General features: G+C 40.5%; 1 protein-coding gene across 1 annotated transcript; it reads right to left on the bottom strand.

The window, feature by feature from the left end:
* Window positions 1-37,807: 37,807 nt before the first annotated feature.
* On the bottom strand, window positions 37,808-46,471 carry LOC141248508 (uncharacterized). The gene is made up of 4 exons (XM_073669366.1): window positions 45,948-46,471; window positions 39,153-39,690; window positions 38,742-38,999; window positions 37,808-38,647 (listed from the first exon to the last, which is right to left on the bottom strand). Exons 1-4 carry the CDS (start codon window positions 46,469-46,471, stop codon window positions 37,808-37,810), a joined length of 2,160 nt encoding a protein of 719 aa, XP_073525467.1.
* Between the last annotated feature and the right edge of the window lie 19,005 nt (window positions 46,472-65,476).

Below are 65,476 nucleotides of genomic sequence, written 5' to 3' on the forward strand. Positions count from 1 at the left end.
ATGTGAACGTTGATAACGTTGACGCTTGCCCTTGGATTTAGCCATTGGCTTATAGGGCTTAGTTGGGGTATGCGCTTTTGCCCCATGAAACCACTGTTTGGTTTCTAAAGGTTGATCCTCAAGTACCTTTATTCTTCCCTTCAAATGAGAGTTTTCACTCTTGTAGGCAGTTAGGTCTTGTTCAAGTGATTTGATTTTAGAAGAGAAATCACTTGATAGAGGAGAGCTGGATTTAGAGGAAGATTCCTGGGGGTCATAACCCAATTCAGGTCTAGCTTTCACAAAGCCTGTTTGAAGGACAGACTTTGCTTCTACTAGCTTAGTAAGAATGTCAAGCTTTGATATTATCTGATCGAGCTTTACATCCTTGGTTGAGTCAGAGATTCTTTCCAACTCGCTTTCATGACAACGCTCACAGGATTTTGTCAAGAGAGTGGGGTTATCATGTAAGCGCTTGGAAAGCTCAACTACTTCTTCCTTAGAACTATTAAGTTCATCCAGAAGTCCCCTAGCTTCATCAGCTAGTGACTTATGATCAACCATTAATTCTTTTAAAAGATTGATAAGGTTGCGCTTGGGTAAGATTTCATAGTTAAGATCCGTTACCTCAACATCAGAGCTAGAGTCTGAGTCTGATCTACTACCAGCCATCAAGCAGACATCAGCTTGCGCTCCAACATCCGAATCTCCATCAGATTCACCCCAGAGTGAAACAAAAGCTTGTTTAGGAGGGGGTTGTTTTTCGGTGAAGCTTGCGCTTGGATTCACCTTTAGATGAGGACATGCTTTAGCAAGGTGTCCCTTATCGTTGCAGTTGAAACAGGTGAACTCCTTGAGGTCGCGCTGCTTGTAGGTAGGATCGCGCTGATTGAAACCACCCTGTTTCTTGAAGAAATTCTTCACAACCTCAGTCATCATAGCGACGTCCTTATCATCGTCGTCTTCTCCTTCTTCATCATTTTCAAGCTTTTTGAGTACACGTGAAAGCTTGAGCGCTATCCCTCTTGTTTCTTGGTTTGAGTGCTTTTCCTCGTTGTTCTTGATTTCCTGCACTTTAAATTTACCTGCAAGAACAGAGATAGGCAATTCTCGGGTTTCCTTGGACTGAAGAAGAATTTGCTTGAGGGTTGTATACATTGAGTTCACTCCATGAATGAACGCCATAGAATACTCCCAAGCTTTCTTCTCCATTCCAGCAGAAAGCATCTTGTCATATAGGATTTGACACCGAGAATGATAATCAGAGACGAGCTCATTTTCCCCCATTCGAATGGAGCAAAACTCGCGATTAAGCTCAAAGATACGGTTGTCCTTCATATCATCACTGCCAGAGTGCATGTTTATAATAGCTTTCCACATAGCTTGAGCAGTGGGAAGGGACATTACCTTGTCTATATCTTTTCTTGAAAGGGCATTAAGAATGAGCTGTCGCGCTTTAGCATTCTTCTCCATAAGTTGGTACTCTTTTGCTTCCCATTTTGAGTCATCCGCTTCGGAGATCTTCTCATCACCTTTTTCGATAATCTTCCAGCACTGGTAGTCGGTCTGCTGGATGTAATTCTTCGTCATAGTGAGCCACCATTCAAGTTCGCCTTCAACAAGGACATGGGGCTTGGCGAGAGAAATACCGAGGTTGAAGCTGGCCATCGTTCTAGACTTGAGAATCCTTTTTGAACCTGTAAAAGGATTAGTGCAAATAGCTAACGTGTAGCTCTGATACCAATTGTTAGAAATAACACGTTACCAAAGTAGAAAACACGTGTTTTGATCAGCTATTGTTCTCTGTCACTAAGGTTCATTAAGCCTTAGTTGCGCTTAACAAGGATTCAATTGCGCTTTGAATGCTTGGCTTGCGCTTAACCAGTGTTGAACTGTTAGTAATGAATTTACTAAAGTCCTTAAGTGCAGAATAGGTTAGACAGACAATAAAGCGCGCTTTAAGATGTTAAAGCGCACCTATATTTGCACACACAAGAATTTCAAAAGGTGAGAACCCTAAGTCACTAGCTGACTCGGGATAAAACTCACCACTACACTTGTATTGATTAAGAAGTGATTACAATCTCTCGCTTCAACACAAGAAGCTCACTTGTAAGCACTCTCTCTACAATACTCTCAGTTCAGCTCTTGAAGAACAAAGGCACTCTCAACACTCTTTGATTACAAACGAAATATCTCTTAAGCTCTCTCTAGCTTCCTATATTCTCTACGTTTGCAACCCCTTGAACTGAATGAAATAGTACTCTATTTATACACAAGTCTTAAGCTAACCCTATAGCTCAACCGTGTAACAAACAAAGACTAACTAAAATGCCACCTCATCAATCCGTGTGCCTTGATCACTTCACCAGAATTAATCAACGGCTTGGAGTGATTTGGTTTTGTTCTCCATGTGTTGATCCACGCCACATAAGCAATCCGTGTGCTTTAAGCTCTAACAAACTCTTGCCACGCTGGCGATCCCTGGAGTAGCGTCCCAAAGAGTGTGAAGTTCTTCTCGCACCTTCCTGTGCACGCAACTTGCACTCTCCCGCTTTACCAGCCTTCGAAGCGTCTAGATTTGTTCTCCTGCGCTCTGGCACATCCTAAGCTTCAGTGGAACCTCGTGGACAACTTTCTTCAACTTCATTCAAGCGTGTCTCTACGCCCTCGAAGCTCGATCACTCTTACTTCTTGGTCTTGAATGGATTTATTAAACACCGTTTGCGAAACTTACTTTCTCCTCTTGGTGTTAAGCGCGACTGTGACCAGTCAAGCGCATCTCTAAGTGACTTAAGCGCATCCTTACAAATATGGCAATGACCTGGAAGGCTTAAAAACACTAAGAGATCAAACATATTAGTTTGTTATCATCAAAACACAGAGAAATAGATTAAGCTTTAACAAGATGATTAAAGCTCAACTAACAGATGGTTTGAAATAAACCTTGATACTCAGATTATAATTAAGTTAGGTTGATGATTACAGTTCAGTAATGATATAATGTTGCTGAATGTAGGATCGATAAGGGAATGAATATTAGCAACTTAGATCTCGGTTTCTAAGTGTGGAATTCAAGCTTGGTTTTGTAGATTTATGTAATTTGTGAAACATGGAATGAAATTCAAAACACACTTTTCTATTTAATTGATTCACAAGAATTATAACTTAAGTGTAACACATAAATTTTAGATTCGACACACGATTCTCTAGTAAGGCTTGTACAAACTCTTATAGACGTATTCAAAATCGACAGATTACACAAAACTAAGACTCAACACTATAAAGACAAATACTTCCATTAATCTCATCGGTCCCCTTGAACAATAGATGTATTCTTCCCATATTTGCATGCTCTCTCCCCTTTGAGCTCTATTCATTGGTTCCCTTTGTGTACAAATACTCCCATTAATCTCGTCGGTCCCCTTGAGCAATATCAGCGAGTTACTCTTTCTTGTGTTATTCTCTTCGGTCCCCTTGAGCGTTATCAGCACTATCCAAGCTCCTTAGTTTCTTCGTTTTTATTCAAGATAATCCAGCTGCTTAGTATTGAGCATGATTCCAATAGAAGTTCTATCATAATCCTGCAATTTCTCACTCAAGGTAGATGTTAAAGTAATAAGTTTTTATTATAATTAAAACTGAGAAGACGAGGGATTGGAACTGAGTTGTCAATTCCTTTAACCCAACATTGAAGATTTTATCAAGTATGATGATAATTTTCTAAATTTGATGACACTCGTTCATTTACATATATAATAGGTTAATGGTAAAGCAAATGTGCTTTGTGTATGCGATGTGGGTTCGAATTTCACACAGGCTAGTCTATACCTGTATTTTGTCATGATGTGGATACAAGCTTGGTTGTTTTAGCTCTAAAAGCTTGAAAACAAACTTAATGGCACTCTTTTTAGACTTTATGACATTTTCTAAAATTTAATGACACTTCTTCCAACCTTAATTATGCATGAAAATTGTCACCAAGCTTGAAGAGAAGTTAATGACACTTTTTAAAAGTTTGATGAAGCTTCTTTCAAACTTGATGACATTTTCAAACAGTAATCAATTGACACTTTTTTCAATTTTGATGGCACGTTAAAAGTGTCATAAAGTTGGAAGACAAGCTTGATGACACTTTTTTCAGGTTTGAGAATATATATATAGATACTATCATCAAGCTTGTTTTGGAGCTTCTTGACACTCTTTTTAAACTTGATTACACGTTTTTCAAATTTGATGATGTTATTTTTAACCTTGATGATACTTTTTTCAAGCTTGATGACATATAAAATTTTTTATTAAGCTTAAAAATAAGTTTGATAACAATCTATTTTAGCTTTGATGACATGTTTTTCAAACTCGATGACACTTCTTTCAAGCTTGACACTTTTTCATACTTGATGACACTTTTTGCAAGCTTGATGACATTTTTTTCAAGTTTGATGACAGTTTTTACAAGCTTGATGATACTTTTTTCTTAGACTTGATGTCACATTTTTATAACTTGATGACACTTTCTTAGACTTGATGACACTTTTTTCAACTTTGATGACACTAAAATTATAAATCATGTGTTGATCACAATAAAACATGGAAAATTATGTGTTGATGACAATAAATTTATGTGTTGATGACACTAAAACCTAGAAAATTATGTGTTGATAATAATAAATTTAAGTGTTGATGACACTAAATTGTGTTGATGATAACAAAACTTGGAAATTTATGTGTTGATGACAATAAATTTGAGTATTGATGATACTAGAGTGTGTTGATGACACTAAAGCCTGGAAAATTTTGTATGATGATAAATTGTTGATAATAGTAAAATTTGGAAATTTATGTATTGATGACAATAAATTTATGTGTCGATAACACTAAAGATGACAATAAATATAAGTGTTGATGACACTCAATTACGTTGATAACAGTAAAACATAAAAAATTATGTGTTGATGAGATTAAATTGTGTTGATGACGGTGAAACTTGAAAAATTATGTGTTAATTAAATTTAAGTGTTGATCATACTAAATTATGTTGATGATGGTGAAACTTGGGAATTTGTGTGTTGATGAAACTGAATTCTATTGATGATAGTGGAACATGTAAATTATGTGTCAATGAAAATAAATTTACGTGTTGATGACGCTAAATTATGTTGACGAAAGCAAACCTTGGAAAATTATGTGTTGATGATAATATATTGAAGTGTTGATGAAACTAAATTGTGATGATGACAGTGAAACCTGTAAAATTATGTGATAATGACACTAAATTTAAGTGTCATCATCAGGGGTTAAAAGATTGTTAGAAATAATTGTAGTAAATAACTTACTTTACTAGTATATGTTACACTGTAATCCCCATTTTACTAGTTACTCTAATTAATCCTAATTTAAATACCTTTTCACCTTTTATTTCTCTCTCATCTCTCTCTCTCTTTTCACTCGCTCCCTCACTCAAAATCCCTCACCCGAATTCCTCGTCCCTCTCCTTTCGATCTCTCCCTCCCTCGATTATCGATCGTCTCCGGCGCTGTTTGATTCTGTCTTCTTCATTCCCGGCGCTATCTCTTTCGTACCATTCCCCCTTCATAATTTCGGTGTTGTCCTCTTTCTTCTTCCAATTGCTTGTTGTTCTGTCTCCTCTGGTGTCGAGAGGCAAGATCTCAACAGATTTTGATTAGTCGACCCTTCCATGTTTTATAACACTTCCATTAGTTAATTTCGTGGTTTATTTTTAAATTTAAGGTGTAATTCTGTTTTCTAGGGTTTTTATTTTTTTCACTTTGATCCAAAACTTCAATTTGTCGATTTCTTCACTTCATTGCAGTAACTCTTTGATTACTTGACTTCGTTTATTTGATTTTGATTAGTTGATTACGGAATCAAACGATGTGTTGCCACTTCGATTAGTTGATTAGTTGATTAGTTGATTTCAATTAGTTTATTTTTTGTTGACTTCAATCCAACACTTATATTAGTGTCAGGTGTGTATCTTCCCGGTCGTTTATAGGCGAACGAACACGATAGATACGGCTACGACACATCTAAAGTGCAAGAATTAAATGTCATTTCGGTAAGTAACAAGCTACATTAATACATATTCGGAAACATTGATAAATTCATATGAAGTATGCGAAACCAAGTGAAGAAGAGAATTTTATAAGACTTCCGGGGCTTTGAAGAGTTCAAGTGAAGATAAAGACCGAAGTCAAAGACGAAGAGTGAAGACTAAGTCAAGGATGCGAGTTGTAGAACACTATACTGGGTTCAATTGGCTATTTCTCTCAGCTCTGATATCCAAATGAAATGATTCCACGTTCTAGAGTTAGATCTTGAAGTATAGTTCCTTCCCATAAAAGGTGAGCTTAATCAGAGTTTGTAGTAAAAAATTATGATATTCTTACTACGACGTCGCAGATGTTGAAACAGAACTCTCATCGGCGCCCGTCAACAGCCATCGGTGCCCGCCTATCTGCGTGCCACAATTAGGCTGAAATCTGTGTTTTTTTTAAAGTTTTATTTTTATGATTTATTAGTGAGATTAATTAGGATTCGGAATTAGGGTTGAGAGGGAGTATAAAGAGGAGAGAAAATGAATCTCTTAATATCTTTTGGCAGCCTTTTCTCTCTTTCCTCTCTATGTTCTACGTTCGAAACTTACGTTTGTTTTGTGATAAGTGCTACCATGAAATAAGCATCCATTCCTAGTTGGACCTTGAAGTTTATATTGAGATGAAGTTGTGAGTTTCTCTTTCTCTCAAACTTATGTAATTGTTGTCATTTCACTTGAATTTTCATGATTAGGGTTTGAATTTCGTTGTGCCCTAATTTGACCAATTAGGTTATGTGAATTGAAATCCATTGGTAGGATAGATCAATCCGTTCTTCTAGTTTTACTCCTTTGAAGCTAACATAACTTCCTAGATTTGTTTGAACTAGGAAATTGTGTAGAGAATTTATATATAGGCTAGTCGTGAAATTACTATACCCTGATGCTTCTTGCTTAATGGTTCCCATGATTTGAATCACTAGTGTTCGCTGTGGTTAATTATGAGGAAATAACTATTATGCTCGGTTTGAGGTTTTAATTACCTTAGGATAGATGTAGAACACATTGCATGTTTAAGATGAATTGAGTTTCTAGGATCAACTTGTCAAATATAAACGGATAGTGTTTAGGTAAGATTTTTGCTCCAACTGAATCTTGTTATTAATTATATTATGCATTTAGTAGTTGCTTAGGAAATCACAGCATTAAAAACCCCTTAGTTTAATCCTTTAGGTTAATCTGGAATTTAATCATAAGATATTCACCTCCTTGTGGAATCGACCCCTACTTCTACTATATTCCAATTAATAGGATTTATTGTCAAGTTAGGATTCTCTTTAAAAAGAGGTGAGACAATCCGTCTCGCCTTGTTTGCATAACAAGGTGTTTGTTTGCCCCAATCCAAATACGATCGGCAATCATTCTTGTTATCAGGTTACGACTATGCAAAACAATAAAATCTCCAAACTAACCTATTACGTAAGACAAGTAAAGAGAGACCAAGGGTCGAATCCCTTGTAAGGCAATTTATCAATTGTTTGTAATCAAATCTTTTAAATCAAACTCAATTCAAAAGAAGGGAATTTTGTAAGCGAACAAAGCTAACAACTAAAATAGCTAATATAATTAATAGAGAAAATTAACTATGCGGATGATCCTAGTAAATCGTATAGTCAAGTTTCATGCCAATTGTTTCTATTCCTATACTAAATTAACTAGCATTCCCGACCGGGATGTATTATACCTAACCTACTTAGTTAACCACGAAGGCCATCTATGGTTCAAACTAAAAGAGGCATTAACTTAAGGAACACTAGGATACTGATATAGCAAGCGTTGTTATCCTATAGTTCAATTCTCTACATCCAAAGTCCTAATTAAACCTGAATCAGGCAGAATGCTTGCTTCAAAGGAATAGACTACGACAACCTCCAATAATCTAACCTAGCCGTATGAAATAGTAATCCAATCATAGGTGATCAATCTAGAATTTAACCATTAATCCAATCAATAATTCAGAACAAAATGAAAAGAATACAAATAAGGCATAAAACTCAAAAAGATAAACTCTTATCAACATAAACCAAATACCTCCACTACTCTAAGAAAATAAAAATTAATTTATTAGTAAACAGGTAAGAAGCAAAAACCTGAAAGGATCTCCATTTCAAAACCTTAGAAAATGGTGGCTCAATGAAACTCCAAAAACTAGATCTAGAATACTTGTGCAACTCCCCTTGGTTGTAACTCTCTAGGTATTAATTAAAAAGAGTTTAAAATACTCTCCTCATTAATCCTAGAAAATCCCAAATAAAACAAAGCAAATATCTCTTAAACAAACAAAAATTAATAAATACTAATAATGTTCTCTAGAAAATATAAGAAATAAAAGATAATCCCTGTAGAATTGTGCGCGATAGGCAGGCGCCTCTGGATCATCGGCCGCCTCTGCCGTAAGACACGAGACTAACTTCTTTCTTCTCCAGCGTGCACCACTGGTTGCATAGGCGACCGCCACCACAAGAATGACTTCCAACTTCTTCAGCTCCAAAAGATCTTCAACTCGGCTCATCTTCAATACATCTTCGTCTTCAACCTCTAATACTCCAAAATAAGCAATAATAGGTAAATGGAAATAAAGAGATACAAACAAAATAAACTACAATGACGCTCAATAATACAATCAATATACTCTAATTCTATGCTCTTATACCAGTAGTAGACATGTACATTAATTAGTTATCTTTGATTAGTTCATTTTGATTCAGTAACACTTTGATTAGTTGATTTCTAGGGTTTTTAAGGTGTTATTTTGTTATGTAGTGTTCTTGACAGTGTTAGATTGATGTGAGGGCATATTATTCAGTGTTGAGACTTAAATTGATGTGATGACAATGTTGAGACTTAAATTTACATGTTGACAATTTTAATTGATGTGATGACAGTGTTAATTCTAGGGGTGAGCAAAATTATCCGATTTGCTTGATCCTATCCGAAAATCCGCTTATCCGAATTCACAAAATCCGTATCCTAAAAATTCCGTTTAATTTTATCCGTATCTAATCCGGCTTATTTTTACGGATACTCGAACCGGATATGGATCATGATATTTTTCAAACCGGATGTTTGGGAATCCGGGAATATTATTTATATATAAATGGTTAGTAAATAATTGAAAAATATACATGCGTAATTTAAGAACTTCATTTTAAATTGTTCAAATAGAATTAATCTAATTAACTGTGGAATATAAAAATATAAACTACCTCAATGTTCTAATGCATTCACAAATTTCTACCTAGTTACACTCCCAATAAATCGGCACTTCAGATGGAAGTTCTTTTAACGCATTTTGCAAAATAAATCATTAAATGAACGCTAAATTATTAGTTTATTAATATTTAATTACTAGTTTCTATTATTAATTAGTGATAATATTGGGTTTAAAATTTTAAAAAGTGGATTTAATTCATTATTTTTATATGAACCGAATATATCCCATATTCGGTATAAATATCCGATCCGGTCTGATCCAGGTTAGCTAGATATCCGTCTTATAACGGATCGGATACAGTATTTTACTAAAAGTTTTAACTGGATATCCGATATACCGGACCAGATCATCGATCCAGTTTCTCACCCCTGGTTAAATCAATGTGATGAAAGTTTAGTATCGATGTGTTGACACTTTCAGTTTTGATGATACTTTAAGTGATAACGCTTTTTATGCAATGACATTTTTTATATTCTTGTGATGTTAGTTTATTCTATGTGATGATGCATTTTAAGTGATGACATTTATATTCATATGATTACAATTTTATATGTTGTTGACACTTCTTGATTATTTGATGATAGGATGGTTTGTGATTCTATCGAAGTTGGTAAATTCTATGTGTCAGAGAACTTGCGTTACAACGGAAAAAATCAACACTTATTATAGTACTGTATTGGTCAATACTATGAAAAAGCATCTCCCATTGATGTGCACAAAGACCTAATAGGTGGACCGTTTAGTCCAATCATCAAGATGACTACCAGTTTAAACTTCTTTTCAATCTTAGTGCATCATATGTTGATGCATAAGGTCCAGACTCTGAAAAAAAATGAGATGTGGTTTGAACTCGGTGGGAAGCTAACTCGTTTTTCTTTAGTTGAGTTTGCTACAATCACATGTTTAAACTAAAAGGATTATCTCGAAACTGCCCTTCCTGGACATTAAAGATGAACTTGATGGGAATAGTCATACATTTGCCAGTCTACTTCGTTTATTTGTGGCTGAGGCTGACTTGTCTAAGAAGAAGAGGTGGGCCCAAGTACTAATTGTAGAAGGTTTTTTTTGTTGTGCAAGAGGATTTTTTTTATCATAGATCCATTGGTGTATTTTCGTTCTAGCGACAGTAAATTGTTTGCTGAATATCCATGGGGAAGAATGTCTTACATTTGGCTAGTCAATTCTCTTATGCAGCTGAATAGAAATGACCATCATAAACCAACCAATGGTACTCGTTATGGATACAGTTTATATGGTTCTTTATTAGGCTTTTCCGGTAATTTTTAATTTTTAGAATTTATTCATGTTTATTAATCTAATTATTTATTTGTATATGATGACACTTCTTTTTTTGCAAGGTTTGGCTTATTGAAATGTTCCCGAATTCGCTCATGATTTGGATGTAAAAGTCAATCCCAAGAATTTTGTCCCATTCTGTGCACGTTGGTCAAGCTCAGGGACTTCTAAGCTGACCACAAAAATTAAAATCGAGGTTTTTGTCAAGCAACAAACCTTTGTATGTTCTTTTTTATCTGATGACAAATTAAAGTTCTTAACTTTTCTATGTTTATGTGATGACAAAATAAATTTCTTAACTCTTTCAAAACCAGGTGATACTTTTCATTTAACTTCTAAATTGTAAGTTCTTTTTTATGTGATGATAGCATTGTGAAACTATCTTTTACCCAATTGATGGTGACATGGTGAATCTGAAATTTGAAGATGAGGTTGATGATTTAACCATTGATGCTTATGTTCAAGGGATGAGAAATAGGAATGTTACTGAGACTTTGGATATTGCTGCTGATAACAATTTCGAAGATACTGAGATATGTGACTTTATTGTTGCTACAAAGCCCCCACCCCGAGACTATTGATAAAGAGGAGATTGTTGATAAGCCAAATGAGAATCAAGATGCCAATATGAAGAAGAGTTTGAATTTGAAAGTTGCCAAGGGCGCTAAGATTGTCGATGAAATTGTTATAGTCAATCATGTCCTTGGCAAGTTTATATTAATGTGATGACATTTATAATTTTTATGATGATATACAATTTTACTGTATGATATTTTTGATTTATTCAATAACACTTTAAATATATTTGATGACAGTTATTATAGATGTTTGAATTCTGTATGATGACACTTCAATATGATATGACACTTTTCCTATTTATGTGAGGAGAATTTAACTTTATAATTCTAGATTGATGTGATGACATTTTTTAATGTGAGGATAGCTTTAACTGTTTTTTATGACAAATTTAACTATATTTGATTTGTTGACAACTTTAAGAATATGTGATAACAGTTTTAACTATGTGATATGTGACGACATTCTAGATTGATATGATGATATTTTTTTTATATGAGGACAACTTTAACTATTTGTGATGATAGATTTAACTATATTGATTTGATGACAGTTCTACAAATATGTGATGACATTTTTAATTGTACGTGATATGTGAGGACATTCTGGATTGATGTGATGACTTTTTGTTTATGTGATGACAATTTTAACCATGTGATGACACATTTTATTTATATGACAACATTACATGCTAATGATAATTCAACTGCTCTTGAACCCAAGAAAAATCGCCGATTCAAGTTTAAATTACCAAGGGAGGAGAGACCAGTGACATTGTTACCAAGTGCTGAGAGGCCAGTGAACATTGTTTCCTAGATTTTGGGGGTAGGCAAGGAAATAGCATCAACAACTGTATTGGGGGCTTTCCTCTCACCTGAGGATTCGCCTCCAAGATGGGCCATGTTTATAGTTGAAAATTTTGGAGCTCAATAGAAATTCTTGAAAAATTTGCAATCCAAAGGGAATGACAACTCAATGCAACTTGATCAACTTTCCAAGGATGTGAAGGATATTTTACCTCATTTGAGAGCTCATGATGAATCTAGTGATGACAGAAATCATTACTGTGAACAGATCTTTGCTCAATGCAACGACGATCAAGTAGCAAAACCACTCCAAGACTCATAGGATGCTAAAGTGAAACTGTCATAAAAAGAAGTTGAGGGAATAGATCTTGTTACTAAAGTGAAAGAAGCTGAGCAAAGGAAGAATTTGTTTGAGCATGAAGCTGTAATTGTCGAGCAAAATCAAGGGTTCACTGTTGGCATTCAAATTCTCTCTCAAGTACCAATTATTTTGATGACATTGATCCTCAAGACCCAGATTATATTAAACTTGTGCATGCCAAAGTAGGTCATGATCTATATGATGTTGTAGAATGTATAATGACTGATTGTTCTCAAGTGACTAAACATGGACACATTTTTCATTCTTTGCTGCATGATCTTCCTCGTGTGACACAAGATGATGGAAAGAATGTTGCTAATTTGACCTAAGAGAAAGAGAAGAACATTGATGATGCCCATATTGCCCAAGAGAAAGAGAAATTAAGGTCTGTCAAAGGGAAAGGAAAGGAAGTTGTTGCTATTACGGGGTTAAGGAGGTCTTCAAGAGAAAACAAGTCTAGTCATTTTTTGATGGTACTACATGGTTCAAAAAATTGAAAAAGAGGAGGCTTGGTGAAGAAGTAAGTGTTCTCTTACGACACTTTTTCTTTTCTCATATGAGGACAATATCATTGATGTGATGAAAATATTAACGTTGCGATGAGACTTTAGTATTCAATGACAGTTTTAGTATGTGATTACACTTTTTGTATGTAATGACACTTTAAATATTGTGATGAGACTTTTAATAATACGATCACGACATTATTTTATTATTATTCATGTGATTACAGTTTTAATAATGTGATGAATCTTCTAGTTGTGATTTCAGTTTTAATAATGCGATGACAGTTTTGGTATGTGATGACACTTTTAATATGTGATGACACTTTTAGTTGTGATTTCAGATTTAATAATGTGATGAAACTTTTCATATGTGGATGACACTTCTTGTTTGTGATTTCAGTTATAATACTGGGATGACACTTTAATATTATGATAAGACTATTTTACTATATGATGACACTTTTAGTATGTCATTACGATTTCTACTCCATGATAGTAAGAATTGTTTTCTGATGACACTTTTATTATTATGGTGACCCTATTTTACTATGTGCTGATAGCATATGCAAGAAGCTATGTTCTACATGCGTAAGAGAATCAATAACGAGCCAGACAAGTTCAAGAACATTGTCGTTGTAGATTGGATGTGATAAAAGATTTTTTAATAAAAAGATGGTAGAAAAGTATTTGAAGAGGGAGGAATATATCCTAGATACCTTCAATTCCTATTTTGCTGGAACAAGTTGTGAGATGTTTGGGAAGACGTGGTATTACAATGTGACAACTATTTACTCACAATTTCTATTTGAAAAGAAGCACTTTGTTAGCTTAGACTTTGACTTACTTCTCTCCAGAATAAGAGTGATGGATTGTTTTATTTGTTTGTACTCTCATGACGAACTTGTCAAACTACTCCAACCCATTTTGTAAATTTCTTCCAATTTTTGTGAAGAAGACGGGCACTTTTGATCATCATGGAAGTTTTAGTGAAGAATTTACTGTCTTAAGAGATGCTAGTCTACCACAATACATTAATGGGTAAATTTACATTTCTTACATGTAACTTTCACACAACATAATTTTACTAACTTATTTTTCTTTATGATTTTTTTGGTGGTAAATGTGGTAATTTTACAATCAAGTACATAGAACACACTGTATTCGGTAGAAGTATGAAGGATTTAATGACGATCATCATAAATCTTATAAAGAAAAGCTTTCCATTGATGTGTTCAAATGAGATTGGATGTGGGACCTTTTATCCGCAAAGTAGATATAGTTTAATGTTATGTGATGCGACATTATGGTTCTAATTATAATGAACATTTCTAGACTAGCACCGTAAAACAGTGTTGTTGTGTCTTTAATGACACTAATTTTAGTCAACACACTGTGATGACAATGTAGGTGATGACACTATGTGTGCTGAAAAGTTTCTTATTGAAATTATATGTGATGTGACTATTGATCGATACGTTGTCTTTTGGTCACACTGTGATGACACTTCTTAATTAATGTCATCAATGCATCTCTTCATGGACAAACTTGAAGAACATAGTAAGACTAATGACAAGGATGTGACATTATCAAAGAAAATAAATTGGGAAGAAGATGTTAGGATGCTTGATGATATAGAGAAGAAAGAGCTCCCTAAGAAGACGTCAATAAAAAAATTGTAATTCTCGTGCTAGTGATTGTATACATAAGTTTAATTTAGGAATGTCTGGGTTTTCATTGTGATGACAGTTTTTGCGATGATAGCTTATGTGATGACAGCTTGTTTTATGATGACAGTTTCTTTGTCATGACAATTTGGTTGATGACAGTTTCATTGTGATGACAATTTATGTTATGACAGTGTCGTTGTGATTGCAGTTTCTTTGTAAGGACAACTTCTTTGTGATGACAGTTAAATAACAGTTTTGATGACACCTGATTTTTTTACAACTTAATAGCCTCTAGCATTAATGTTGAATCAATCCATGTATCATATTTTGTTAGAGAATTTACTGGTGAAAAAGTAGTGCTCACCAAGAACAATAACCTTGAGATCTAATCCTTAACAGATAGAACTATAGTCAGTTAATTGATGTCATCTGATAGTTCATACACATACTCAGAGTGCAAATATGCTGAACTAAAGTATTTCTAGTCAAAATTAAAACAATCTATAGTAACATCTTTGTGATGACAATCTATAGTAACGTCTTTCTATATTTGATAACACTCAAAAAAACATATATGATGACAACTAAATGTATTACTATTATCTTTCATCTAGTGAAAAATCCAATTTCATGACATTATTTGATGACATATTACTCTAATCCACTTGTGTCCTAGTGCTCTTGCTACTTAATGATCTAAACTTGAATGATGTCTTGTTGTGTCCCGTATTTCCATATTTCCCACACTTGATGGACTTCCTTTTCTTCTTGATTACACTTATTTTAATCTCCATTTCAGAAAGAAATCTTCACTTCTTTTCCATTCCAATTTGTCTCTTCACGAATGGTGGATAACATGCTATGCTTGCGATATCTTTGGGGACAACCCATTTTGACCTCATAGGCACCGGAAATACAGCTTCTTGGTATGACTTTGCCCAAGTAGAATTGAGATAATACAATCAGTAACATTATCCTTAACATTTTGTATGACAAGAATTTCATGTGCACACGGTCTGTGATCCAAATCAAATACTTTGCAGCTGCAAGTCTTTTGTGATAGATCCACTACACCAGTAAACTTTCCTCCAATAACCTCACTTTGCACTTTACACAACATCTTTACTTCGTATCTAAATGAGTCCTTATACCTTTCGTCTACCACTTTCTGTACATGAGGAGGCAATTGATTTGTGCTCTTTTTAATAAGGTTTATGCTTTTATAAAACCACCTCAATAGTAAATCTCTTATTTACTCCAACAAAGCCACAAGTTGGTATGATCGAGCTCTTTCAGTATTGAATTTATACTTTCTGAGTTGTTTGTTGTCATAATGTTGTATCTTTTATCGGCATTTACAATTATTAGTAACGTAGTAAAGTTAATTAATGAAGATTTTAAGTTTTGGTACAATGAATAATACTGTGATAGACAATGTAATAGACTCCGATGACATTTTTAACAATATATTAGGCGTCATCAACAATATAGTATAGCCTGATGACACCTTTTACATGGTACAAAGTGTCATTAGTATAAATAAAGTGTCATCAATAATAAAATATGTCTTGATGACACATATTATATACTGTATAAGGTGTCATCACTATTACAGTATAAGGTGATGCCACTATTTAAGTTGATGACAATTTTTATAATCTGCCTTCAAATATTTAATATATAAGGTGTCATCGATAATCAATTTTATTTACATAAATTGATAATAGGGTTCAAAATCATCTGCGGGTGACCGTTGACTCGACTTTCGCAGATGAAAATCCAAATAAATGGGTGATGGATGAAATAGATGACGGATGAACGGATGAAGGTTCAGATGTGGATGATGAAAGATCACCCATCATCCGTCACCCTCCGCCCACCCATCACCCTCCACCCACCCGTCGTCCGTAAAGTTTTACATATATAAAAATATAATTTTATATATTATATATATAAATAATTACCTATATTAACTTGTCATTTAAAATTTGAAAGCAAAATATTGACTATTCCAACACTGTGTAAGACTGGAAGAGATATATTGACTATTACATCATCGATTGTTGCATGTGAGAGTTCTTTTAGTGTTGGTGTAGAGTAGTGACTATACACCGCAACAAACTGAGTTCAGAGACTGTTGAAGCATTAATGTGTTTGAGAAATTGGATTGTACATGCATTACATATGATTAAACTTTATGTATATTTTTAGTACTTTTAGTTATTGTTTATTCTATTGTATACTTTAAATACTAATTTCTATATGAATTTAGGTATAGCTATGGTTAATCTTCTAGACGATGAAGATTGTGTAGATGAAGAACAAGCTTCTGATGGAATGAACTATGTGACCGAAAGCTTAATTTTTAACTTAGTGATCATTTCGAGCTTTGAGTAGTTTAGTTTCAAATCTCTTCTTCAATTAGATAAGTTAAATTTTGAAGTATTTTTCTTTCAGTATATATGTTAAACATATTTTTAGTTTGGTGATATTTATTACTACACACATGTATTGCTAGGATCACATTATGAAGAACTTGTTTTGAAGGAACTTACAAGTTACAAGAAGACAATGAGATAGAAGAGTTCTCTAATTTTTATTCTTTTAATATTTTTTATATTTTTATCCTTTTTATGTAGTATTTTTTTATATTTTTTGCAATCCTGTAATGTTTTGAAGTGTCAAGAATATGAATTGTCTCGTGTGTTTTTGAATTGTGAATTTTTAAATGATTTCATACTACGTACATGAAGTTGATAAAATTATAATGAGAAAGTTTGGTGGATAAATGGATGCACCTGTTTCACTCATTTTACCCGTGGATAACAGGTGGACAGGTGATGGACGATACATTGAATGGGTGGTGGTGGGTTGGGTGATGAAAAAAATAGGTGAATAGATGATGGAAGTGGTACTTTCACCCACCACCCGACCCATTTAAACCTCAGTTGATGAAACTATATAAGGTGTAATCATTATGGAATACACTAATATCATCACATGGATAATATGAACGTGCCCACTTTTCTAGCTTTACTCGTATAAGGTAATCCGTCACATTTGAATTCATTCTAGAAATTTTATCAAATTAGTACTTTGTCTTGGTATAGCTTTCAAATACTTGTGTGAACAAGTGGTGTAAACATTTGTTCTTCAACAGAATTTTCAAGATTCTCTTTGAGGTGTCTTGTGCAAACCCTTCGCATATGTATATGTAGAAACTCTCTCGTCGGTCCCCTTGAAGCGGTATAGTGGATATCACTCTTCTCTATGTAGTTTTATACTTTGGTTCTCTTAAGCGTTATCAATGCTATGCTTTATCTTATCATCTTCGGTTCCCTTCAGCCCTATCCAATTTCCTTTGTTTCTATGATTTTACACTTGATAAACCAACTACTTTTCTTTAAGCACGATCCCAATTAAAGCTACATCATAAACCTGTAATAACTCACTCAAGGTAGATATTAGAACAATAATGTGTTTGTTATCATGAAAACTGAGGAGACGAGGAATAGGAACTGAGTTACCCTAGTTCCTATAACCCAACAATTTCCCCCTTTTTAACAATTACAAACATAGAATCATAGCATATGTATAAAGTTGTATCAAAGGGACTAAGTATTTGATAGTGAACATCCCCCCTTAGTCAAAAAACAAGTACACCACTGTTCATTACTTTGGTATCTCCTAGTTCTGTTCCCCCTCAATAAATAAACACGATATGCCTGATTCATTCTCCCTTTTAACATCATAGAAAAAGTGCATGCTAGATATTAAGTAAGGGAACTAAGGAGAGATACTAATTTAGTTCACTCTAGAGGAATGAGTAAGTGATACGCAGAGAATAAACCAAGTATAGAATTATCAAAGAAGGCACATAGCAACACTCATATAACACTGACAAAGGCTAAAGTCGCCTTGCCTCGTCAAAGTAATAAATCCAAACTCCCACTAGAGTATAATGGTAGTAAGGGTCGTACCCAAGGGAGCAAGCTTTTTGTTTAAGGTTTTTTATGTGGTTAAGAAGTAACCAAAGGGGGGGTTTAAAGTAGTTTGTGACGAAAAACATTTAACACACAAATGTTTGAAAGAAGTTTTTAAGATTAAAGCGGTTCACTTATCCATTCTAGCAACTTGACTAGGTCGGTGGATCATACAATCTTAACACCCAATGTTCAAATCAAATCAAAGGAAAATGTCCTACTCTTTTTTCATAATTAGCAAGTAGTCCAAATAGTCCTAGAGGCCCTAATCATGCTACAACCACGGAAATACCTAGATTTAATAGCATAATTGCATAAAGCACAAAGATAAGTAGGTTCATGCAATACCATTGACAAATAGTCGGTACTTGACATGAATCTAAGATCTCTACCTTAAAAACAATCACAAATAGTTCATGAGAAATGGGTTTGCTACAAAAGGTTTGGACTCTTCAAATAGAATCATCTAAACGTAGCAAATTGGAAAACATCAATAAACCTAGTTGGCCATTCTAGATAAATCAATATAAAGCAATCATGAGTTTAAGCGCAAGAGATCTAAGAACAATTTCTAAGAAAGATAAGAACAAAGGGACAAGAAACTTACCACAATAACCCAAGTCAAGTGCTTAGAATTTCAAAGTGAACTCAAAAGGGCTTAGTTATCCATTACTTCTTAGCAAAAACAAAGTACAAATGAGAGAGTTTTCTTGAGATTACAACTTGAGAAAATTCGATAATAGATATTCAACCTAAGAACCCCTTAAAAACCTCCTCCATAAAATGGAGTTTTCTAAACTCCTCCTTTGACCCATTAAGAGCTAGGAGTTACATAAAAATGGTCCAAGTACTAATTCACTCCAAATTGACTATCTAGAGAAAAAGAGTTACAAAAGATGTTCAAAGGGGAAAATTCAATCCGGGAGAGTCGCGGGCGCGGCAGGGAGCCGCGACCGCGGATGGGTCCTGAGCACATGTGACCGGCACGGTGAGAACCGCGACCGCGGCCGGCTGGCCGCGCCCGCGGTTTTGCCTCTGTATGTGTGTTTTCCCTCGGCTTCTAGCGTACTTTGGCGACTTCGCTACCGACGCCTCGTAAGCTTCATTATGTTTCCCAAGTGAGTGAAAACGCCCCTTTTTGCCGTCTTAGGTGCTCCTTTGGCGTCATCAAGATTGCGCCTATCAAGTTCCCCCACACTTAGATCTTGCTCGTCCTCGAGTAAGCTTGAAGGTCTGGGAGAGCAGGGGATAACTCGAACTCTTCAACTATGCATCCAAAAATCTCTCTCTAGCACCTGTTTTCAACAAAAACAACAAAGACTCCGACCCTACAAGAAACTACCCAAAAAGACGAAACCAAACATGTTGCACACACCCCCTTCTTTGCCTGTTCTAAATCTCACGCAAGCACATTCACAATAGATCTAAAAAGTATGTAATGGTTGTCTTAGTCCAAATGATATATGTATGAAAATTATGTTAAATTTACCAAAGACATTTTCTCTTCCTAGCATGCATCGTCCAATGATAGACAAATATAAGATCCTAAACCCACATACCAAACATGCCCTCACGAATTCATGCTCTATCCTTAAATGGCACTTTAAAAACATGCAAACACATCTAAGACTAACCACAGGGCAAGGTGCGAAACAAATCAAGATACGTTCATAAGTCACAAAATCTACTAGCACTTTATTTGTAAATTTTTTTGGGGACCCGGACGTTTTTTATTCGAACCGGCCCAATTTTTATAAGACTCTTTCAGGTAGCCATCAGAGGATCGAAACCTCAGTGCTGTTTCAACCTCGGATATCGCGTGCTCATCAGGCAAACGTTAGAAGTTGTTTTATTTTATTTATAATCACTAAACACTACGTCGTGTTCTTTGCATGCTTTTTTATTTGTGTTTTTCAATAATGTGACAATTTCCCGTCTCAATCAAATGTTATGCAAAAACCTCAGCACCTAGGGCTTCGAAAAAGACATATAAGCAAGCTCTAAAGCAATCACCCAAAGAAGAGCACTCCTAAGTGACAACACGCCTAAGTAATGAGAATCGGTCCATACATAGTCCAATCAAAGTCCGCATGCTCCAAATAAATGTCCACAACATAATAAAACACTATCATCAACATAATGCATTTGCAACCTTGAAGAACCGAAACATACTCAAAAGATCCAAAGCATACGCACTCGTAAAAGAAACAATCAACAATGCAAATCATGGGGTGCAACAACCGTAGACGAAGGCCCGACAGGAGAAAGAAGGTGTGAGAAGGCCCGTAGACGAAGGCCCGGGGGAGACGGATGTAGGAGTCGCCAGTCTTCCCAAAAGGACACAGGAACTGGTAGCCCTCACGAAACCGGTACAGCATGTGGTTGTGGAGCAACCACGCCTCGTCGTACCGGATGCTCCCGCGTAGGGGCGGATCATCACACTCAGCCGTATCAAGATGGTCCAGATCCGCCACACTCTCGACTAGGAGGGTGATCATACCCCCCATGGTGATCTTCCCAGTTGGGCGCTCTCGAGCCAAGGCACACCGCCGAATGAAGAGGGCTGCGCAGTCCGGAGTCAGCTCACACTCCGGGGACATTGCCCATAGAAACTGAAGATCAGCGATAGACACCTTGTGCGTGAGACGGATCGCGGGGTGGCTGATGTAGTAATTGTACGTGTCCCTGTCTACCCCGAAGACCGTCCCCGTGATCGTCTGCCACCAAAGGACGGGGCAGTCCCGAACCGTGTCGGGACCCCAAGTAGGTGAAGGCTCCTTGGTGATCCCCAATGCGTCGTGGACCTCAACCGCCGTCATCTCGTAGCGAACCCCCTAGTAGGTGAAAGTCAACGACGCCAAGAACTCGCGAGTCAGATTCTCGTGAGTCTTGGCGTAAAGGAGGACAAACCTCCCGAGACCACCATGAGCGAGAAACGCCTCCGTGAAATCATGCAAGCCAAGTTTCTCAAGTGTCCAATGGTGGAAAAACTTGGTGGGCAAGACCTCCTTTCCACTCACAATCTTCACATACTCAGTCGTACAGGAGGCCGATCTCGAACGCTTCTGAGTTCTGCTCGTACTTGCCATGACCAAATCCAAACGCAACAACAAATCCAATACCACAAATCCTCAACCCAACACAAGTACAAACCTCCAAACAACCTCACAAACCAACTAGGCAACCTAGGTGGACACCACCAACAAAATTCGAAGCCAAATAACCGCAGAAAAATACCTCACAATCGAAGAGCAAACCGTCTCAGAGGAAATTCCGCGGGCGCGACAGGTGGGCCGCGGGCGCGGATGCGTCAAAGTCGCCGGATATCCCTCGAAAAACGCCGCAAGACCGGAGGAGGGAGCCTCCTAAGCACTGGTCCGGTTGATCTAAGGTAGAATGAAGTTGATTTAAGGGATTTGGAGGGACGGATTTGGGGATGGAGAAAATTAGGGTTTGGGGAAAATTCTTGAAGTGGGGGATGAATTTGGGGGATTATGGTGAGGAAATGGAGTAGAGAGGGAGTGTGGATGGTGGATTTGAGTTAGGGATGGAGAAAGATGGGAGATTTGGGGTAGAGAGATGGGATTTGGGTGAAGTGTGGTTGTTGTTCTTGAGAGGAGAAGGGAGAAAATGGTGTGAGGGAGAAAGTGAATGGCGGCCGCGGGCTGAATTGGGAGTATAAGACGCGAAATCCGCGACCGCGGCAGGGGTGCCGTGCCCGCGGAAAAGTCTCTGATGGTCCCGTTCCAGAAAAATATCAGGCGCGACCGCGGCAAGTGGGCCGCGCCCGCAGAATAGTTTCTGTTGGAATTCATCCGTGGCCTTCATTCTTCAACCTCAACATAGATCTCCCTCCTTATAGCTTCTTATTTCAACGAAAGACTACAAATACCGGGTTGCCTCCCGACCAGCGCCTTAGTTAACGTCGTGGCACGACGTGGTCCGGAATTCTAGACGTCGGACCCGGGCTCCTCGAGAGCCAATTCTTCAACTACCGCATCAGAAAAGTTCTCATGGTAAGGCTTCAACCTTTGACCATTTACCTTGAACACATTGTGCTTGTTAGTGTCGTAAAGCTCCACCGCTCCATGGGGAAAGACATGGACCATTCCACCGAGAGTGTAACTTTCCCGGAAAAAGTTGAAGGCGAGAATTGTAAAGAAGGACCTTATCTCCAGCGTTGAAGTCCTATCTCAACACGTTCTTGTCATGCCATGCCTTCGTCTTCTCTTTATAAATAACAGCGTTCTCATACGCTTCTCTTCGAATTTCTTCTAGCTCATGAATTTGAAGCGCCCGGAACTCTCCCACTTCATTCATCTCCATGTTTCACTTCCGGACCGCCCACCAAGCCTTGTGCTCGAGCTCAACGGGAAGGTGACACCCCTTTCCAAAAACCAACCGGTAGGGAGACATGCCAATGGGTGTCTTGTAGGCGGTACGGTATGCCCATAAAGCATCCTCAAGACGGAGACTCCAATTTTTCCTATTAGAGCCCACCGTCTTCTCAAGAATCCCCTTGATTTGCCTATTAGACACTTCGGCCTGCCCATTGCTTTGCAGATGATAGACGGTAGAAACTCTATGGGTGACACCGTATTTCTTGAGAAGAGCGCTCACCGTCCTATTCACGAAATGAGTTCCTCTATCGCTCACGAGAGCCTTCGGGATCCCAAAACGAGAGAAGATCTTCTCCTTCAAAAAACTAGACACCACTTTCGAGTCATCAGTCCTGGTGGCCTTTGCTTCCACCCACTTGGAAACATAGTCCACCGCAAGCAAGATATATATATTCCCAAGAGAGTTAGGAAAAGGTCCCATGAAATCGATCCCCCAAACATCAAAAATCTCGCAAAAGATTAATGGTGTTTGCGACATCTCATTTCTTCGGGAGATTTTCCCGACTCTCTGACACCGGTCAGAAGCTTTGCAAAACGCGTAAGCGTCTCGAAAGATGTGCGGCCAATAAAAACTGGTATCCAATACCTTTCGAGCCGTCTTATTTGGTCCAAAATGACCCCCGCATGCATAAGAATGACAAAAGGAAAGAACAGATTGTACCTCATTATCCAGGAGACACCTTCGGATAACCTTATCAACACAATGCTTCCAAAGGTATGGATCATCCCACACGTAGTACTTGGCCTCGCTCTTGATCTTGTCTTTTTGCGCTTTGGTGATGTTGGGAGGAAACTCTTCTCGCACCAAGTAATTGATCAAGTGGGCATACCACGGCTTGAGGGAACGGAGGGAGAGCAACTCAGCGTCTGATCCGCGACCGCGGCAGGTCGACCGCGCCCGCGGTTTTCTCTCTGGTGAAGGATTTCGGGAAAACTCTGAGGATCCACGACCGCGGCAGGTGACCGCCCCCGCGGTTTTGACACTATATGCAGGGCGGAGATTCGTCCGGGAAATCGCCAAGTGGTCGCAACGTTAACTCTTCATGCTCACGGACGATCCGACTAAGATGATCAGCCACCGAGTTCTCAACCCCCTTCTTGTCTCTTATCTCGACATCGAACTCGCTCAAGAGCAAAATCCACCGAATGAGTCTTGGTTTGGAATCTTTCTTCGTCATTAGGTAATGAAGCGCTGCGTGGTCGGTGTGAATGATCACCTTCGTGCCCAAAAGGTATTGACGAAATTTATCAAGTGCGAACACCACGGAGAGGAGCTCTTTCTCGGTAGTCGAGTAATTCCGTTGGGCCCCATTCAATGTCATGGAAGCATAGTAGATCACATGCATAGCTCTTCCGATTTTCTGACCAAGAACCGCCCCTACCGCATAATCACTAGCGTCACACATGATCTCAAACAGAAGAGACCACTCGGGCGCTTTGATGATGGACGTTTCGGTGAGGTGGGCTTTGAGAGTGTCGAAGGCTCCTTTACACTCGTCATTGAACACGAACGCCACTTCCTTCTTTAACAACTCGCACAAGGGAGAGGAAATCTTGGAGAAATCCTTGATGAACCGACGGTAAAAACCTGCATGGCCTAAGAAGGAACGCACTTCATGAACATTAGTAGGATAAGGCAAGGACTGAATCACATCAATCTTTGCCTTATCGACCTCGATACCATTGGACGATACTATATGACCTAGCACAATACCATGATCAACCATGAAATGACAATTTTCCGAGTTCAAGACCAAATTGGTCTCAACACATCGTTCAAGCATGAGTGTCAAATGGTGAAGGAAAGAGTCAAAACTATCCCCATGTACCGTGAAATCATCCATAAAAACCTCGATAAAGTGCTCAATGTATTCGGAGAAAATACTTACCATACATCGTTGAAACGTCCCGGGTGCGTTACATAACCCGAATGGCATCCGGCGGTATGCAAAATTACCAAATGGGCAAGTAAATGTCGTCTTCTCTTGATCTTCCAGGGCTACGACTACTTGAAAGTAGCCCGAGTATCCATCGAGGAAACAATAGTAAGGCCGTCCGACAAGCCTCTCGAGCATTTGGTCAATGAAGGGCAAGAGGAAGTGGTCCTTCCGAGTCACCGCGTTCAGCTTGCGGTAGTCGATACAAACCCTCCACCCTTTTTGTGCTCGTGTAGGAACCATCTCACCTTTGTCGTTTTCTACCACGGTGATACCTCCTTTCTTTGCGACGACTTGCGTAGGGCTGACCCACTTGCTATCCGAGATAGGGAAAATCTGTCCGCTTGGAGGAGCTTCAACACCTCCTTCTTCACTACCTCCATCATGGGTGGATTGAGTCGCCACTGAGGTTGCCTACTAGGCTTGGCTCCGTATTCTAGGATAATCCGGTGCATACAAGTAGAAGGGCTTATTCCCTTGATATCGGCTATAGTCCATCCGAGAGCCGTCACATTCTTCTTGAGCACCTCCACCAACTTCGCCTCTTGAACCCCCGTAAGTGTGCTAGAAATGATGACCGGGAGGGTGTCGTTCTCGCCTAGGAAGACATACTTCAAATGCTCCGGAAGTTGTTGTAGCTCAATCACCTGTGCCTGCACTATAGAAGGAAGAGGTCTTTCAGCCTCGGGGATTAGTAACATGGGCCCACCGGCCAAAAATGGCTCTTTCGAGTCCAAGTGAGCTAAAACTTCACGTATGTCGGAAGTCATAGTGAGGTCTAGCTGCGATGAATCGACTAAGCTATTCTCTAACGCGGATTGTAGCTCATCCAAACCATATACATCAAACGTATCTTGCACAATTGGATCAATCACGTCGATAGAGAATAAAGAGTTATCATCACTAGGGTGTTTCATAGCATCATAAATGTTATAGCTCACAACATCCCCATCAAACTCAAAAGTAAGTGAACCACTTGCTAAGTCAATTCTAGTGTTGGCCGTTTTCATAAACGGCCGCCCAAGTAAGATAAGTGAGTCCTTAGCCTCTTGTGCCATGTCTAGGACAAAGAAATCTGCGGGAAAAATGAGGTTATCAACCATAACCAATACATCCTCAACTATCCCTTTCGGGTAAACCGAAGATCTATCGGCCAATTGAATCACAATTCCCGTTTCATTCAAAGGTCCTAGGCCGAGCAACTTATACAAAGAATAAGGCAAAACGTTAATTGAAGCACCTAGATCTAGCATGGCATTATCTATTTTAGTCTCACCAATAGTGCAAGGAATGCTTACCATACCCGGATCGCTACAATTCTTGGCCACCTTTTGTTGGAACATTGCGGAGACGCCTTTGCTCACTTGCACCTTTTGTTTCCCCTTAAGCTGTTGCTTTCGTTTGATCGTGCAAAGCTCCTTTAAGAACTTAGCGTACCGGGGCATGCTCTTGATTAGCTTGAGAAAGGGAATGTTGACTTCGCACTTGCTAAATGTCTCGAAGAGCTCTTTGTCATTGACGGGCCTTCGAGTGTCCTTAAGGCCTTCCGGAAAAGGTGCGGGAGGCTTTTCGGCCTGGAGAGGAGGGAAATTGGGACATACGTAGTTCTCTTGGCAAAGACGGAAGTCCCCTCGATCTTCATAGTACTCCTCCTCCACCTTCTTTGCTTCAATGTCTGTTACCTCAGAGGCTAATCCGCGCCCGCGGTCAGGTGTCCGCGCCCGCGGATGATCAGAATTCTCGGACTCTCTTACAGCAGCTGAGCCACGACCGCGGCTAGGGGACCGCGCCCGCGGAAATGTTTCTGCGGCCTCCTCTTCGTCTTCTCCCGATTCAGCTATGGGGGCATCTCCACACACCTTAACACTCCTTTCATTAAAAGCACTTACATTAGCCCTTGGATTCACCACCGTTTGAGATGGCAAACTCTTGGAGTGTTGTTGATTCGATTGAGAAATCGCGTCGGCAAGTTGGCTAAGTTGCTTCTCAATGCTCTTGATGCTAGACTCCGTTTTTGAACATGAGAGGTGAAGTGAGTGGTCAAGGAATTCAACATATCCTTGGTAGATGGCTTAGGAGGCCCGTAGTCCGGTGGTTTGTTGGGTTGATAAGGACCCCGGTATTGGTGGTTCGGTTGAGCTTGAGATCGGAAATTGTTTTGTGCCCCAGCCGAATCACCATATTGGAACCCTGGATGATCGTTCCACCTCTGATTATAGTTATGGCCTTGGTTATCGAAACGAGGTCTAGGAGGCCCATACCCCCCCACGGCATTGACGTCAGCGGTGGTAGTATCATAGAGTTGTGGACACATATCCATGGGGTGGGTTTCATCGGTGCAAACCCCACAAGCCCGCGCCGGCGGGTCATTGGTCCTAGTCAAAGCCAATGTCTCGATCATGCTCTTGAGCTCGGCCAAAGTATTGCTCATATTGGTTGCACTAGAGTTCATAGCATGAACTCCCTTTCTTGAATAGGTCCGACCAAAGCTTCTCGTGCCATCGGCTATATCATGGATCTGGCTCATGGCTATGTCGGGCGTCAAGTTCAAGACGCTACCATTGCAAGCGGCATCTATGATCCTCCTCTCTTGATCTAGTAACCCATTGGAGAGGTGGATTACTAACTCCTTCTCGTCGAACCCATGGAACGGGCAACTTGCGCACAACCTCATGAAACGCTCACAATAGTCATATAGCGTCTCATCATCCGCTTGCTCAACATTGGCGATGGCTCTCTTCAAGGCGGTAGACTTCCTAGCGGGGAAGTACTTGTCGAGGAAGGCCTTATATAGCTTAGGCCAAGTGTCAATGGATCCTGCTAGAAGGTGGTAGTACCAATTTCTTGCGGTGTCCTTCAAGGTGAAACCAAAGGCCCGCATCTTGAATTGCTCCTCCGTGACATTGGCCGGCTTGCTACACATGCATATGTGTGGAATTCTCCCAAATGCATGATAAGATCTTCTCCGGCTAAACCATGGAACTTCGGGAGGAGGTTGATGACACCGGACTTAAGCTCAAAGGACACACCGGCATCTAATGGTGGTACGACGACCGCCAAAGGTTGTTGAGCAAGGTTGGGATCTGTAAGCTCTCGTAGCGTACGAGCGGCCATGTTCTCCACAACAAGATTCTCTAGGGCTTGCCTCAAGTTCCGTAAATACGTCCGCTCGATTTCTGAATCAAAATCAAGAAGAGGTGAATTAGTGGAACGGGTGTGGACCATCAATGGGGTCCACACCAAGAGTAATCACAAAAAAAACTTAATCAAAAAGATTCGTTGCTCCCTGGTAATGGCGCCAAATTTGACAAAGGCTAAAGTCGCCTTGCCTCGTCAAAGTAATAAATCCAAACTCCCACCAGATTATAATGGTAGTAAGGGTCGTACCTAAGGGAGCAAGCTTTTTGTTTAAGGTTTTTTATGTGGTTAAGAAGTAACCAAAGGGGGTTTTAAAGTGGTTTTGTGACGAAAAACAATTAAACACACAAACGTTTGAAAGAAGTATTTAAGATTAAAGCGGTTCACTTATCCATTCTAGCAAATTGACTAGGTCGATGGATCATAGAATCTTAACACCCAATGTTCAAATCAAATCAAAGAAAAATGTCCTACTCTTTTTTCATAGTTAGCAACTAGTCCAAATAGTCCTAGAGGCCCTAATCATGATACAACCACGGAAATACCTAGATTTAATAGCATAATTACATAAAGCACAAAGATAAGTAGGTTCATGCAATACCAATGACAAATAGTCGGTACTTGACATGAATCTAAGATCTCTACCCTAAAATCAATCACAAATAGTTCATGAGAAAATGGTTTGCTACAAAAGGTTTAGACTCTTCAAATAGAATCATCTAAACCTAGCAAATTGAAAACATCAATAAACCTAGTTGGCCATTCTAGATAAATCAATATAAAACAATCATGAGTTTAAGCGCAAGAGATCTAAGAACAATTTCTAAGAAAGATAAGAACAAAGGGACAAGAAACTTAACCACAATAACCCAAGTTAAGTGCTTAGAATTTCAAAGTGAACTCAAAAGGGCTTAGTTCTCCATTACTTCTTAGCAAAAACAAAGTACAAATGAGAGAGTTTTCTTGAGATTACAACTTGAGAAAATTCGATAATAGATATTCAACCTAAGAACCCCTTAAAAACCACCTCCCTAAAATGGAGTTTTCTAAACTCCTCCTTTGACCCATTAAGAGCTAGGAGTTACATAAAAATGGTCCAAGTACTAATTCACTCCAAATTGACTATCTATAGAAAAAGAGTTACAAAAGATGGTCAAAGGGGAAAATTCAATCTGGGAGAGTCGCGGGCGCGGCAGGGAGCCGCGACCGCGGACGGGTCCTGAGCACATGTGACCTGCACGGTGAGAACCGCGACCACGACCGGATGGCCGCGCCCGCGGTTTTGCCTCTGTAAGTGTGTTTTCCCTCGGCTTCTCGCGTACTTTGGCGACTTCGCTACCGACGCCTCGTAAGCTTCATTATGTTTCCCAAGTGAGTGAAAACGCCCCTTTTGCCGTCTTAGGTGCTCCTTTGGCGCCATCAAGATTGCGCCTATCAAGCACCAAATCATACTTTTATATTATATTCACATAAGCAACTCACATATAAATAAAAGGAAAATGGAAAAAGGTCCTAAGATTTCTAGTAGCTGTGAGAAGGGAAGAAGGCCTAAGAAGCTGGATCCTCTGTTATAGTCTCATGCTCATCATGCATTTCAAAATCCTCTGTGAATCGGCCAGCTACAAGAACTCAAAGATCTCCGAGGTTGTTCTCGACCATTGTGTAGTAGTACTCTAACTGTGTTGATACGCCTTGAAACATTTCCAGTACCTTAATGCTCACAACGGTTTGCTAGATGAAGGTCTGCTCTATGTCACTTGCTACTGGAAGAGGCTTGAGATCTTCCTTCTTGGGCTTTAATTCTTGAGCGACTGGAGGTGGATCCATGCTTGAATACTTGCAAAAGGCGGCGCAATCCAGCAACTAAGATGATGTCTTCAGAAGGCATTTTTGAAACAGGTCGATAGATGTCCAAGTCGATCATAATATTCTTGACCAGGTGAGGATAGGGAATGCTATAGGCTTTGTGATGTCGACCGGTAAGCATATGTAGGAGAATGATCTTAGGTGTGTCGATGAACTCGCCCTCCATGGTCTGTCGCATGATGCACGTGACAAGGGCTAAAGCCGTTGTGCCCCTATCAAAGTAAACCAAACTCCCACTAGAGTATAGTGGTAGAAAGGGTCGTACCCAAGGGAGCAAGATTTTTGGTTAAAGTCTTCTTATGTGATTTTCAAGAGTAACCAAGGGGGGGTTTTGAAATGTTTTTGTTATGGAAAAACAATAAAGCATGCAAATGTTGGAAAAGAGTATTTAGTTTAAAAGGGGTTCACTTATCAATTCTAGCAACTTGACTAGGTCGGTGGATCATAGAATCTTAAAACCCAATATTCAAATCAAATCAAAGCGAAATGTCCTACTCTTTGTTCATAATTAGCAACTAGTCCAAATAGTCCTAGAGGCCCTAATCAAGCTACAACAACGGAAATACCTAGACTTAATAGCATAATTGCATAAAGCACAAAGATAAGTAGGTTCATGCAATACCATTGACAAATATTGGTACTTGACATGAATCTAAGATCTCTACCCTAAAATCAATCACAAATAGTTCATGAGAAAAGGGTTTGCTACAAAAGGTTTAGATTCTTCAAATAGAATTATCTAAACCTAGCAAATTGAGAAATATCAATTAACCTAGTTCATGACTCTAGAAAAATCAATATAAAACAATCATGAGTTTAAGCGCAAGAGATCGAAGAACAATTTCTAAGAAAGACAAGAATAAAGGGATAAGAAACTTACCACGATGACCCGAGTCAAGCGCTTAGAACTTCAAAGTGAACACGAAAAGGGTTTTGTTCTCCATTGAAACAAAGTACAAGATTTGAGAGAGTTTTCTTGGATTACACTTGTGAAAATTAGATAATAGAAAAACAACCTAAGAACCCCTTAAAAACCTCTCCCTAAAATGGACTTTTCTAAACTCCCCCTTTGACCCATTAAGAGCTAGGAGTTACATAAGAATGGTCCAAATACTAATTAAGTCCAAATTGATTATCTAGAGAAAAAGAGTTACAAAACATGGTCAAAATGGAATAATTGGTCCGGGAGATCCGCGGGCGCGGCAGGGGTGCCGCGGCCGCGGATTTGGTTCCGAGTTAATGAGTCGGCATGGTGAGAACCGCGACCGTGGCAGGCTGGCCGCGCCCGCGGTTTTGGCTCTGTAAGCATGTTTCCCTCGGCTTCTAGCGTACTTTGGCGACTTCACTTCCGATGCCTCGTACGCTTCATTATATTGCCCAAGTGAGTGAAAACGCCCCTTTTTGCCGTCTTAGGTGCTCCTTTGGCGCCATCAAGATTGCGCCTATCAAGTTCCCCCACACTTAGATCTTGCTCGTCCTCGAGTAAGCTTGAAGGTCTGGGCGAGGATAACTCGAACTCTCCAATGCATCCAAAAATCTCTCTCTAGCACCTGTTCTCATAAAAAACAACAAAGACTCCGACCCTACAAGAGACTACCCAAAAATACGAAAGCAAACATGTTGCACACACCCCCTTCTTTGCTTGTTCAGAATCTCACTCAAGCACATTCACAATAGATCAAAAAAGTATGTAATGGTTGTCTTAGTCCAAATGATATATGCATGAAAATTATGCTAAATTATACCAAAGACATTTTCTCTTCCTAGCATGCATCGTTCAATGATAGACAAATATAAGATCCTAAATCCACATACCAGACATGTACTCACGAATTCATGCTCTATCCTTAAATGGCACTTTAAAAACATGCAAACACATCTAAGACTAACCACAGGGCAAGGTGTGAAACAAATCCAGAGACATTCATAAGTCACAAAATCTACTAGCACTTTATTTGTAAAAGTTTTTTTGGGGGGACCCGGACGTTTTTTATTCGAACCGGCCCAATTTTTATAAGACTTTTTCACGTCGCCATCAGAGGATCGAAACCTCAGTGCTGTTTCAACCTCGGATATCGCGTGTTCATCAGGCAAACGTTAGAAGTTTTTTTTTTTTAATAAGCACTAAACACTATGTCGTGTTTTTGCATGCTTTTATTTTATTTGTGGTTTTCAATAATGTGACAAATTTCCCGTCTCAATCAAATGTTATACAAGAACCTCAACACCTAGGGCTTCGAAAAAGACATATAAACAAGTTCTAAAACAAACACCCAAAGAAGAGCACTCCTAAGTGACAACACGCCTAAGTAATGAGAATCGGTTCATACATAGTCCTATCAAAGTCCGCATGCTCCAAATAAATGTCCATAGCATAATAAAACACTATCATCAACATAATGCATTTGCAACCTTGAAGAACCAAAACATACTCTAGAGATCCAAAGCATACGTACTCGTATAAGAAACAATCAACAATGCAAATCATGGGGTGCAACAACCGACTCAACAAAACAAAGCAAAAACAAACAAACAGCTAGAAACAACCAAAAACAACCTAACCTACGAATACTAACCTCCCCCCCACACTTGTATAGCGCAGTGTCCTCAATGCAGCAAAAGAGAACAAAAATAAGAGGGAAAGAGGGAAGCAGACGTACCTCACTGATCGGGCGGCGGCGACAGGAATCGGGAGTAGAAATGCTCCCACTGTCCGGTGTAGTAGTTGAACCGGGTTTCAACATACTGTCTCAACCCGGCCTGCTCGTCCTGGATACTCTGAAGCCGCTCGTCAAACCCCGAAACACGGGTCTCCATATACTGGCGAAAATCCGCCTGATTAGCGTGAATCCCGGCCATGCCCTCACCTAGCTCACCAAAATGCGTCTGCAGTCTACCCATCTGGTTGGTAATCTGCCCGAGCTGAGAGAAGAGGCGGTCCCATGTCTCCGCTCCCTACTGAGTCTGAGTATCCGACGGGCCAGCAGCCGCCAGGGGAGGAACCGGAACCTGAGGGACCTGAGGGGCCGCAGCACGGGCCGCCTCGAGACGCGCTAGGGTGCGATGACATGCAGAACTCAGGACCTGAATCCTCGTCGTGTCGTCCGGCGGGAGAAAGAAGGTGTGAGTAGGCCCGTAGACGAAGTCCCGGGGGAGGCGGATGTAGGAGTCGCCAGTCTTCCCAAAAGGCCACAAGAACTGGTAGCCTTCGCGAATCCGATAAAGCATATGGTTGTGTAACAACCATGCCTCGTCGTACCGGATACTCCCGTGCATGGGCTGATCATCACACTCAGCCTCATCAAGATGCTCCAGGTCCGCCACACTCTCGACGAGGAGGGTGATCATACCCCCCATGGTGATCTTCCCCGTTGGGCGCTCTCGAGCCAAGGCGCATCGCCGAATGAAGAGGGCTGCCCAGTCCGGAGTCATCTCACACTCCGTGGACATCGCCCATAGAAACTGAAGATCCGCGATAGACACCTTGTTGACCTCCCCCTGGCCACAGAAGCACATAGCGAGCACCTTGTGCGTGAGACGGATCGCGGGGTGGCTGATGTAGTAATTGTACGTGTCCATGTCGACCCCGAAGACCGTCCCCGTGATCGTCTGCCACCAAAGGACGGGGCGGTCCCGAACCGTGTCGGGACCCCAAGTAGGTGAAGGCGCCGTGGTGATCCCCAAAGCGTCGCGGACCTCAGCCGCCTTCATCTCGTACCGAACCCCCTTGTAGGTAAAAGCGATGCGCTCTAGAAGTCCGTCGGGGCATTCGAAAGTCAAAGACGCCAAGAATTCGCGAGTAAGAGTCACGTGAGACTTGGCGTAAAGGTGTACAAACCTCCCGAGACCACCATGAGCGAGAAACGCCTCCTTGAACTCATGCATGCCGAGTTTCTCTAAATTCCAATGGTGGAAAAACTTGGTGGGCAAGACCTCCTTTCCACACACAATCTTCATGTACTCGGTCGTACGGGAGGCCGATCTCGAACGCTTCTGATTTCTGCTTGTACTCGCCATGACCAAATCCAAACGCAACAACAAATACCACAATTCCCCAACACAAGTACAAATCTTCAAACAAACTCACAAACCAACTAGGCAACCTAGGTGGACACCACCAACAAAATTCGAAGCCCAAAATACCGCAGAAAATACCTCACAATCGAAGACAACCCGTCTCAGAGGGAAATCCGCGGGCGCGGCAAGGTGGGCCGCGGGCGCGGATGCCCAAATTTTGCCGGAAAAACCTTCGAAAAACGCCACAAAACCGGAGGATGTAGCCTCCTTTGCACTGGTCCGGTTGATCCACGGTAGAATGAGGCGAATTTAAGGGTTTTGGAGGGACGAATTTGGGGATGGAGAAAAGTTAGGGTTTGGAGAAAATCTTGAATTGGGGGATGAATTTGGGTGATTAGGGTGAGGAAATGGAGTAGAAAGGGAGTGTGGATGGTGGATTTGAGTTAGGAATGGAGAAAGAGGGGAGATTTGGGGTGTAGAGATGTGATTTGGGTGAAGTAAGTTTGGTGTTCTTGAGAGGAGAAGGGAGAAAATTTGTGTGAGGGAGATATGGAATGGCGGCCGCGGCTGATTTCTGGGGTATTAGACGCGAAATCCGCGACAGCGGCAGGGGTGCCGCGCCCGCGGAAATGTTTCTGTTGGAATCCTTCCGTGGCCTTCATTCTTCAACCCCAACATAAATCTCCCTCCTTCTAGCTTCTTATTTCAATGAAAGTCTACAAACATCGGGTTGCCTCCCGACCAGCGCCGTAGTTAACGTCGTGGCATGACGTGGTCCGGAATTCTAGACGTCGGACCCGGGCTCCTCGAGAGCCAATTCTTCAACAACCGCATCAGAGAAGTTCTCATGGTAAGGCTTCAACCTTTGACCATTTACCTTGAACACATTGTGCTTGTCCGTGTCGTAAAGCTCCACCGTTTCATGGGGAAACACACGGGCCACCACATAAGGACCGTTCCACCGAGAGCGTAACTTTCCCGGAAAAAGTTGAAGACGAGAGTTGTAAAGAAGGACCTTATCTCCAGCTTTGAAGTCCTTTCTCAACACGTTCTTATCATGCCATGCCTTCGTCTTCTCTTTGTAAATAACAACGTTCTCATACGCTTCTCTTCGAATTTCTTCTAGCTCATGCATTTGGAGCGCCCGGAACTCTCCCACTTCATTCATCTCCATGTTGCACTTCCGGACCGCCCACCATGCCTTGTGCTCGAGCTCAACGGGAAGGTGACACCCCTTTCCAAAAACCAACCGGTAGGGAGACATGCCAATGGGCGTCTTGTAGGCGGTACGGTACGCCCATAAAGCATCATCAAGACGGAGACTCCAATCTTTCCTATTAGGGCCCACCGTCTTCTCAAGAATACCTTTGATTTGCCTATTAGACACTTTGGCTTGCCCATTGCTTTGCGGATGATAGGTGGTAGAAACTCTATGGGTGACTCCATATTTCTTGAGAAGAGCGCTCACCGTCCTATTCACGAAATGAGTTCCTCTATCGCTCACGAGAGCCTTCGGGATCCCAAAACGAGAGAAGATGTTCTCCTTCAAAAAACTAGACACCACTTTCGAGTCATCAGTCCTGGTGGCCTTTGCTTCCACCCACTTGGAAACATAGTCCACCGCAAGCAAGATATATATATTCCCTAGAGAGTTAGGAAAAGGTCCCATGAAATCGATCCCCCAAACATCAAAAATCTCGCAAAAGATTAATGGTGTTTGAGACATCTCATTTTTTCGGGAGATTTTGCCGACTCTCTGACACCGGTCACAAGCTTTGCAAAACGCGTAAGCGTCTCGAAAGATGTGCGGCCAATAAAAACCGGTATCCAATACCTTTCGAGCTGTCTTATTTGGTCCAAAATGACCCCCACATGCATAAGAATGACAAAAGGAAGGAACCGATTGTACCTCATTATCCGGGAGACACCTTCGGATAACCTTATCAACACAATGCTTCCAAAGGTATGGATCATCCCACACGTAGTACTTAGCCTCGCTCTTGATCTTGTCTTTTTGCGCTTTGGTGATGTTGGGAGGGAACTCTTCTCGCACCAAGTAATTGACCAAGTGGGCATACCACGGCTTGAGGGAACGGAGGGAGAGCAGCTCAGCGTCAGACCCGCGACCGCGGCAGGTCGACCGCGCCCGCGGATTTCTCTCTGGTGATGACTTTCGGGAAAATTCTGAGGACCCGCGACCGCGGGAAGTGGACCGCGCCCGCGGTTTTGACGCTGTATGCAGGGCATAGAGAGATTCGTCCGGGAAATTTCCAAGTGGTCGCAACGTTAACTCTTCATGCTCACGGACGATCCGACTAAGATGGACGGCTACCGAGTTCTCAACTCCCTTCTTGTCTCTTATCTCGACATCGAACTCGCTCAAGAGCAAAATCCACCGAATGAATCTTGGCTTGGAATCTTTCTTCGTCATTAGGTAATGAAGTGCTGCGTGGTCGGTGTGAATGATCACCTTCGTGCCCAAAAGGTATTGGCGAAATTTATCAAGGGCGAACACCACGGCGAGGAGCTCTTTCTCGGTAGTCGAGTAATTTCTTTGGGCCCCATTCAATGTCATGGAGGCATAGTAGATCACATGCATAGCTCTTCCGATTTTCTGACCAAGAACCGCCCCTACCGCGTAATCGCTAGCGTCACACATGATCTCAAACTAAAGAGACCACTCAGGCGCTTTGATGATGGGCGCTTCGGTGAGGTGGGCTTTGAGAGTGTCGAAGGCTCCTTTACACTCATCATTGAACACGAACGCCACTTCTTTCTTTAACAACTCGCTCAAGGGGGAGGAAATCTTGGAGAAATCCTTGATGAACTGACGGTAAAAACCTGCATGGCCTAAGAAGGACCGCACTTCACGAACATTAGTAGGATAAGGCAAGGACTAAATCACATCAATCTTTGCCTTATCGACCTCGATACCGTTGGATGATACTATATGACCTAGCACAATACCATGATCAACCATGAAATGACACTTTTCCGAGTTCAAGACCAAATTGGTCTCAACACATCGTTCAAGCACGAGTGTCAAATGGTGAAGGCAAGAGTCAAAACTATCCCCATGTACCGTGAATTCATCCATAAAAACCTCAATAAAATGCTCAATGTATTCGGAGAAAATACTTACCATACATCGTTGAAACGTCCCGGGTGCGTTACATAACCCGAATGGCATCCGGCAGTATGCAAAAGTACCAAATGGGCAAGTAAACGTCGTCTTCTCTTGATCTTCCGGAGCTATGGCTACTTGAAAGTATCCCGAGTATCCATCGAGGAAACAATAGTAAGGCCGTCCGGCAAGTCTCTCGAGCATTTGGTCGATGAAGGGCAAGGGGAAGTGGTCCTTTCGAGTCACCGCGTTCAGCTTGCGGTAGTCGATACAAACCCTCCACCCTTTTTGTGCTCGTGTAGGAACCATCTCACCTTTTTCGTTTTCTACCACGGTGATCCCTCCTTTCTTCGCGACGACTTGCGTGGGGCTGACCCACTTGCTATCCGAGATAGGGAAAATCATATCCGCTTGGAGGAGCTTCAACACCTCCTTCTTCACTACCTCCATCATGGGTGGATTGAGTCGCCGCTGAGGTTGTCTACTAGGCTTGGCTCCGTGTGAGAGCCGTCACATTCTTCTTGAGTACCTCCACCAACTTCGCCTCTTGAACCCCCGTAAGTGTGCTAGAAATGATGACCAGGAGAGTGTCGTTCTCACCTAGGAAAGCATACTTTAAATGCTCCGGAAGTTATTGTAGCTCAATCACCGGTGCCTGCACTATAGAAGGAAGAGGTCTTTCGGCCTCAAGAGTTAGTAACATGGGCCCACCGGCCAAAAATGGCTCTTTCGAGTCCAAGTGAGCTAAAACTTCATGCATGCCGGAAGACATAGTGAGGTCTAGATGCGATGAATCGACTAAGCTATTCTCTAATGCGGATTTTAACTCATCCAAACCATATACATCAAACGATCTTGCACAATTGGATCAATCACGTCGATAGAGAATAAAGAGTTATCATCACTAGGGTGTTTCAGAGCATCATAAATATTATAGCTTACAACATCCCCATCAAACTCAAAAGTGAGTGAACCACTTGCTAAGTCAATTCTAGTGTTGGCCGTTTTCATGAACGGCCGCCCAAGCAAGATAAGTGAGTCCTTAGCCTCTTGTGCCATGTCTAGGACAAAGAAATCTGCGGGAAAAATGAGGTGATCAACCATAACCAATACATCCTCAACTATCCCTTTCGGGTAAACCGAAGATCTATCGGCCAATTGGATCACAATTCCCGTTTCATTCAAAGGTCCTAGGCCGAGCAAGTTATACAAAGAATAGGGCAAAACGTTAATAGAAACACCTAGATCTAGCATGGCATTATCTATTTTAGTCTCACCAATAGTGCAAGGAATGCTTACCATACCCGGATCGCTACACTTCTTGGCCACCTTTTGTTGGAACATCGCGGAGACGCCTTTGCTCACTTGTACCTTTTGTTTCCCCTTAAGTTGTTGCTTGCGTTTGATCGTGCAAAGCTCCTTTAAGAACTTAGCGTACCGGGGCACGCTCTTGATTAGCTTGAGCAAGGGAATGTTGACTTCGCACTTGATAAATGTCTCGAAGAGCTCTTTGTCATTGACGGGCCTTCGAGTGTCCTTAAGGGCTTCCGGAAAAGGTGCGGGAGGCTTCTCGGCTTGGAGAGGAGGGAAATTAGGATGTACGTAGTTCTCTTGGCGAAGACGGAAGTCCCCTCGATCTTCATAGTACTCTTCCTCCACCTCCTTCGCTTCAACATCTGGTACCTCAGAGGATAATCCGCCGCCCGCGGTCAGGTGTCCGCGCCCGCGGATGTTCAACATTCTCGGGCTCTTCTACAGCAGATGAGCCGCGACCGCGGCAGGTGGGCCGCGCCCGCGGAAACGTTTCTGCGGCCTCGTCTTCGTCTTCTCCCAATTCAGCTATGGGGGCATCTCCACACACCTTACCACTCCGTAGATTGATAGCACTTACATTAGCTCTCAGATTCACCACCATTTGAGATGGCAAACTCTTGGAATGTTGTTGATTCGATTGATTCATCGCTTCGGCAAGCTGGCTAAGTTGCTTCTCAATGCTCTTGATGCTAGACTCCGTCTTTTGAACATGAGAGGTGAAGTGAGTGGTCAAGGAATTCAGCATATCCTCGGTAGATGGCTTAGGAGGTCCGTAGCCCGGTGGTTTGTTGGGTTGATAAGGAGCCCGTTATTGGTGGTTTAGTTGAGCTTGAGATCGGAAATTGTTTTGTGCCCCAGCCGGATCACCATATCGGAACCCCGGATGATCGTTCCACCTCTGATTATAGTTATGGCCTTGGTTATCAAAACGAGGTCTAGGAGGCCCATATCCCCCCACGACATTGACGTCGGCAGTGGTAGTGTCATGGAGTTGGGGACACATATCCATGGGATGGGTTTCATCGGTGCAAACCCCACAAGCCCGCGCCGGCGGGTCATTGGTCCTAGTTAAAACCAATGTCTCGATCATGCTTTTGAGCTCGGCCAAAGTATTGCTCACATCGGATGAACTAGAGTTCGCAGCATGAACTCCCTTTCTTGAATAGGTCCGACCAAAGCTTCTCGTGCCATCGGCTATATCATGGATCCGGCTCATGGCTATGTCGGGCGTCAAGTTCAAGACGCTACCATTGCAAGCGGCATCTATGATCCTCCTCTCTTGATCTAGTAACCCATTGTAGAGGTGGATTACCAACTCCTTCTCGTCGAACCCATGGAACGGGCAACTTGCGCATAACCTCATGAAACGCTCAAAATAGTCATAGAGCGTTGTAGGAAATAACACGTTACCAAAGTAGAAAACACGTGTTTTGATCAGCTATTGTTCTCTGTCACTAAGGTTCATTAAGCCTTAGTTGCGCTTAACAAGGATTCAATTGCGCTTTGAATGCTTGGCTTGCGCTTAACCTTTGATGAACTGTTAGTAATGAATTTACTAAATTCCTTAAGTGCGGAAGAGGTTAGACAGACAATAAAGCGCGCTTTAAGTTGTTAAAGCGCACCTATATTTGCACACACAAGAATTTCCAAACGGTGAGAACCCTAAGTCACTAGCTGACTCGGGATAAAACTCACCACTACACTTGTATTGATTAAGAAGTGATTACAATCTCTCGCTTCAACACAAGAAGCTCACTCGTAAGCACTCTCTCTACAATACTCTTAGTTCAGCTCTGAAGAACAAAGGCACTCTCAACACTCTCTGATTACAAACGAAATATCTCTTAAGCTCTCTCTAGCTTCCTATATTCTCTACGTTTGCCACACTTGAAGTGAATGAAATAGTACTCTATTTATACACAAGTCTTAAGCTAACCCTATAGCTCAACCGTGTAACAAACAAAGACTAAACAAAATGCCACCTCATCAATCCGTGTGCCTTGATCACTTCACCAGAATTAATCAACGGCTTGGAATGATTTGGTTTTGTTCTCCATGTGTTGATCCACGCCACATAAGCAATCCGTGTGCTTCAAGCTCTAACAAACTCTTGCCACGCTGGCGATCCCTGGAGTAGCGTCCCAAAGAGTGTGAAGTTCTTCTCGCACCTTCCTGTGCACGCAACTTGCACTCTCCCGCTTTACCAGCCTTCGTAGCGTCTAGATTTGTTCTCTTGCGCTCTGGCACACCCTAAGCTTCAGTGGAACCTCGTGGTCAACTTACTTCAACTTCATTCAAGCGCGTCCCTACGCCCTCGAAGCTCGATCACTCTTACTTCTTGGTCTTGAATGGATTTATTAAACACCGTTTGCGAAACTTACTTTCTCCGCTTGGTGTTAAGCGCGACTGTGACCAGTCAAGCGCATCTCTAAGTGACTTAAGCGCATCCTTACAAATATGGCAATGACCTGGAAGGCTTAAAAACACTAAGAGATTAAACATATTAGTTTGTTATCATCAAAACAAAGAGAAATAGATTAAGCTTTAACAAGATGATTAAAGCTCAACTAACAATTTCCCCCTTTTTGATGATGACAAACTGTAAACAGGTAAGATCATGAATACTTTCTTAAGTGACCAAAATGAAGACAATCATATCAATTTAATCAAGTATTCAGATTCGGAATTGGATCAAAGTAACTTACCAAGGTACTTAACCATACTAGTTTTCAATTCCCCCTGAATTCAAGCACGATCTCATACTTCCCCCTTAATCAAAGAGGAATTTACCTGTGTTTTTCCCCCTTTTGACATCATCGAAAAATTCAAAGCAAAGTCATACGGTAAGAAAGATAGTAGAGTGCTCTTGCTAGCTAAGACGTCAAACAAATCTTAAGAGAGAAAAGTGAGCAACTTAAGTAAGAAAAAGTCAGGTTAGTAAGGCTCTCAGAGATATAAAAATCAAAAGCATACTTAATTGTCATTTGAGTACAAACTGCCACAAGAGGAGCTGGAAACCTAACGAGCTAATTCACAAATCACATAAACAGAGCAGAGAGAAAAGAGAGAATCAGCAAATGCGCTTTAAAAGCGCAACCATCACCACATCTCATGGGCTACCACCCCGTTTTTTTTCGTTAAACCTCTCCTGAACTGGCTTCAGCATTGAAGACATAATTTTCACCATTTCACCGAGACGCTTCTCAACTCGCTCCTGAAGCGCTTCCATTGAAGCTACTATAATAGACAGATCAGCGGAGCTAAAAGAGACCCGAGCGCGAGGGCTCAACTCGAAGCGCGAGCTAGAGTGGGGTTTCTCCTCAGTCTGGGACAACAAGATGGCAATAATGGCGTCTTATCACGATCATAATCGCGTGGCGTGATGTGGTGATGATGAAGTGGTGGAGTAAGCGCTTAGCCTGGCGAAGCAGATCAACTGTGCGCGCACCTTTTGGCACATTGGGGCCAAACACGGTCTTCTTGAGCGCAGTTGCACCAACTGGCCAATTCTTTTTGTACAACCAACCAAACCCGCTGGACTACTCTGTCAGCCTTAAAGCGATGCACTGAATACTTAAATGCGCTGAATACTGAAGCGCATGCTTAACCACCTCTGAGTAGACATACCACTGAAGCACATGCTGGATCTTTGTTAAACCGAAGAAGCATAACACTGATTGAGATGAGTAGACGTAAGAGTGTGATGTCCAGTTCAATTTTCAAACTACAATGTAAAGAAATTCATGAATAGGAAGATGCACATTTCATAAAGGGGACATTAGAGCATTCAATCACTCAAGTTGATGTGGACGTATGTGCATATACATGTAGCATGGTAATTGAGGCTTTATGTCACCAAATGAATACTTCTCTAATGTAGAGCTCAATAAAGGACAAGAGAAGCGTTACATCCAGTCAGGCTAGGGACACCTATGCAATGGATCATTTCTTAGGCATGTAATATGGGTAGAAGACGATCACCATTGTCACGTTTTGGCAAATAAGAGCATGCATGGATTATGATTATATCAAATCGAGCCAAACAAGTCAGACAAGTTCAATACTAATTCATTTCAATAATCAATCAAAAGCATGAAGACTCAAAGCTATCAAGCGCAAGCGACCATAGTTCGTACCTTGATACTAAGCTCGCTAGTTCTAGTCAAATAGAGGAATGCTTACAGTGCCATTGCCTCAAAGCTAATGGAGTTGAATAAGGCCAAGCTGAACCCTGAGGTTTAAGAATACCTGACGATTAAGCGCCTTAGTGAAGATATCTGCCAATTGCCCTTCTGAAGATACATGAATAAGCTTGATGCCCTTGCGCTTCAGATAATCACGTGGAAAGTGTACATCGAGATATTAAGTCCTTGAATGATGTACTAGATATGTCTCGTGATCTTTTCTTGCCTTTTGCCCTGAAGAAGTCTTGTGCTTCTTCCTTATGTTGAAATGAGAGTAGCCGTAGTGGATCGCTCGTTACAAACAATCGCTAAACATGAATCTTCTACTCTTCATTTCATTCTGCATAGAAAAAGATCAATTTCTATGTTCCCTACTAAGCGCACGCTTCGTGGGAACATTGTCCATAGCTATTGACTCACTTGTTTTATGAACAGGCTCATAATAGCTAGGATCATTAAGATCAAGCACAATATGAGGTCGCGCTTTACGAAGCGCACCTATGTGCTTTAAAGCGCAACCGTTGTCAACATGTGAACGTTGATAACGTTGGCGCTTTCCCTTGGATTTAGCCATTGGCTTATAGGGTTGAGTTGGGGTATGCGCTTGTTTCTTATACAAATGATGCGCTTTTGCCCCATGAAACCACTGTTTGGTTTCTAAAGGTTGATCCTCAAGTACCTTTATTCTGCCCTTCAAATGAGAGTTTTCACTCTTGTAGACAGTTAGGTCTTGTTCAAGTGATTTGATTTTAGAAGAGAAATCACTTGATAGAGGAGAGCTGGATTTAGAGGAAGATTCCTGGGGGTCATAACCCAATCCAGGTCTAGCTTTCACAAAGCCTGTTTGAGGGACAGACTTTTCTTCTACTAGCTTAGTAAGAATGTCAAGCTTTGATATGATCTGATCGAGCTTTACATCCTTGGTTGAGTCAGAGATTCTTTCCAACTCGCTTTCATAACAACGCTCACAGGATTTTGTCAAGAGAGTGGGGTTATCATGTAAGCGCTTGGAAAGCTCAACTACTTCTTCCTTAGAACTATTAAGTTCATCCAGAAGTCCCCTAGCTTCATCAGCTAGTGACTTATGATCAACCATTAATTCTTTTAAAAGATTGATAAGGTTGCGCTTGGGTAAGATTTCATAGTTAAGATCCGTTACCTCAACGTCAGAGCTAGAGTTTGAGTCTGATCTACTACCAGCCATCAAGCAGACATCAGCTTGCGCTCCATCATCCGAATCTCCATCAGATTCACCCCAGAGTGAAACAAAAGCTTGTTTAGGAGGGGGCTGTTTTTCGGTGGAGCTTGCGCTTGGATTCACCTTTAGATGAGGACATGCTTTAGCGAGGTGTCCCTTCTCATTGCAGTTGAAACAGGTGAACTCCTTGAGGTCGCGCTGCTTGGTGGTAGGATCGCGCTGATTGAAACCACCCTGTTTCTTGAAGAATTTCTTCACAACCTTAGTCATCATAGCGACGTCCTTATCATCGTCGTCTTCTCCTTCTTCATCATTTTCAAGCTTTTTGAGTACACGTGAAAGCTTGAGCGCCATTCCTCTTGTTTCTTGATTTGAGTGCTTTTCCTCGTTGTTCTTGATTTCCTGCACTTTAAATTTACCTGCAAGAACAGAGATAGGCAATTCTCGGGTTTCCTTGGACTGAAGAATAATTTGCTTGAAGGTTGTATACTTTGAGTTCACTCCATGAATGAACGCCATAGAATACTCCCAAGCTTTCTTCTCCATTCCAGCAGAAAGCATCTTGTCATACAGGATTTGACACCGAGAATGATAATCAGAGACGAGCTCATTTTCCCCCATTCGAATGGAGCAAAATTTGCGATTAAGCTCAAAGATACGGTTGTCCTTCATATCATCACTACCTGAGTGCATGTTTATAATAGCTTTCACATGGATTGAGCAGTGGGAAGGGACATAACCTTGTCTATATCTTTTCTTGAAAGGGCATTAAGAATGAGCTATCGCGCTTTAGCATTCTTCTCCATAAGTTGGTACTCTTTTGCTTCCCATTTTGAGTCATCCGTTTCGGAGATCTTCTCATCACCTTTTTCAATAATCTTCCAGCACTGGTAGTCGGTCTGCTGGATGTAATTCTTCGTCATAGTGAGCCACCATTCGAGTTCGCCTTCAACAAGGACATGGGGCTTGGCGAGAGAAATACCGAGGTTGAAGCTGGCCATCGTTCTAGACTTGAGAATCCTTTTGAACCTGTAAAAGGATTAGTGCAAATAGCTAACCTGTAGCTCTGATACCAATTGTAGGAAATAACACGTTACAAAAGTAGAAAACACGTGTTTTGATCAGCTATTGTTCTCTGTCACTAAGGTTCATTAAGCCTTAGTTGCGCTTAACAAGGATTCAATTGCGCTTTGAATGCTTGGCTTGCGCTTAACCTTTGATGAACTGTTAGTAATGAATTTACTAAAGTCCTTAAGTGCGAAAGAGGTTAGACAGACAATAAAGCACGCTTTAAGTTGTTAAAGCGCACCTATATTTGCACACACAAGAATTTCCAAACGGTGAGAACCCTAAGTCACTAGCTGACTCGGGATAAAACTCACCACTACACTTGTATTGATTAAGAAGTGATTACAATCTCTCGCTTCAACACAAGAAGCTCACTCGTAAGCACTCTCTCTACAATACTCCTAGTTCAACTCTGAAGAACAAAGGCACTCTCAACACTCTCTGATAACAAACGAAATATCTCTTAAGCTCTCTCTAGCTTCCTATATTCTCTACGTTTGCCACACTTGAAGTGAATGAAATAGTACTCTATTTATACACAAGTCTTTAGCTAACCCTATAGCTCAACCGTGTAACAAACAAAGACTAAACAAAATGCCACCTCATCAATCCGTGTGCCTTGATCACTTCACCAGAATTAATCAACGGCTTGGAATGATTTGGTTTTGTTCTCCATGTGTTGATCCACGCCACATAAGCAATCCGTGTGCTTCAAGCTCTAACAAACTCTTGCCACGCTGGCGATCCCTGGAGTAGCGTCCCAAAGAGTGTGAAGTTCTTCTCGCACCTTCCTGTGCACGCAACTTGCACTCTCCCGCTTTACCAGCCTTCGTAGCTTCTAGATTTGTTCTCCTGCGCTCTGGCACACCCTAAGCTTCAGTGGAACCTCGTGGTCAACTTACTTCAACTTCATTCAAGCGCGTCCCTACGCCCTCGAAGCTCGATCACTCTTACTTCTTGGTCTTGAATGGATTTATTAAACACCGTTTGCGAAACTTACTTTCTCCGCTTGGTGTTAAGCGCGACTGTGACCAGTCAAGCGCATCTCTAAGTGACTTAAGCGCATCCTTACAAATATGGCAATGACCTGGAAGGCTTAAAAACACTAAGAGATTAAACATATTAGTTTGTTATCATCAAAACAAAGAGAAATAGATTAAGCTTTAACAAGATGATTAAAGCTCAACTAACAAGCGTCTCATCATCCGCTTGCTCAACATTGGCGATGGCTCTCTTCAAGGCGGTAGACTTCCTAGCGGGGAAGTACTTGTCGAGGAAGGCCTTATATAGCTTAGGCGAAGTGTCGATGGATCCCGCCGGAAGGTGGTAGTACCAATTTCTCGCGGTGTCCTTCAAGGTGAAACCAAAGGCCCGCATCTTGAATTGCTCCTCCGTGACATTGGCCGGCTTGCTACACATGCATATGTCGTGGAATTCTCCCAAATGCATGATGGGATCCTCTCCGGCTAAACCATGGAACTTCGGGAGGAGGTTGATGACACCGGACTTAAGCTCAAAGGACACACCGACATCTAATGGTGGTACGACGACCGCCAAAGGTTGTTGAGCAAGGTTGGGAGCCGTAAGCTCTCGCAGCGTTCGAGCGGCCATGTTCTCCACAACAAGATTCTCTAGGGCTTGCCTCAAGTTCCGTAAATGCGTTCGCTCGATTTCTGAATCAAAATCAAGAAGGGGTGAATTAGTGCACCGGGTGTGGACCATCAATGGGGTCCACACCAAGAGTAATCACACAAAAAAAACTTAATCAAAAAGAACCGTTGCTCCCCGGCAACGGCGCCAAATTTGACAAGGGCTAAAGCCGTTGTGCCCCTATAAGAGTAAACCAAAATCCCACTAGAGTATAGTGGTAGAATTGGTCGTACCCAAGGGAGCAAGCTTTTTGGTTAAAGTCTCCTTATGTGATTTTCAAGAATAACCAGGGGGGTTTTGAAATGTTTTTGTTATGGAAAAACAATAAAGCATGCAAATGTTGGAAAAGGGTATTTAGTTAAAAAGGGGTTCACTTATCAATTCTAGCAACTTGACTAGGTCGGTGGATCATAGAATCTTAAAACCCAATATTCAAATCAAATCAAAGCAAAATGTCCTACTCTTTGTTCATAATTAGCAACTAGTCCAAATAGTCCTAGAGGCCCTAATCATGCTACAACCACGGAAATACCTAGATTTAATAGCATAATTGCATAAAGCACAAAGATAAGTAGGTTCATGCAATACCATTGACAAATAGTCGGTACTTGAAAAGAATCTAAGATCTCTACCCTAAAATCAATCACAAATAGTTCATGAGAAAATGGTTTGCTACAAAAGGTTTAGACTTTTCAAATAGAATTATCTAAACCTAGCAAATTGAGAAATATAAATTAACCTAGTTCATGACTCTAGAAAAATCAATATAAAACAATCATGAGTTTAAGCGTAAGAGATCAAAGAACAATTTCTAAGAAAGACAAGAATAAAGGGATAAGAAACTTACCACGATGACCCGAGTCAAGCGCTTAGAACTTCAAAGTGAACACGAAAAGGGTTTAGTTCTCCATTGAAACAAAGTACAAGATTTGAGAGAGTTTTCTTGGATTACACTTGTGAAAATTAGATAATAGAAAAACAACCTAAGAACCCCTTAAAAACCTCTCCCTAAAATGTACTTTTCTAAACTCCCCCTTTGACCCATTAAGAGCTAGGAGTTACATAAGAATGGTCCAAATACAAATTAACTCCAAATTGACTATCTAGAGAAAAAGAGTTACAAAACATGGTCAAAATGGAATAATTGGTCCGGGAGATCCGCGGGCGCGACAGGGGTGCCGCGGCCGCGGATTTGGTTCTGAGCTAATGGGTCGGCATGGTGAGAACCGCGACCCCGGCAGGCAGGCCGCGCCCACGGTTTTGGCTTTGTAAGCATGTTTTCCCTCGGCTTCTAGCGTACTTTGGCGACTTCACTTCACTTCCGATGCCTCGTATGCTTCATTATATTTCCCAAGTGAGTGAAAACGCCCCTTTTTGCCGTCTTAGGTGCTCCTTTGGCGCCATCAAGATTGCGCCTATCAGCACGCATCAACTATATTAACGGTATCCTTTTTTCTCTTGCCTCCGAATGATGTTGTGAATCCTGATATGATGCAGCAACTTATACTAGAACCGCATCTAGTTGGTCTTCAAATCTGAGATCGAGTGGCAACCAAAGAGTAGCTGCAGCGTATCCCCTTTTCCCGAAAGCCAATTCTTCTTCGTCAAGGCAACAAATACCTTGCCTATGGTAAAGCTGAGCACTTTCTCTATCAGCTTAGCGTTAATGGTGTTTGGGTCCTCTCCCCATTGAATGAAGGCATGTCCTGGGCCAGGGGTCGTCAAATTGAGGTTTGAGTAGAACTTACGAACCTCGTTGTGGTCGACCGCATATGGCTCTTGTTCGAGCTCGGGCCAGCAAGTCATTTCAAGAGTCGCTACAATCATTGTGACGTCAAATTCCTTGGGATCAAGTGTTTTGCAAAAACTAGCTCCAATAATAATTGGATATATGAGAGAGAGAGTATGAAAATTACCAGTTGATGGCGGCAGCGAGAGCTGTAATTGTTGTGAGGCCTTGGAAGTGATGGAGGGAGGAGCAGGGATGAGGGATTTTTGAGGAGCTGGAGGAGGAAGGGCTGGTAGGGCGGGGCCTTTGGCTTTCTTTGTTATGGAGGGAGAGCCAGCAAGAAGGCGGCGCTTGCGAGACTGACTTGAGGCACTTCTTCTATCCCCGAGAAGAAGAGAGGGCTTGGGAAATTTTAGGCTTTCAGAAGGGGGTGGATCGATGATGGTGGTGATGTCTTGGACCGGGAGGTTAGTGAAGTCGATCACGTCCCTCTTCTTGGAGTTGCTTGAAGCAGATTTGGACTTATTGAGGGAAAGAGTCTCTGTTTTCTCAAAGCAAGCTTGGGATGGATCGACGTGGGTTGAGGGAGGTGGTGAACAGGCTTTTGGTGGTGGTGATGAGGTTTTTGGTGGTGGTGGAAGAGTGGAAGCTCTGGCCGTTGGTGAAGCGGGTAGTTGGACGGTGGGAGCGACCGGAGGAGGAGTAGACATGGTGTTTGGAGGTGCTGTGGTTCGTGCTGTGCTTTGTGCATCAGCCGCAGCTAGCGCTTTTTGCCTCATTTTCTTGAAGGCAAGATACTCAGCGTCTTCAATTGATTGGATAGATAAATTAGTGTTTGAAGGGTTGGCCATTTTTAGAGGGATTTGGATTGAGAAAGCTGGTAAAGGGATTGAGAGAGAGACTAATGATTGAGAATAGTGAGAGCCTGGGAGCAAAGAGTATGTGAGAGAGAGATTAGAGCTTAGATGAAAGGTGCTCAATAGGGACGATGTGGGAAATGCCTTTTATTGAGGAGCTTCAAGCGGTTACTAGTCCTAACGGTCACGTATTGTAGGTCGGGAGTAGCTTCTTGGAAACGCATGGGTTTACAACGGCTCATTCATGAAATCGGCGTAATGATTACCGTTGAGTTACTAGCCGTTAACAATGGTCGGTCCCCATGAGTTTTGTCGGTCCCCAAGAAATACACTATCGGTTCCCATTCTCAAAATCTTTGTCACCTTACTTCTCGAGCAGTTCAACGTGAAGCGATATCAGAATAGCGCTTAAACTCGGTTCCCAATTACAAAGATAGTACTAGGGAGACATATGCATACATTTATATTGTAAAGGAACAGAGTCACTCAAGCAAACAGTACATATGCATATGCAATTCAAATTAGGGTAGACTATTTTTTATATAAGTGAATATTCCCAGGTGTAGACTATTGGTCATAAGGAACAGAACACAAAGATCGGCCAAGGGACTATCTGATAAGAAGGAATCATATCTAGGGATCTTTTTGATATGGTTTAGAAGCGATCATCGTGCTTATATTTCATGGCTTCAAAGAGAGAGCATGCAAAGGTACACAAATCATCAAGCAAAAGTGCAAAGCAAGATAGTAATTAACAAGGTCATTCTAATTGCATCACACAACGCACACAAGAGCCTAACGCCCCGAAGGACACTATTTTAAAGACAAGCAACTAAGTCCTAAGTTCCCAAACTTAAAGATAGCAGATAATTCATAGTCAATGGAGAGGAGACTTACAAGGAGGGGGTTGCTCAATTAAAGGGAATCATTTCCAAGAGAAGCCTTAGGTTGATAAATGTGTCCTTTCTCAGGGCCTTGGTGAAAATGTCAGCTATTTGATCCTCAGTCCTAGAACGAGTGAGATCTATGTTCTTCTTCTCCACATGATCACACAGAAAGTGATGACGAATGTCAATGTGCTTAGTCCGCGAGTGATGCACAAGGTTCTTGGAAATGTTGATGGCGGTGGTATTATCACACCTTATTTCAAGCGTGCCCATAGAAATGCCAAAGTCTGAGAGCTGTTGCTTAAGCCATAGGTGTTGAGTGCAGCACGAGTGCAATTGAATTTTGCTTCTTGGAGCCCCATGAGACAAGGAAAGGGCCTAGAAATTGAGCCATTCCAGAGGTGCTTTTGCGATCAACCAAGTAACTTGCAAAATCAGCATCGGTATATCCAACAAGAGTAAAATCACAGTGTTTAGGACACTAGAGACAAAGATTCTTAGTCCCTTTGAGGTAGAGAAAGATGCACTTGATGTTAGAGACATGTGATTCTTTTGGATCGGATTGGAAGCGAGCACGACTGACAGCGAACACAATAGGTTTGGAAGCAGTCAAGTACATAAGGGAACCCACCATTCCCTCATAAGTAGTCTCATTGGTCGAAGGGCCATTTAGATCAGCATCTAACTTAGTCGTTGTGGATAGTGAAGTGTACAGAGACTTGCAAGAGTCCATATAATACTTCTTCAAGATCTCCCTTAAGTATTTCTGTTGATGAATCTGTATGCCTTCATCTTTTTGCACCACTTGAAAAACCAGAAAGAAGTTCAGCTTCCCTATCATGCTCATGTTGAACTTGTTACTCATCACATCTTTGAATTTCTCGATGAACGACATGTTGGTTGCAAAAAAAATGATATCATCTACATATACCTGAACCACTAGAATGTCTCTTCCTTGTTCTTGAATGAAGAGTATCTTGTCTATCTTCCCCCCTGGTATAGCTATTGGCTAGAAGGTACTCAGAGAGGCAATCACAATAGGCCCTTGGAGCTTACTTCAAGCCATCGATAGCTTTATCTAGGAAGAACACATGATTGGGATGTTGGGCATCTTCAAAACCAAGAGGTTGCTTGACAAAGACTCCCTCATTAAGACGGTAGTTGAGAAATGCAGTCTTGACATCCATCTGAAATAGCTTGAAGTCCTTGTGAGAAGCGAATGTAATTTAAGAGTCAAATAGCTTCAAGTCTAGCTATTGGTGCATAGGTCTCATCATAACCAATCCCTTCTTTCTGGTTATACCCTTGAGCAACGAGTCTAGCTTTGTTCCTTATCACATTCTCTTAATCATCTAGCTTGTTGTAAAACACCCATCGAGTTCTATGATAGTTTGATCAGCGGGTTTGGGAACAAGCCACCAAACCTTGTTTCTCTCAAATTCATGAAGCTCTTCTTGCATAGAAACCACCCAATCAGGATCAAAAATAGCTTCTTTGACAATCTTAGGTTCAAGGAGAGAGACGAAGGCTCTAAAGGCTCATAAGTTAATCGCTGATGAATGAGTGTGAACTCCAGAATATAAAGGGGTTAGATTGGATGGATGGTGATCTTTCCTCTGTGAAATGGACGAGCTTGAGGTTCTGAGGAAGTAGAAGGAATATCTGAGAGAGGAATGGTAGTGTCTTCTGGTTCCTCATTCTCGCTCTCAGTGTCTATGGTCAAGGGAACTGAGGGGATGAAAGCTGGATTGAGAGGATTAAGACTTGAGGAACTTACAAGCTTTGGAGATTCTGGAGCAGCTATATCAGGAAAGGGATCCTGAGTAAGAGAGCTTAGAGCAAGAGAAGATTCATAAAAAGACAACATTGATGCTCTCCTCAAAGGTCTTGGTTCTGTGATTGAATACCTTATATTCCTTACTAGCAGGCACATATCGAAGGAATATAGCTTCATCACTTCTAGCATCGAACTTTCCAAGGTTATCCTTCCCATTGTTGTGAACAAAGCACTTGCAACCAAAGATACGCAGATGGGAGATGCTTGGAGGATGGCCTCTAATGAGCTCATATGGCATCTTTTTTAAGATGGGTCTAAGAATAGCCCTATTGATGATATAGCATGATGTGTTGACCTCTTCATTCCAAAAGGACGAAGATAAGCCACTAGAGATAAGCATTGTTTGATCCATTTCCACCAAGGTGCGATTCTTCCTTTCTACAACACCATTTTGCTAAGGAGTTCTAGGGGTTGAAAAGTTATGGTTGATACCCCTTTCTTTGCAGAAGCTAAGCATATACCCATTCTCAAATTCTGTACCATGGTTAGATCTTATAGCTCGAACAGAAAGGGGGAGAGAGGTCTCAAGCAAGGGAACTAGCTCAGAGAAGCGTGAGTATACCTAATCTTTTGAGCGAAGGAACAAGGTCCAAGTAAAGAGTGAGTAGTCATCCACGATCACAAACATGTAGCGAGCTCTACTAGGGCTTTGTACTCGCATTAGCCCACAAATATCCATGTGAAGTAGCTCCAAGGGCTTCTTAGTAGTGACATCATTCTTGTCCTTGAAGAATCTTCTAACATGTTTCCCTTGTACACATTCATCACATTGAGACATATTTACAAGCATGATAGGAGGAAGACCACGGACCAGCTCTTTTGAGAAAAGCCTATGAAGCAAGTGAAGACTAGCATGGCCGAGTCGCTGATGCCATATGGATGAGTGATCTTTGATGGAGGAAAGGCACAAGCGACGATTAAGGTTATGGATGGAGTTGAAAAGATAGGTGTTGTCGACCTACACTTTCCTTTCAGATTAATCTAATTTGCTGAGTTCCTAATAATGCATCTGGTAGTAGTGAAAGTGACTTCATTAGGGCCTTCATCACATAGTTGAGCAAGACTTAGCAAGTTGAACCGCAGGCTGTCAACAAAGTTTACAAGTTTAATTTCAATTCCTTCATTCAGCTGGACCTTTCCAAGTCCCTTGATTCCACCAGTCTTCTTGTTGCCGAATGAGATACCAGCACCTTCAGAATCTTGAAAAGAGAGAATATTGTCTTTTTGTCCAGTCATATGGCAGGATCATCCGCTATCAATATACCATATGTCTTTGTTGCTTGCTATACCCTGCAAAGATAAGATTCAAACTTTTGGAACCCATCGAAGCTCAGCTTTTTTGGGTTGGTTAGATTTTGGACTTTCTTGACTTTGAGAGGGATAAGCATGTTTGAAGGCACTTTCAAAATATATGGTTAAGCTCATTATTATTAACATGCTTTAGATCATTAAAAATATTTTTCTTGCTATTTGAGGATCTTTAAGGTTGGATATCTTGTGCCTTCTTCTTCCTACAGTCATGACTAATATGCCTATTCTTGCCACAAAATCTACACAAAGAATTATACTGAACATAGCCATATTTTCCCTTTCCAGGACAAAAAGGCTTAATCTTTTCATGCTTAAAATTGGTATTCTTAAAGAGTTTGCCTTGGGCTTGATCAATATACATAGTATAAGCCTTTTCTCTAGAAAACAAGTTTTAGTACCTTCAGGGGGTTGTTCTAAGATCTTAACCTTTTTCTCTAAGTATTCGTTTTTACTCCTACAAGCATGAAGGGCCTTATCTAAAGTCTCGGCCTTTTCAGTTAACTCCCTAGCCAGTTTTTCATGAGCAAAGGAACATGTAGAGGAATCATTCTCAAATTCATATCCTAATCCAGGTCTAGCATGAACAAAAACAGTTTGATTAATCATCTTTTCATAAATGGAATCAGTTAAGGTTTCAAGCTTATTCAAAATAATTTGTATATCACTTTCCATATTGCTAGTTATAACCTTAGGTGATACCCCTTGAGGTTTCTTTCCCTTGCAGTCCTCAAATGACTTAGTTATAAAGATCAGCTCCATAAGTTTCTTAAGGGCCTTTTCCTTATCAGCGAGCCTATTTGATAGATCTAAGCTTTCATTTCTTAATTGCTGAACTTCTTCCTCATATTCAATAGCTTGTTTTTCCAGAGTCTCGTTATCATCAAGTAGGCATTTAATCATGTTATTGAGTGCAGTTTTACCTAGAATGCTAATGCGATCACCAAATTTAGGTGAGATGTACCTCAAAAGTCGCTTCATCGGAATTTTCCATGAGGCATATGCCTTGGAAGCCTTCATGAAGACCCACTTCATCAACGTCCTCTCCCCTGCACAAAGAAAAGGGCCTTTTGTTCACCTGGTTCCACTTTGGCCTTAGTACATGCCTTAGCGAGATTACCTTTCTCTTAACAGTTGCAGCAGGTGTAGTCCTTGAGGTCTCTTTTGGAAGTTGAACCAGCAGCTTGAGCATTTTTGTTCTTGAAGAAGTTCTTGACCATCTTTTTCATAAGAGAGAATTCCATATCTTCATCCTTATCATCTTCCGCTTCATTTTCCATCTTTTCTAGGAATCTGGTGACCTTTAGGGCAGTCCCTAGTATTTCCTTGATACCACTGCTTCTTTGATTGTCCGTGGTTTCTTGATCAAAGAACTTTCCAAAGATGTCCATCACTGGAAGGTTCTTGCTTTCGGCAGACATGAGGGAAATTCTTCCAGTGAGCTCATACTTGTCACTCATTCCATAGATGACCACCAGAGATTGTTCCCATTGAGGGATTTTAACTCTAGAGGCACTTAGCTTATCCACTAGAATGGTAAATCTCGATTGGCAGGCCCACACGCTTTCTCCAGGAAGCATCTTGAAAGCATGAAACTCCCTTTGAAGATTGAACTTGCAGTTGTTATTCATGTCATCGCTTCCTCTATGGATGGCTATGATGGCCTCCCATATTTCCTTGGCAGTGGCAATGCTTATTACCTTGTCTATGTCAGTCCGCATGAGTCCAATGAGGTTGAGCTGACGAGCCTTGGGGTTCTTCTCCATCTTGATTTAGTGTTCGGGTATCCAATCCTTTCTATCCTTGACGGTTACAGGGATTTCCTCATCACCGAGTTTGATGATCATCCAGAATTGATAGACTTGGGTTTGAATGTAAGTTGTTTTAACTCTCAACCACCAACCGAGCTCTCCTTCTTGAAGTTGATTTGCCTTGTTGATGGAGATGCCGAAGGTGAATTCGCCGGTCTTGGTCATCGCTTCAGAATTGGATCCCGCTCTCATACCAATTGTAGGATCATTGAATGTGCTTGATCTTAGGAACCAAGAATTGAGTTCCTAAGATCGGAATTCAAGCAACTAATAATATACAAAAATAGTAAATTTGAAAAGAAAAAAAATTTAGAAGAACTTAATCTGCAACCAGGATATAAGTAGTGAATTTGAAAAAATAGTATTTGGCAAATGATATAGACAAAATTTACACCCCATGATGCAAAAGCTGATGCAAAAATAGTGTGTGAAAAAAAAAAACAGAATTTTGAAGAACTCTATCTGAAGCGATGATATAATTAGTGAATTTGAAAAAAACAGAATTGAGAAGAACTCAATCAGCAGTGAGACGAGGATATAGTTAGTGAATTTGAAAAAACAGAATTTGAAAAAGATGTTGGAAGTGTACAAGATGCTAGCTCATGCAAAAGGTGATGCAAGTTGATGCAAAAGTTGATGAAAAAAACAGTGAATTTGAAAAAAGCATAATTTAGAAGAACTCAATTTGCAGCGAGGATATAATCAGTAAATTTGAAAAACATAATGTTACCTGAGTGATTACTAGTTCCTTAGGCCATACTAGATGAGTGTCCTTGACTTGTAAAACTAAAGTGACCTTATCATTAGAAAACGGTACAACAACATTTGGCTTTAACGCATCGACAACCAAAACTTTGAGCTTATCTGATTGCATTGGTTGACAATGATGCATTATAACTTATCCTGGAAGGGGAATCATAACCCTCCCTCTAGCCACTTTAGAGTTTAGTTCAGGCCAAAACAAGTCACAAGTTTCCCCATTCAGCCTAATGTAAACATTATAAATGTCATCCACTTCTATTAGCTATATATTTCAACTTGAGGAGATATATTGTGTGCGTTTTCAAATAATTTACATTTCAGCACGAAATTAGATAAAAAAACTGAAAAAGCTAAAAAAAGTTGTGTTAAATTAAGTAAGTCCAAGACCATGTCTAACAAAAGGGTAAAAGATGTCGAAATATAATTTAAAATAAACAGATGGAGTACTTACTAAAGATTCGTATGATGATGGGTGCTTTCTTTTGGAGCCCGCATTGTTGCTTGAATACATCGACACTTGAATAGGTGGTGTTTCTCCATGATTCTGTATCCAGTTGTTTTTAAAGAACTCCAATTGTGATTGTAGTCATTGCAATGTTTGATCTTTGGATGCATTTTTTTGTTCTAAAACTTCCATTTTCGCTTAAAGTTCATTTATCCGCATCTCGGAGACGGCGTTTGATTTTTTCTGCCCACTCAAAGGGAAGTACTTCTTCAACCCCACACCAGCACCAACACCCCTAACTCTACCAACATGCTCTTCTTTACCTAAGGCTAAAGCCAGAATATCTTCTCTACCTTGTAACATTATTTTGCCTTGAGAAACTTATTCTTTTAATGAACCCTACATGATATTATAAACAAATATTGATATAATTTATTTTTAATATTGAATTGACTACAACAGTGTTGTAAATTAACTTACAATATCTATAACATCCACTTTATATTCCACATTGTATGAAGGCCTACCAGCCATTCGAAGCTCACATCTTGGTATCGAGTTTGTGGTTTGATCTAACCCATTCTCTTTAGGCAAAAAATAGATAAAAATTAGTGTATAAATATTTATAAATGAGATATGCACATAAAACGACAGTTTATTTTACGGGTTATTTGCCGAAAACCACCCCTATAATAGGCCATATTCCCCAAAACACCCCCTATATTGGCTAATTACCGAAAACCACCCCTATAATCACCTCTGTTACCCAAAAACCACCCTCACCCTAGTTCCGTCCATGATTCCGTTAAGTTGGGGGACACGCGCTGTTTAATACCCGAAAACCATCCCTATAATAGATCATATTCCCCAAAACCACCCCTATATTGGCTAATTGCCGAAAACCACCCCTATGTTTGCTAATTGCCGAAAACATCCCCATCAGAATCTCTCAAGATTTAACACCTCTCGATTCCACTCAGCACTCACTTCCCTTACAAGCAATTGGCAAAATTCGTAACTAATTAAAGGTCAACATAGAGCAATTAAGAAATTCGAACCTGCAGATTTCAGAGACGAGGTCGAGATCTGGCAAATTGGGGCCAAGTTTAACAGTCATCGTGTCCCTCCAACTCGCGGATTTGGAAACGACGCTCTAGTGTAATACTTTGCCTTCTCCGACGCCGGCACCTCGTTGAAAAAGCTCACGGCCTCTATCAGGCGGTCAATTAGCGGCACCGGGACTAGGTGGTTAATAACCTGAAGAAGCCGAATTCGGCGGCTGCCTGTCTCACATGCGCCACAACCTCAGCACGCGATCCTGATAGGTAGATTACGGGGACTGTGACTTGACGTTTGGGGCGGTTGAGATCTGGGAGGGTTTCGGGTGGGTGGTGGAAGATACGGGGGAGTTTGGTTAGACCGGAATCAACGAGGCCTTTGACACCGAGCTTTGAGTCGTCGAAGGATTTGAGTTTTGCGTAGCGATCGGAGTTTGAGGCGGCGGCGGCCATCGGAATTTGCGGGGAGGATGAGATGAGATTGGGTGTACGATAAGGTAAGGATGCACGTGGATGGTTTTTGGCAATTCGCAAATATAGGGGTGGTTTTCGGCAATTAGCCAATATAGGGGTGGTTTTGGGGAATATGGCCTATTATAGGGGTGGTTTTCGGGTATTAAACAGCGCGTGTCTCCCAACTTAACGGAATCATGGACAGAACTAGGGTGAGGGTGGTTTTTGGGTAACGGAGGTAATTATAGGGGTGGTTTTCGGTAATTAGCCAATATAGGGGTGATTTTGGGGAATATAGCCTATTATAGGGGTGGTTTTCGGCAAATAACCCTTATTTTACATATCATCTCTTTCTCTATTCTAGCATTACCCTTTCTAGATCTTGTAATTTGATGCTTATTTAGCTTATAATTTTTACTATTCCGCTCACTAATTTCCTACATACAATAAATAATATAAGATTCAATTATTTAACAAAAGAAAGTAAATAGAAGTGTAGAAATACTATTAGTATTTACTTGAAACTCGCTTGTGCAACACTGTTTTATAAACTCAGCCCTTGTATCTTCGGTGATAAAAGGATACTCCACAAGAGATTTTGTATGAATCTGACCTTTATCTTCTTTCATAGATTTAAAATTACTCCACTTTGAAGTTGCACTTAGAGTTAAAAATTTCACGTGTACTTCATCTATTACAAATTTCTTCTATTATAAATTAAGAAAATCAACTTCACACCTAAATAAGAAAAACGTCAAACAAAGGAGGCAAAATAATAATGATAATATCGAAGAGAGCATATAACAACATTTTCTTGCGGAAAAGTTCCTGCAGAAATTCAAGATCACCCGAATTCTGTTTTTCAAATTGCCAAATTCTGTTTTTTTGCATCAGTAGCTGATGCAAAAGCTTATTGCAACAGCTAATTACTCCAAACAAATCATAAAAAATTATATTAGTTAAACGATGAAAATAGTGTTTAACAATACAAACTCCACTACAAACTCGTTTTATCCGCTGCATATATAGGGTTGGGTTCCGCAAACCATTCTAAGTTTATTGTCCCAAGAAAAGGAATGTGGTGAACTTATTGCAACAACTAGTTACTCCAACAAATTAAAAAATTATATTAGTTAAATATCAAATCGATGAAAATAGTCTTTAATAGTGTAAACTCCACTAAAAACTGATTGTCCATCCACTTACTTCTAGCAAGCCAAAGGCTCCTGTGAAGTGTCCGTAGAGATATGCGTTGATCCCTAAGGCTTTAGTTAATGCCTAATTAGATTGTCCACAATTTTGATAGACTATAAACTACTACAACAACTACATTGCACAATCAAACTTGATTAATTGGTTACCACAATCGCCAAGATAGGTAAGTGCAAGTCCAAATGCAAATATACAGACAAGAAACACTGAATCTAACCCAATGGCTATAATTTTAGAAACAGCTAAACCAATCGATGGCTGCAATAAGTTCATACCAGAACAAATCAGAGAAGATGTTTTAATCAGAATTCATGTCATAACTGGGTATCAACTCCCAAATGCACAACGAACTAATGGGACGTCAGAGAAGATGTTTTAATCCAAGTATTATATGCACCTAAATTTCATGCAGAACTTTAAAATGTTCATACGAGACTTCCTAAACTTTCCTGCAGAACTTTTAAATGTTCATACATGACTTACTGATTTTCTTGCATGGTGCTGCCTGTTTTTGAAATAATACAGCTCATTAAAAAATTAATTCAAGATCACCTAAAATTTCCTGCAGAAATTCAAGTTAACATTTTCTTGCAGAAACTCAAGCTAAAATTTTCCTGCAGGAATTCACCTAAAGCTCTCAAAGATACAACATAATACTTATAGAATGTGCAAACTTCTTGACCACGAAGTTAATTACCTGCAATCCTTGACCACAAAGTTACTAAACAATGACATAAGGAAAACGTTCTTATTTAGCTACATTTCCATTGCAACTTAGTAAATTACAGCTTTAAGTTCTCGTGGAACAACTTTCCACCTGGGGATTTCTATGGGTACTCGTGCACGGTAGCACGGGTATGATAACTTAGAAAAATGTTGAAATAAAGATGCATGCTCTCCAAATGGTTGAACCTTTGAATTCCAACCAATGGTACTAATGTTATGTCCATTATAAGTTAGCTTATCAGTTTTCTTAAGAACAAAGACACCATGACGACGTACTGGATCGTGATTGCTTTCCAGAATCTTCTTTGATAGACTTAGAAAACCATCGATCAATATGCAATCCGAAATACAACAATAATACTAATTAATATTAGAAGAAGATAAAAATATAGATTCTTAATATAAAAAAGCAACAATGTACAAACAATGAAGTAAAAAGTATTATGCCTTAAAATGAAGTAAAAAGTGTAGAAGAACATAACAATATAGATCTTAGAAACTATCGATTAATCTACAATTTGACATACAATAATGATCCTTAATATTAGAAGAACATAACAATATAGATTCTTAATATGAAAATAAGTAACAATGTACAAAAAATGAAGCAAAAACTATTTTTCCTTAAAAATGAAGTAAAAAGTATATATTGTTGTGAATTGACTAAGACAAAGTGCCTTAATCTTGATTGAGAGATGATTAAGACAAGATGACTTAATCTTTAGAAAGAACCACTTAAAAAGAACTTTAATATTAAAAGAAAAGAGAGAGATCAAGATCTTAGAAAATGTATTCTTACTCTTATTTTGTGTGTGAAATTTACAATGAAGAATGCCTCCACTTATAGGCTAAGGAGATCACCTAATTCTTGACTAATTTACATCATCTTAAATGTAAAGTGAAGAAGAGTTAAGAAGGTGAATAATTCACACACTATTTACCTTAAATATACATCTCATTTTTCAAACTTTGAACATGGTCTTCTAGATGTTTGATCTAATTCATGCAAGCCAAATAAATGCACTTGATAATTGCAGAAATCTTGCATTATTCATAACACCCCCCTTGAATATTCACCTTCGAACTGATGTGGGATATGAACTTATATTACCTCGTTAAAACCTTGTCAGTAAAAACCTAGTGGGATAAAAAACCTGATCGAAGGAAAAAGAGTAGAACTATGAATCCCATTATACGCCTCGGTGTTGCCTCATTAAAAACCTTGTCAAGCAAAACCTTGTAGGATAAAAGATTAACCGAATGGAAAAAGAGTGCAGTGCATATGATACTCCCCCTGAAATCAACGAATGTCTCTGAGCTTGCACATTCCAATCTTGGATACTGAGCAGTAAACTTCTTGGGGTTTAATGACTTCGTGAACATATCATCCAAATTATCATTTGATCGGATCTGTTGAATTTTGATTTCTCCAGCTTCATCTAGTTCATGAGTAGAGAAGAATTTGGGTAAAATATGGTTTTTGCGATCTCCCTTGATGTAGCCCTTCTTCATCTGAGCAACGCATGCTGAATTGTCTTCATATAATATTGTAGGCCCATAGGTGACGGGCCTCATTCCACATTCTTTATGGATGAATGTTATCATTTGTCGTAATGCCACACACTCTCTCCCTGCCTCATACAATGCAATCAGCTCCGCTTGATTTGATGATGTTGCTGTCACTGTTTGCTTATTCGATCTCCATGATATGGCTATGCCTCCATATGTGAACACATAACCATTTTGTGATTTGGCCTTATGTGGGTCGGATAAGTAACCAGCATCTGTATATCCAGCAAGGATGGCATTTCTTTGGGTACGGTAGAACAATCCCAAATCATGCGTGCCTCGAAGATAGCAAAATATGTGTTTGATCCCATTCCACTGTCTCCTTGTAGGAGTAGAGCTAAATCTGGAGAAGAAATTTACTGCAAAAGCAATATCTGGTCTTGTATTGTTGGTTAAATACATCAAAGCACCACTAGCACTTAGATATGGTACTTCAGGACCGAGAACTTCTTCGTCTTCTTCTCTAGGCAGAAACTGATTCTTATCAACATTAAGGGATCGAACATCCATGGAAGAGCTCAGGGGATGTGCTTTATCCATATTGAATCTCCTCAAGATCCTTTCAAGTGTAATTAGACTGATTGACAAATATTCCACCATCCAAATGCTCAATTTGTAAACCAAGGCAAAGCTTAGTTTTACCGAGATCTTTCATCTCGAATTCTTTTATCAAATATTCCGCAGTCTCTTGAATTTCATGATAAGTTCCAACAATGTTCAAGTCATCAACATAGACTGTTATGATGGCAAATCCATTTTTGGATCGCTTGATGAAAACACATGGGCATATGACCTCGTTCTTATACCCTTCCTTCACAAGATAATCTTTAAGACGGTTGTACCACATCCGTCCAGATTGTTTTAATCCATACAACGACTTATCTTTATAGAGAATAATCCGCGAGGTTTAGAGTTGTCAGGCAATTTTATTCCTTCTGGAACTCTCATATAGATATTTGTATCAAGTGACCCATATAAGTATGCAGTCACAACGTCCATAAGACGCATATGTAATTTCTCAAATACACTCATGCCAATGAGAAATCTCGAAGTAGTTACATCAACCACAATAGAGTCTGTTTCATCATAATCAACTCCAGGAATTTGGGAGAAACCTTTGGCAACAAGTCTTGCCTTATATCTGACAACTTCATTTTTCTCATTTCGTTTTCTCACAAAAACCCATTTATAACCCATGGGTTTTACACCCTTTGGTGTATGGACCACTTGGCCAAAAACTTCTCGCTTCTCCAAGCGATCTTAGTTCCGCCTGTATGGCATCTTTCCATTTTGGCCAATCATTCCTTTGACGACATTCATCAATCGATTTTGGCTCAATGTCCTGATCTTTGGACATAACATCTATAGCTACGGAGTAGGCGAATATATCATCAACAATGACATCTTTCCTATTCCATTGTATACCCGTGTATGCATAATTTATGGAAATCTCATAATTATCGATTTTTTGATCATTATCTAGGATGTCCTTGTGAAATCATTTCATTTTCAATCTCCTTTTCTTCACCATATTTCTCATAAGCTATTGTGACATTTTCTACTATACCCTTAGGGTTCTTTAACTTTTTTGGTTTCAAGTCCTTTGAACCCGATGGCCTACCACACTTTCGGCGTGTTGTAGACTCATTTGCAATGGAAGCCTTTGGCTGTCCGATGGGTATTTCAATTCTTTTAGGTGAATTTGATGTGGGTATATGCGATTTAGTCACTTTCTTTGAGTCGATGAATGCATCTGGTAATTGATTTGCAACATTTTACAAATGAATGATCCGTTGTATTTCTTGTTCACACATTTTTGTTCTCGGATCAAGGTGAGATAATGCTATAGCATTCCATGTGATTTCCTTTCCATGTGCATTCACACCACTATTTTCTCCCCCTAACTTAGGGAATACAGTTTCATCAAAATGACAATCAGCAAACCTTGCTGTAAATAAATCACCTGTTGTTGGTTCGAGATATTTAATGATCGAGGGAGATTCAAAACCAACACAAATTCCCAGTCTTCTTTGTGGACCCATCTTTGTACGCAAAGGTGGAGCAATAGGAACATAAACAACACATCCAAATACCTTTAGATGTGAAATATTTGGCTCCTTACCATGTACTAATTACAGTGGGGAATATTCATGGTTTACACTTGGTTTTAGCCGAACCAAAGCTATTGCATGCAATATAGCATGTCCCCATGCTGACACTGGTAATCTCGATTTCATTAGTAATGATCTAGCAATTAATTGTAATCTCTTTATCAAGGATTCAACCAGACCATTTTGTGTGTGAACGTGAGCTACTGGATGCTCTACATCAATTCCAATTGACATACAATAGTCATTGAAAGTATGAGATGTAAATATGCCTTCATTATCAAGGAGAATCTTCTTTATTGTATAATATGGAAATTGTGCCCTTAATCGAATTATTTGAGCAAGTAGCTTAGCAAATGCAACATTTCTTGTTGATAACAGGCTTACATATGACCAACGCGTGGATGCATCAATTAGCACCATTGATAAGAGCTTATTATATGGTGTAACTAGCGACTATTAGCTTAGGATTAGTGGTGTTTAGGTGCTTATTGAGTGGTATTCCCGGAATCAGGTATGATTGTTCACTTATAGATTCGCGGGATGCTCTTATTATGTGGTATTGTATTATGGAGATCCTATTTGTACTCGCCTCTAGTGCATTTGGGACGGAGCTAGAGAGAAGACGACCACACCTACACCCATGGAGAAGCGGAGAGGCGAAGCCGAGCTGCCTCGGAAGCTTGCAGAAGACGAAGACCAGTCCGAGAGAAGGTTTCAAGATGAAGACGAGCCAAGACGAAGATGTCTCGGTCGAGACTTTGGAGTCTCGGTCGAGATTTGCCCTCGAAGAAGATGTCGCGGTCGAGACTAGAATGTCTCGATCGAGACTTTGCCTCGAAGTGAAAGTAGCGATCGCGACCCATGGAGTAGCGATCGAGACTAAAGCCGGTTCTGGAAGACTGGAGAAAAGTAGCGACCGCGACCCTGAAAGTAGCGACCGCGACTTTAGACGGACCCGACCCAAAATGCAGATCTAAGCCCGGGAATTTTTCAGTTTTTATTAGTTTTTCCCATTTTTCTTTTATATTTCAGTTATTTTATATTTCTTAGGTTGGGTACTATATAAACCCTTAGTTTTAGGTTAGAATCAGTTAGTTATTCTTTTGTCACTTTTCACAATCAAGTTCTTAGAGATTCAGCCATCAAGAGGAAAGCTGCCACCTTTTTACCATCTTCTACCTTCATCCCTGGTTAGTTTATCCATAATCATGTATAGCTTTCTCTTGGCTATGTCTGGCTAAGTTCGTACGAGTTCACTCTTAGGTTGAGGCCATTGTTCTAGGAATTGTTTGTGAGAATTCTATGTTTATGTTCTAATAATAATTTTAGCATTGTTTTATTTTCTCTTGTGCTTATTGTCATTGATTGGTATTGATTTTATCTAGGTTGCAAACTAGGTTGATTATTATTCATTCATACTGCTAGTCTTGATAATTTGATTTGAAAAGTCTTCTCTTTTAGGTAGCAATCAGAATTAGCATAGACTATTTGTGAGTGCTTATTTTGTAGAGATTATAAACCTGTGTCGAGTATTGGTGATTTGCCAATGGTATTGCATAGGCCTACATATCTTTGATCTTTATGTTGTTGAGTAGTTGAACCTTAGGATTTCTTTGGTTATTGCATACAACAAGGTTTTTCTAGGACTATTTGGACTAGTTGCTATTTACGAACAAAGAGTAGGACAACTAGATTATTTATTTAAAAGAACATAACTTTATTAGAATTCGATGATCAACTTTCCATAAGAACAATGTGCTGAGACTGAAAGAGTGAGCTTTCCATCATTATAAGTTTAACAAATCCAACGCGTTTAGTTACTATTGCTTTCAACAATTATACAAACCCAAACCCCCCTTTTGTTACTATTGATAACACAATTGAAATAAACTATCGTTGTGGCTAATCAACTCCGACTTACCGCTTAACTAGTGGATATTTAGTTGGAATTATCTTTGACATGAACAGCGACCGGTAAAACGCTTGTCAAATTTTGGCGCCGTTACCAGGGAGTCAACTGTCATAGTTTGCTTCTAGTTGTGTTATCTTGGTGTGGACCTATCTTATGGTACACACACGAGCCACTAATTCCGATTTGCTTGATTTTATTCCAGAGATAGAGCGGGTGCATCTACACAATCTACGACAATCTCTACAGAATTTAGTAATCGAATCAATGTCGGCCAGAACATTGCGAGAGCTTACAGACCCAGATCTGATGCAACAATGTCTAGGAGTGACGCCACCCTGCCCTGAATACCGGCGTCACGTTCGAACTCAAGACCGGCTTCATCAACTTGTTGCCGAAGTTT

The sequence above is a fragment of the Phyllobates terribilis genome, unplaced genomic scaffold (genome assembly GCF_046119375.1).
Source record: "Phyllobates terribilis strain yellow unplaced genomic scaffold, ASM4611937v1 Scaffold_3700__1_contigs__length_72226, whole genome shotgun sequence".
Lineage (NCBI taxonomy): Eukaryota > Metazoa > Chordata > Amphibia > Anura > Dendrobatidae > Phyllobates > Phyllobates terribilis.

Excerpts from the sequence above, each read along its gene's own strand:
- LOC141248508 (XM_073669366.1), bottom strand. The coding sequence starts at position 46,471 with ATGGTCCACACCCGGTGCACTAATTCACCCCTTCTTGATTTTGATTCA. Across the intron at positions 39,691-45,947 it reads GTTGAGCAAGCGGATGATGA|AACGCTCTATGACTATTTTG; the intron begins GACGCTTGTTAG and ends GTTATTTCCTAC. Across the intron at positions 39,000-39,152 it reads GATATGGTGATCCGGCTGGG|ACGGAGTCTAGCATCAAGAG; the intron begins GCACAAAACAAT and ends CATGTTCAAAAG.